Source organism: Strongylocentrotus purpuratus, unplaced genomic scaffold (assembly GCF_000002235.5).
Source record: "Strongylocentrotus purpuratus isolate Spur 01 unplaced genomic scaffold, Spur_5.0 spur5_scaffold_9, whole genome shotgun sequence".
In the NCBI taxonomy this organism is placed as follows: Eukaryota; Metazoa; Echinodermata; class Echinoidea; order Camarodonta; family Strongylocentrotidae; genus Strongylocentrotus; species Strongylocentrotus purpuratus.
In genome coordinates, this window is record NW_022145615.1 from 6,063,534 (window position 1) to 6,124,493 (window position 60,960).

Consider the following 60,960-nt stretch of genomic DNA (forward strand, 5'->3'; position numbering starts at 1 on the left):
AAACATATTATATTCGAAATCGGCTTTAGAATTCTTCACGGCTCAGCATGAAGGTAGATCATTATATTTCAACACAATGAATAATACCTTTGCATATAATTGTAATTGCTATACAGTATAATGACGTTATGCGATTTGCTTTCGAACTTTTCAAACCGTCTCAGCCCCACCCCATTTATTTCTGATAATGCATCCCTGGATTTGTCTTTGCGACATTTGGTTTCATTAAATGTTTTCTGGGCACCCATGCAGTTCTATTTCTTAGAGATTTAGGGCAGATTAACAAGAATATCAATATTGCCCTTTCGTAACCTTTTCATAATCCTTAGCACCTCTACCAGAAGATGAACAGTGTGAAGTATGCGCCACAGTGAGCAGAAAGTCTTTAAAAAGCTATTAAAATATATATATTTTTAAAAGTACATCCTAATGGAAGGAGAAGTAAATTTAAGCTGCCAAGAACCCTCGTGTACAAATCCTCAACCTAAATCCTTTAAAAAAAATGATTGAACTTCAAACCTAAGCTTTCCCACGGACAACTATCCTAGGGGAAGTTGTCCTACGGGGAACCATCATAGTTTTATTTCCTACCGCGTCATAATGTGTAATAGTCTGTAACCAGCAATACCGTACTGTGGCTTTAAGGATTCCCTTTACATTGATCCCGAACGTATACTCTGTATATTTATGTTCTTTATAATACAGTTACAAACATAATTATTCATACACTTATCAGGTTTTTCATTTGTTTTAACTTTGTGAAAGTATGTGTTAAATTACTGAGAATATGACATATCAAAGATAACATCTAAAATTAGTAAACAACCAGTCCACATTTCATTATTAAGTTAAAAAAATAAAAACATCTTAGATTTACAAGGGGAATGAATGAATAAACCTTTTGTGTCCTCCAGAACTTAATTTGTCATGGCTTTGCCCAAGTTACATTATTGTTCCATGCATTCTTGGAGCTATAAAAAGTAATTAATGAGCCATTGTATAAACGCTCATTCTTTTTAAATTGCATGTTCATTATTGTAAAGGTATGGGGGGATTGTGTTACGTTTGAAGATTTTCGCACAACAAAGTTGTGCACAACACTGGTTTCTCCATGGCGAAGACAACGTTCGACACCATTTTGTTACTCAATGCCTGAAAACAACCCCCTTACACCTACACAAAAAATATCTCCATATCTGGTCGATATGAAATATGAATCGCGGACTCGACTTCCTTTGTTCTATTATCGGTGCTTGATGGCCGTTAATCACACACTTAAAGTACTCTTAACCCCTCCGAGACCAGATATTACAGGAGGTATTGCTTTACTTCCCACGCCTCCAATGTAACCGAACCCATAATATTTGATATTTCAGCGAGTGCCGTGTTGGTTCCCCCTTCGTGGTCTCCAGCGTTTTCCCCGACCACAATCTCATCAGGACCCACCGAACGTCGAATATAGATTTCTGTAATGTAAGACATTTCACATTCTCTTTGCAAAGTCTTGTTCTTGTCAATCCAGTGTTGTCGAATGGAAACCAAGATGAAACGTTCAAAGTACTTATGGATGTAGGTATTCATTTCAAAAACGTATTGTGAAGTAGACAACAATCGAGAATATCATTTCCATGCTCGCAGCAATGATGATGGCTGTATTCTGATTTCATAAAGACAAAGATAAGGAGAAAGAAAATGAAGTTGTCGGAATTGCACACTTATTGAAAGTAGTAAACAGCGGATAACCACCTTCAAAAATAGGGCGGGTCGTGGTCGAGTGGATACGTCGCTGGACTGTCGATCACAAGGTCCGCGGTTCGAGTCCCACCGCTGCACTAATGTCCTTTGGCAAGACATTGATGTACATGTAAATGAGTACCTGGCAGGAATTAATTCCTTGAAATTAAATGAAATGAAATGCTGGAGCGCTGTATAAACGGCACAAAGCCGGGGTAATAATAAATGCGCCTCGGAATAGAATTATCTAGACTAGATAGATAGACGGCGCTATAGAAATGCATACTATTATTATTGTTTAAAAGAGCCCCATTTGTATTCACCACACCCCGATGCCATAAGCGGTTGTTTCGTCATACCCCCTCCCCCCAAAAGGGGATCAATAACTGTAAGATTATTTTCTTTAATAGCGTTTTGGTTATGTTCTGAACGACAATTATGTAAGACTCATAAAATGAGATCTAAAACAATAAAATATCCTATATATGAACCTAGGTCGTTCTTTTTAAAGTGCCAGGGCCCCGTTGCACAAAACTTACCATTGATAGTAACTTGCCATCAATGATAACTACCATGGAAACCTTGATTTTGATTGGCTTTTGAGCCATGTTACTGTATTAATTAGGGTACACGGTGCAGTTGTCAATTTGCAAAACACGTTCCATCTAAAGATTTGTTTAAATGCCCTTAAGAAACAAAAATCAAATCAATGGTTTTTGAAAAAGGAATGCCACAAATATGCAATGAGGCCCTGATTGAGTAGTTTTACACTCCTAAAATAGAATCTCGAAGAAATATATGAGGTAATTGAAATATGTTGGAAAGGACAGCTTGTAGTCATGGTGGTATAGTTGAGCTGAGAGCAATTTAGGCGTTTGAAGGGGGCACTCATCGATGTTTGAAGAAGGTAATTCCATTAGTTGTGATATTTGTGTCATTCCTTTTGCAAAAACCCTTTATTTGATTTTTGTTTCTTAAGGGTATTTAAAAGAGAACCTTTAGATGGAACGTGTCTTGCAAATTGACAACTGCACCGTGTACCCTAATTAATACCGAAGAACAGTGAATGATTACAAGAATGAAACCTTCCTTACTTTATGAATAAAAGGTTTGTTTATGTGAATTTTTTTAGACCCTCACCTCTATCTCTCTCTCTCTCTCTCTCTCTCTCTCTCTCTTTCTTCCTTTCTCTCTCATCCCCTCTCTCCTCACGCTCTCTCACCCCTCTCTCTCCCCTCTCGCGCGCTTTTGTCCCTCTCTATCTCTCCTTCTCGCTCGACTCTCCCCCTCTCTCTCTCTCTCTCTCTCTCTCTTCCTTGACTCGATCACTCCACATCTCTCTGTTTAAACCCCTATTTCGAGTCTCCATATCTCTTCCTTCCTCCCTCTCTCTCCGTTCTATGTCTTTGTCTTTCCAGGGATTTCGGAATTAGTCCGTCCGTTTTTCTCCCTCCTTATCTCCAATTGATTATTGCACTCCCAATATCCTTTTGCTCTCTACCCTTATTAGCCCACCCATAACTTAGACGTTCATTTTCTCCTTCTCTTTCAATTTTGGTATATCTTACATTTCATCACTTATCCTTGAACTCTTTATACAGAACTAGATCCTTGTCCTCTGTAGGATTTTTTTTTCAATTCGATCTTTACATCCCATCTAGGTTTGCGTGCTAGCCTCACTCTCCCCCTCTCTCCATCTCTTTCTTTCTCACCCTCGGCCTCTCTCTCCACTTATCTTCCTCCCTCTCTCTCCCTGTCCCTCCCCTCTCCTTCCCCATTCAACCGCTTTTATGAATGACATCCGCCTTGGCGCGGTGAAAATTAATATTTAATTTCTTCCAATCGTTCGATTATTTTTACATTCGTTAATGGCATCTTTGCGCTGCTTATAAACTCGTTCATCAAAGGTTAAGTGTTATAATAAACAAATGCCAACGAACAATTCATATACTTGGTTGACGAGTGGGTGAGAGCGGCGCGGGCAAAATGCTCCTCATCCTCCTTAATTTGAACCCATCCATCACTCGACATACTTCAGGCATGTGTGGTGATGTGGACCCATCTAATCTTGACCGATAATTGCCCCCGATCTTGACACTGAGCAAATCGGGCAATTAGTGATGGCTTACTCCGTCATTCTTCAGAAATGGCAAGTAGAGCACGACGAGTATTGCCCTCTGTGAAAGCCCGACACCATTAAAAAACAAAATATATAAATATATATCTCTTTTCCTCTTTTAATTGATAAAATCAGCCTACCAGCATTTTGAGGCTCATCTTATTAATTTCTTTTTCCTGTGTTGGACACACTTCATCGAATCCAAGTGTGCTAGTTTGTGCACAAGTTTGTGCACATGAACCTCACTGAGATTGTAGTGGGCGTGGTTGGCGAGGACTGTGTTAGCCGATAAGGTCTATTTCGCTCTTGAGTTCCGAACTTCTCCACAAAATTCATTTGGAATCTGGAGCAGTAATCACAATACATGTCACATCTGTGTTTTTATTACAAATGTAATTAAATGGCACCGTGGTTAAAAACTTAATTTAAAGTATACTTTTAACTCCCCGAAGTCAATTTTGGCTTTGAATTGCTACAAGCATGGCGAATCAGAAAATTTATTCATCAAGATGCCCGATCCTTTAAATTCGTCCTCAAGAGATTTCATTCCCTTGGAGACATGACAATTTACCAGACACCATCACTATTTATAAAGACGCTAAGTCAGTGTTATCATGAAACTTCGTGAATAAAAGCTCTTCCCATCTAACATGTCAGCAAATGATCAGTGACTCGCGATTAATTTACATTCTAACACCCGTTTTATTCATGCTTCTTATCATAATATAAATCTTTCAAAGCCTTATCAGATAGAAAAGGGGCTCATTTTGCTTAGATACTCCAGATAAATGTAGCAATAACCATGCCCCTGCCTTGCAATAAGATGCATGAGTATATTGATAACATAACAGTGAGATGAAAATATGAAATCTAAGTTGTGCTACGTAACAAAATGTATAAAAGAAGATAACAAAATGAAAAAGAAGAAGAATCCTCATTTTTCATCCCAATCATACAATATAGGTATGCAGATCAATATCTTGATGTGATGAAAACATGAAATCGAAATTGAAGTATATGACAGGGGAGTATAAAGAGAATAAAAGATGGAAGGAAAATGTTCAAAGGGATGCTTCTTCATTATGGCTATAAATACTCTTCATCGCCAGGCGCGGAAGAGGCTTCTCAATTAGCGGGGTGGAAAGATCGAAAATAGTAATGCTTGCCCGTTTCCGTCCACATCTTGCGGGCAATTTCCAGGCTCTGCATGCTCCCGTCTCGACTTATATTGCAAAGTTATTAATTCATGAGGCGGCCAATTGTGGCTGTTAATAATTTGATATCTTTAAAGGAGCTGTCAGTCTGTCAAATTACTTTGGCGATACTTTATTGATGGCATGCATACATATGGATAAGTTGCAGTGGTTTAGAACCTGGCGTCATATTGGCCCATGGGATATTGCTTCCCTTCACTCGTCGTGGTTTAGTTTGATGACTGACATTTCTAGAGCTAAGGAAAATGGGGCAACTTGAAAGCTTTTCCAAAATCTTCATTTTCTTTAAAATTATATGGACAAGACGATTGAGGGACGCCACGAAATAAATCGTAACGTTCTCACTCTAGGAGTGTCAGATACTGCACGTCATCTGTAAAAATTGTCACCCTTGGAAGATTTCATGACAACTAACCCCTTTGTAGAAATGAGGAGTAAAAGAGACGTCGTGATAGGTTGTGCCCTTTTGTTGTTCTTTATGCTGTAACCAGAACATGAACGCATAACCCCTAATCCTAGAAGTGTCAAACACGGGACGCCACGAAATAAATCGTAACGTTCTCACTCTAGGAGTGTCACATACTGCACGTCATCTGTAAAAATTGTCACCCTTGGAAAATTTCATGACAACTAACCCCATTGAAGAAATGAGGAGTAAAAGAGACGTCGTGCTAGGTTGTGCCTTTTTGTTGTTCTTTATGCTGTAACCAGAACATGAACGCATACCCCCTAATCCTAGAAGTGTCAAACACGGTGCCCGCAAGACGATACCACGAAATAATAAATAAAATAAATAAGTTTGCCTAATATTTGGCTGCACATCTCTTAACCCAAAAATGGTCATTACAAAAAATGTCTCGAGATTTGCTGGGAATTGCCGTCATTAGTTGAAAAAACGTCAAGGTTTCAAAAAGAATTTTGGGTGGGATTGGCAACAGTGACAAATGTATGGTCCGTACACAAAATGGAATATCCGACACATCGACCGTCATCATCGACAGCTTCACACTAAGCTTTGACTCAAGTCAACATCTTCGACGAGATCAAAATATTGCTTCTACCTTCGCAGAAAGCTTCTCTAAACTGCGCTGGCGACATACAAGATGAAATTTGTTGTTTTTATTTTCTTCGTTTTTCCACTATGTCAGCAGTTTGTGAAAAAAACGTTCTGAGTAGGCAGGCAACGGCGGGCTACGAGAAGATATAGCCCCGCCCTCCCACAATCAACCGCGCACACTTTAAATTAGTGCGACCTTCATGGCTGAGTTCAACAAAACAAATCTCACCCTTCGTGCCCGGTGTGAGAGACTATTACTCCGAACAGCACGATCCCCTCCTAATCGTTGCTTCGTCGCTCCGCTCGTGAAGCTGAAATTACAGTCGACGGCTTTCCGTCACTGCTCGTGTGCCCTGACCAAAACCAACGCGGAACATGTCAGATCGACACGCTGGCTTGGCGCAAAGGGTTTATGAGATAAACCGGTTGACGTTTCTTGATCGTCTTTCTATCTTAATCTTGACTATTTTGACTGCGGTTTGGTTTTCGTTTGTAGCTTCGTTTCTCATGACCGAACTTTAAAGAGAGGATTGGAAAGTGAGCCAAGCGTTTTAGAAAGAGTGAGAGAGATCGAGAGGGAAAGAGAAGAGGGGATCGGTGGGGCGTATCCATGACGAAGATAAACTCTTAACACATATTTCAATTTAGTTATAAAACCTGGAGAAACCTTCATGACGTACATGCTTGACCATGTTGACCATCTTTAATATAGAAGGAAGAATCTATTCGAAGCAAGTTTCATCTTGTTTAGCTCCAACGGCTTACTATATTAGTAGTTTATTTACCTGAAGAAAGAAGTAGGACTCACAAAAATTCGTAGCGAATTTAGGGTTTCGTCAGGGTTCGTAAAAGGTTCGTTAAAGGTTGCAAGAAAGATCGCAAACAGTTTTCATTGTCGCAAACAGTTTTTCTTGTCGCTAACACTTTCGCGAACATTCGCTCAATTGTTGCTAATTGTCGCTAAATATCGAAAAAATACCCTGATTTTCGCCAACGTTTGTTTAAAGGGGGTATCTCACTGAGCGGCGAATGCTTACGAACGTTGCGAATTTGGATTCGCAAACTTTTCTGACGAATGTTGGCGAGAATCAGGGTTCGCCTTTGCAACATTAAGCAACTTTTAGCGATGTTTAGCGACAATTAGCAACATTTGAGCAAACGTTTGCGAAAGTGTTTGCGACAATGAAAACTGTTTGCGAACTTTATTGCAACGTTTTAATGAATCTTGTGCAACCTTTTAAGGGCCTATCTCACTGAGCAGCGAATGCTTGCGAACGTTGCGAATTTGGATTCGCCAACTTTTCTGACGAATGTTGGCGAAAATCAGCGACATTAAGTGACGTTTAGCGACAATTAGCAACATTTGAGCGAATGTCTCCGAAAGTGTTTGCGAAAGGCAGTTGGCGACTATTACCGACTGTAAACAAATGTTAGCGACAACTTTTGCGAAGATTAGCAACTATTTGCCAATCCTTTGCCACTATTTGTGAACGTTTGAGACCTTTTGCTAACTACTGGTACTCAATGGGTCGATTTTATAAAGGAACCATGTGGTAACGTGGTCGCTAGCTTTGGCGAAACACAGAGAACTGACGAAAACAAAGAGCAAAACCGTTTAACAACCGTTTGCAAAGGCTTACGACTGTTTTGCAAACGCTAACGACTGTTTTGCAAACGCCTGCAACTGTTTGCGGAAAAATAAATTCGCAAAGAAATTTTGAACATGTTCAAGTTTCACCGTTTTTTTTCTCTCTCTCTCTCTCTCTCTTCTCTCTCCCTCCCTCTCTCTCTCTCTCTCTCTCTCTCTCTCTCTCTTTTTCTGCATTGTCTAACTGTATGTTATCCTTTATGTCTTAAAACCTTTTGTCAAATGTCTGCATTCTTGTAAGCCTTATTCCCCCATTGGTTTATTAAGAAATGGACATTCGAGAACCAACTACAGGTCTTATTAATTTCCTTTGGGCCGTCAATGGAGGATGGGGCGTTTGGTACGGCTACCATGAGTACCCCGTCGCTTTTTATATCAACATTATAGCGCAAATTATTTACATGGTTTAAGGTTCTTCAATTTGTCTGCCTATATATGAGCTTTTTTCTCTGTCTGTGTATTAAATCTCAGATCGTTATCGTTCTGTTCATAATTTTTCATGAATTCCCTCTTCTTGTGTCTCTCCTTAACTTCATAGATTTCCCCCTCCAAACCTACCTTTTTACCACATGGATTTCCAAAAAGAGCCTGGAGGCATTTCACATGATTTCATTTGGCAAAAAGCTGGAACTCGACACCTCGTGATTCAAACGCGCTCTCAGAAATCCAAATGCTGAGAGTGATAGGATCTCACTTTCACCACAAACTGCCAAGGATTCAGATATTCAATTAAGAGATACATGACAGGATCTTATAACGCACAATATTAATGAAAATGCTGTAGGGATCGCATACTCCGTATGTGATTTTCAGGGAAATATCAGCAGTGACGTCACGGCGACAACGTTTTTGCTTTTAAAAATCAATGACAAGATTATGTCTTGAGTCCCTCTTCTGATAGCCTCAATCATAGCTTTTAAAGGTTATTAGCATTCATTGTCTTCAATTTCGATGTTAAAAGCACAATGACGCAACGTACTGATACTGAGGAATTAATATTCTTAAAACCATATAGAAAATAAAATGGAGAGCCTTAGATAACTAACGGGTCACTGCTTGTAACTTTATCGACTCTTTCCTTCCAAATATTTGACAAACGTTTCCCTTCTTGTTACTTCATTTGTATTCTTAAAGGCTTTAATTTGGTTATCAGACAAAGTGTTTTCCCAAAAGGGGCTTGGCGAATGTCCATTTTAGCATGTGCTGCTGGGACAATACACAAATAATTATCTTTATCCTAGTCCACCTATTTTGCCACTGGAAATCTTCTACGGAATCTTCATCACGCTTGGCGCCTTGTATATATTTTATAGGGGAGGGGGATATTGCTTTACAACATGAGTAACAGAAAAACAAAAGTTTACTCTTTTTTTTGGGGGGGGGGGGGGGTTGTGACGGTTCCGTATACAAATCGTTTCGTGCCATCAACAGAATCCCTTCTAGCAGATGTAGCTAGATGCTATACAAATAATTTCAATTGATGTTAATACTTTGTTTATCGTGTTAAGAGGGTTCCTACTTTCCTGGCTGGGATAAGGTACAGCAATAGAACAGTGTGTACTACGTCATACATAACGCCTGGCTGGAATACTCCCCAGGGAGTGGAAATTGTGCACACAGTGTGTGCGAGCAAGCATTGAATCCAATGACCGGGGTAATAGTATATCTGTAAAGCGTTAAGAGTACATCGCAGATGTAGCGCTATATGAAAGCGGAATATTGTTTATTATTTATACATTGCACACAAATGAGACATTTTATTTACTTCGAATCTTTCAAATTCTAACCTCAACGAGAAAGTTTATATTTATACAATTTTTTTTTTAAAGTTTTGCTTGCCTGAATTAAAACTAGGGCGTTTTCCTGATCCTCTTTCCAATTTGATATCCTCTCATCCTTTTGCTCTATTTCTCTGAATGCTTTGTCTTAGATTGACCAATGTCGCCAGAAGATAGGAATTCTAAGCTTGGCAAGCCGCCGGGGATAACTTGCAATAAAAACAATAACATACTCCGTTATGGAAATAAATAAATGATCCAAAACCCTTTGCACTTTACCCGATCTACACGACATGGCGTTTTTCAGAAGGTGAATTTGACCTCAGGGTTTGTTTACGTTTTCGTTGTTTTTGTTTCTGTTTTTTATAAATAAATTTCCTTGCATGTATTTCTTTCTGTTTGCACTTGTAATGCTTATCTAGTTCCCTTTTTTCTCCATCACTTGCTATCCAAACATAACTTGTTTTTGTTAATGGATTTCAGAAGTTTCCATCAATATATGTGTTTATTTATCAAGATGGATTACAAAGGCTAGATGGCTGGAATTTCAAATTCTTTGATTTCGTGTAAATTTTTCGTAGTGATCATATTTTTGTTTACAACTGGCAATTTCTTTTGGTGTATCTGCGTTAAAAGCTAAGTGGATTAATTTCTCTATTCAGAGACACATGTTTGATCTTGATAACTATCTTAATGTATTGCTATATCTTAAAATTGTAGGACAGTAAGATGTCCAACATTCTTCTTTAAGGGTAATTGAATGGGCAAAAGAAAGACGAAACTTTATTCTGAGTATGGAGGAAATGAAGTTACCTTTGTCCATACTTGCGTCAAAGGTTTATAACCGCCCCATCCCGTTTCTCACAATCTCTCTCTCTCTCTCTCTCTCTCTCTCTCTCTCTCTCTCCTCTCTCTTCATTAAATTTTGCCTTCCCTCCTTTTGAAGTATTCCTCTTTTTCTCAAATGAAAAGAAAATGAAGAAATAAACCACAAGCAGTAGAATAGAACTAGAATGATGTAGAAAAAAAGCTTGATATTTTCTTTTTTCTTTGTGTAAGGTCAATGTTTGATATTTGGAATTGGATCCACGGCTATGGATTCGGGTTGATTTAAATTCTTAAGAGAATTTATCCACCGAAAAAGATCCCTGCAAAAAAAAGACTATATATTGAAAGTCATCAGAAAGAAACGAGAGCTGATACCTTACTGATTTCACGCGGTAACCATATATCTGTGAGATGAAACTTTCAATAGGACCAAGATAAAAATGTCTTTCGATTGAAGCATGAATTCCCGGGGAAGAAAAGGAAAACGTCATACATTCAGGAATATGACTCCATTACAAATTTTGAAGACTATCGGCATTGGGGGACATAATACTCATTCAAATGTCTCCCACCCTTTTTTATTTCTTTTTCACTAACCGAAATCTAAATGGGAATTCCTTCTTTACATGTTGTAGATTTCATAAAAGCAGACATATTTAGATAATTTAAGGTGTTAGAGAAAAAAAGCCGATTAAACATAAGAAAGTTGTTACTTTAAAAGAAAATGAATAATTGGCAACGCTTCGACATTTCGTGAAAGGTTCTTTCCCATATGGTCTCACAGGAAATGTCATAAATCTCGTTTTTCTTAGTTGCTGTTGAAGGAATATATATGTGGTTGTGTTTATTTAGAGAAAAGAAGAATTTCTGATTCTTTGAGTACTGAGAAAATCAGAGAGGACCTCGCAAAATACGTCACCGTTTCCACTTAGTGTTTGATTGATTACAACTTGAAAAATGTAAAACTGTCTCTATATTTTATTATCTGGATTTGTTCGAAGTATCGCTAAACGGTTTTTCCTTCTGTTCTTTTCTCTTATATTTCAAGCTAAAACTAAAGGTGAACTTCCCTATTTACATTGAAGCCCCTATCAGGGTTTTGCAAGCCGTCAATAACTCTAAATGTATAGGTAGCAGCAGGATAAATTTATAAAAGCATGTGCAAAATATAAGATCAAAAGACATTTTTGTTTCCTGTCTATGGGTAAAACTTTAAGCCTTCATTTTGTACACAACGTTTGGGATGAATAAAAATGCTAACAGTTGCAAATTCAAACTGTTAACAAATTATAACAATTTTGCTAATAATGAATTTTATGCCACCATTTTAGCAGCATTTAAGTTATGGAATTTTGAGTTAAGGAATATCGCTCTAGACAATGATCTCCGAACAAGCTCAGATCACCAGAATGGCGACTTCACTATCGGGTAATTGTTGCAGTGAAATCATGTTTGATGCTGTGTATAACACGAATCACTTTTCTGGTAGTTTCAAAATATTGTTAGATCACTTCATTTTTTCAATATTTTCAATGAGAAAATAAGAAATGGTGTGAGTTCATATCTACTGATGACGTAATATCTGATAAAATTTTCCTGAGAATCGTGTAACGTGAACTTCCAGCACTGTTGGAATATTTGAGTATTCAAAGATAGGATACATGATTTAATTTTAGTCTCGCATTCATTTCAACGCAATAATTATCGATGTATAAAAAACGGCTCTTTGAATTTCAGATTTTATTATCTTTACTTTTTTCCCCCAGTACACCCCCTGCTCTTTCGTGGTAATCTTTTTCTTCTTCTCCTTCTTTTTGTTCTTATTCTTATTTATTTTGTCGGGACTTGGATTTAAATTCAAATTCAATTTCAAAATAAAAATAAAAAATAGAATTCAATTTTCAAATTCAAATTCAAATGCAAATTCAAGTTCAAGTTAAAATTCGAATTTAAAGTCAGAGTAAAAATTTTACTTTGTTAGATAGCAGGTCGAATTATTGCTAATCCGGTTCCAAAACGCATCGTTAAACTTCTTATTCATGTTTTTTCCCAAATTCATTCCCATTTACCTTGACAATTTATATTCAAATGCCACCCTCATCATTACTCAATGTCATGTACTGCACCATGCTCCACGTAGAATACTTTATTTTATTTTCTCTAAAATATAAAATGTATTAGCGGGTAAGTTCATATCTAACCAAGACATTCGAGTGCGACTCAAGTTTCTCAAGAGGACTGAATGATAAAATATTGCCCATGGTTTTTTTTATTGTATCGCTCATTGTATGGGTATTCCCCGGTGGCATATTGATGTTGCCTTTCGTCAGTTTTCTTAAAGAGGTTCTGGAAGCATAAAATCAAGTCAAAAGAAACGTATGAGTATAGTATTTCAGAGTTTTCTCTCCTTCAGAGATAGGAAATATATGCATATGTGTTTATATTTCTGTTTATTACAGGGAGATGATTATTTCCCATTAGAAGACTGGTGTAGACTGATAATAATTAAGATGTTTCGTAATCGAGTGGTTTCATTATTTGACTGGAAATGCGCAGGTCGCGGGTTCGGGCCCCGGTACGGCACTTATTTCATTGAGCAAAGCATATTTACTTGGTTCCTCTCCGCCCAGAAATTAAATGGGTTTCCGCTAGGATGCGAAATTAGCTGGGTTGAATTAGCATGTGTGCGCCCGTAAAAGGGTGACTAGCTGAAAGGCTCTCCAGGGAGTGGAGAATGTGCACTGTCATGTGCACAATAGTAATTGAATCCAGTGACCGGATAATAATGTTACCGTAAGCGTTGCGGTTACTTAATTGAAAAGTGCTATATAAGAAATACGGTAGCAATTTTATTATTAATGCAGAATATGAATAATGGACTATTTCAATTATCTCATGGCGTGGTGTTATCCTAAGATTTAGGACTAGAAGGCAGCCAAAGTTATTTCCAACTATATTATAGTACTGTATACATCACATGCATTGTACCCACTGAGGAAAGTTACATACATGTACAAGAACGTTATGGAAACAAACTTACAATTCAATGCTGGCGAGCTTTTTTCGAGAAGAAATGGTTTTCTTGGCTGGACAAAAGGAGGGTACGCGATGAAACGGACTCAGTGCAATTGAAAGACCCGTGTACAAGCTGACTGGAATTTCTCAAGTATGATCTTGAAAGTGTCCGGAATCATTCCTTAACACAATATTCTAAAAAGTCACGCCATAAACTATATCCAATGTCTGCTTCCAAATATTTTGAAAATAGCGTCTTTAATTAAATGTATTAAAAATATTCTAGAAAAAGTGTGGGCAGTTCATCCCTGTTTTTGTTAAATAGAGCATTGTGTTTGTATTCAGACTGGCGATAACTTTAAATTCAAATTAGTAAAGTTATTGAAATTTCAAACGAATACAAATTCGAGTTCAATTTCGAACATCAATATTCCTTTCATTGAAAAACATGTATACTCTTTTAAGTCCTAAAATTATATAGGAATATAAATAGAATTTAACAAGTGTCATTTCATACTTATCACTTACACTTAGGTCGAGTGTGTAGCTTAAGGTGAATAATGTAGGGGCACTAGGCGGATGGAATGCACGATGATGTACGGTGGCACGTGCCTCTAATTTCTGTAGTTATGACACTGTAGAAGGCGCACTTTTTTGAGTGTGTGAACAAAGAAGGAAAGCGAGAGGAAAGTAATCAGTGATATCCCTCTGCACTTTCGAATTTCGACCATTGAGCAGTCTCTCACCACCCCCACCCTCCCCCACACCCACACACACACACACGCACACACACACACACACGCACACACACACACACACACACACACACACAGGAGACCGACCACCCAACAGACGCTAAGCCGACAAACAAGGCCTTTATTTCCCAGAAACAAATCATTTCATAGAACTGTTACCCCCTGACAATGCACGAATAAAGTTCATTGACACAAACTTCTCGCAGGTAGCGCGTGAACTAGAATTTACTGATGTGCCAAGTGGGGAGAGGGGAGGCGTTTGGGGAGCACAAGGAGGCAACCTACGTAATTCGGTCAACCACAATGTTAAGCAAATGAAACACCTCGCTGAAAACGCCCACAATTCTTCAATGTTACCTCGGCCGGATTTTCGACAGGAGAACAAATATTTGAAATGCAATGACGGTGCATTTATGCGCATTTAAGAGGGGCCTTAAGTGCCAAGATTTGGGGCGGCTGGAAAATATATTGTATCGTTCGCTTATTTGCTATATGTCTTGTTTCTGGGGCGCGAAACTATCGCATATCACTTAACCGGTATGGACTTACACGAGGGTATAGCCATGGGACTCATGAAAGTCCCACGTCTTGTTGATATCTGAGAAAGTTCAAAGCATTAATATCGCAGAATATTTTGATTTATTCATTTCACAATTCAAAAAATCAGGGTGATTCATTCCATGAATCTGGACTTGAAGCTGGCCATTAAGAACTGTGATATATAACAAATTCAGCGAAGGAATAAAATACAAAGAAGATTTTTTTTTTACCAATAACACCAGCAACACCGTACTGCAGTATTACTACATAATATATGAGAGCTGATGGGTGTTTTATATAATAAAAATAAACAAGAAGAAGAAGGAGAAGAAAAATATAAGAAGGAGAGAGAGAGAAATGAAGAAATGTTATAATAAATGGCATTCCGAATCGAGAAATGCGAAGTTTAATCCGAATATTTAATGACGTTGTTGTCTACATAACATATAATTATGATATAGAGAACAAACTTTCGTCTAAAATATGCTGGAGCAAAAGGATAGGCGATAAGTACTGACACTACTATAAAGCAGTATGTTATTTTGTAGATGAATGATAAAGCATGTCAGAAATCAGTAATATGAATTGGCGGGGAATCCACCTCTAAAATAATACTAAAGGCTGTTTTACTCGATTGAACACTAAGTCTGAGGGAAATTTAAAAAAGAAACGAAATAAAACGGAAAGAAGAAGGAGAAGGAGGATGAGAATACGAAGAAGAAGAAGAGAAAGAAGAAGAAGAAGAAGAAGAAGAAGAAGAAGAAGAAGAAGAAGAAGAAGAAGAAGAAGATTACCACGAACAAGAAGGAGGTGTACAGGGAAACTCCTCTTTTAACGGTTCTCTTTAAGAATCATGATAGTCGTTGAACCTCCCATTAACTTACATTGCGGTTCCGAGTCCAACATCTTATTCCCGTTGGATCCTTACTTTAACCCATGCCCGCTCACTTTTTTCTTGATACTTTTCAGCACTTTCATCCCACTACCCGAGCCTCCGTTCGATTACCTTAATTCAAGCCACTTTCTTAATCCATCGTCGAAACGCTTTCAAGCCCTCACGTCCCATCGCATCCCGGATTGAGCATCATCTCTCACCACCCAGCATCTCTTCCCACCTCTGCTCCTACCGAACTCTTCATTCTCTTTCACCCCTATCATCATCCCCGCATCCCAGGCCCCCATTCACGCAAGTCCGGTTCGCTACATGCCGTTGCCATGCCAACGCCGGCGCGCGCAAATTGTATTTGAATTGGAAACAGCGAGTTTGTTTAATCACGTGTGCCAGCGAGAAGCGAGATGCGACTCATTTAAAAAAGAAAATAAGAAGAAAAAAGAACCTAAGAAGAAAAAGAACAGAGCCTCTGCCGGAGGAAGGATGGTTTAAGCAGACCAAATTTCACCCGTAAAATATTTTCAATAAAGGGGGGAAAGATGACGCATTTCGCTGTCATTTTTGGTTTAGTCTCCAGACAGCTCTTAATTTCCCGCCTCAGATGTTAGAACAGCATCCCTCCCCGAGGATTTGGTATCTCTCGAGAGTGTCTTCGTATTTTCTTCACAGACGGTTAACAAGTACTTCATGTAGCATGATGCCGACTGGGATATGCATTTTGTATCTCTCTGTCTCTGACTCTTACATTTAATAGATTTAACAGCTCTAAATTTGGAGGAAGACAGGTGTTGCAGAAGTAAAAGCTATCACCAAATATTTTGACATCACTGTTTTCAGGATTATGTATATCAGTATGATCTAGGGAGAAATTCCGCATGTGAATACATAGGTGTATTCGCTGTTTTTCCCCCAACGTGCTTCTTCCTCTTTTTTTTTTTTTTCTTGGGGGGGGGGATGTTGTTTGTTAATTTCTCTAGATTGATATTTAAGTGTAGCGATAATCATGTAAATAATCAGATCGGTAATCTGTAACTTTGGTAGAACTACGAATAACTAAAAGGCGAACAAAATAAGTCAGTGTTGCACATAGCATGCATAGGTATAGTGGCGTCGCATGGATCTAGACATTGAGACGCACTGGCATCACGGAGGGGCCGAAATGGGAGACCTGGTTTGATCAAATACAAAGTAACATATCCAACGCCGGATTAGAGAAGAAGTGGGTGAGAAGGGGATCGAATAGTTTTATTTAAACATGTTCGCACCCCAGTTTTGGGTGTGTGTTTTTGTGTGTGTTTGTTCCCGTCATTCGATAGAGGGGGGGGGGGGGCAAGCCCTCGACCCTCTAAATACTTACCACATAATTAGGATGTTTTTTCCACCCATCATGCAAACTCATTAAAATCATGGACGCAAGAGTGAAAATTAATCACCCTGATTATGATGAGCGTATAGCTCAACTAACCAGTTATCTTTCTGTTTCTGAGACGTTTAAATTTCAACAAGTTTATTTAGAAAAAGGAAAAATCTACGAAAATGCTTATCGTGCAATACAGGCATAATTTTCTATAATATATATATATTCATAAACGTTTGGAACGTATATGGGCCAATATATGGACGAATCAACGAGGTACTGAACTCGTGTGATCGATACAAGCTCATCGACCATGCATGGCGACCACACTTGGACATAAATGGGGAAAATAAAATATCATAATGCCATCCCTTGCGACTAAAAAATACGTTGCACGGGATGGCAGCATGAATTATAAATGAGGTCGTGGGGATTCGGTTATTTCTGCTCTAGTTCAGAAGAAAGAATTGACATGAATCGTTTAACAGGCCATGCAATCTAGGGCGTTCAAACAGGAATAATCGTTGGGATCGAATGGTTTTCCCAAAAAGTGATCTGTGCTACCTCGATATGAGCAAGGATGGGTGTACTATTGAGCCAGTATCTTCGTCTATAGTTTAAATTGGTAATCTTATTTTTGTGAAGCATGAATATATTTTGTGTATATTTCTCTACATTTGATTTATTTAAACAACAATAATACAACATGTCCGCCGCCACAAGAAAGAAGAAGAAGAAGAAGAAGAAGAAGAAGAAGAAGAAGAAGAAGAAGAAGAAGAAGAAGAAGAAGAAGAAGAAGAAGAAGAAGAAGAAGAAGAAGAAAAAAATCATTCAATGATGCAAGTGATAATTGAAATCACGATCAGGAACATGTTAGTAATGTAAACAAAATGAAAAAAATAATAATAATAGTGACGACGAAAATTTAGATAGCTTCGGGAGTTTAAAAAGGACTGTCCCCAGATTTTGAAAAGGTTACCAAAGTACAAGTGGAAGGCCTTAACCTTGTTTCCGTGACTAACACACATTAGAGACGTGTTTTCTTATAAAATAAATATTTATGGACAGATTGCAGTGAAATACTAAAGCAAGCATACATCTTTTAATATTTTGTATTACGACTCTTCGGACATACAATAAAACATGATAAAATAGAACTTGCTTTTACTGATGCCAAAAGCCAAGAAGATTCTTGTTCTACATTCCACGTGCAAGGGATGGAAAAACACGGATTTTTATAATTGAAACTTTACAGAGACATGTAACTTGAGAAATGCCATGAAATAAAACTTTAAATACAAAACCGTTAAAACATAGAAAATACAGACTGTACTATGTGACGAAGATTTTCAAACAAATCGAATTGAAGATGCTACCTGCCTACCCGGTGTCACTGAGAACTATTTAAGTGAAGCAATCTTTACTATCTGCACTGGTTTGGCCATGAGGGATTAGACCTCCCTGCATGGTCACTGACAGGTGGTTATCTACTAAAATCAGCTTTGAATTAACATAAGAAACAGGGGACCTAATGGTCACCGATTAGGCATTGTTTGCTATATAGAGGGTGCAAGTAGCTATAAATAGTGTAGTGGGGCTTTAAAATGCTTTCAAGAACACTCCTCTCGAGGTAATCCATTTTGACAGTATTAAAGACTTTTTAGCTTAGAGCGAACAGTTAATGATTTCCCTTGTCCCTTTAGTAATTATCTGCCAGTCCCTTTGAAGGAGAACCGCCATAGCATTCGGCCTTCTATTAAGAATTAAAATTAATTTCGTTCTACCAATATTACCTTGGGTTACATATCCGCTGATTGCGTTCCCCTGTCACAATCTTTTAATCACTCTACGTTTAATAGTGCCTTTAGAAAAATCGGACGTGATTGACAAAATTGTACCTTATCTTACTTCACATGTCTTCCACCCTTATTCTAGGACTAGAGCTACTTTTCTTTCAAGCAAGGGTGGAATTTCTTTACTCTTGAAATTATCGGGAATTGGAACGAAATTAATCGACTTAAGAACGGTTCAAGCCTCATTGGTATAATGAAACAGGTTTATAATTGAGTTCGTTGACACGTATCTTCGGATTTTTAATTGAATCATTCCTCGGTGATGTCTTTTTAACCATGAAGTAATTTACTCTAATAAGCTAGAAGCCACTTGAGTAGAAAGGGTGGGAAGCTATCAGGATATAATTTCAAAGTAAAACAAGAATCATGATCTAAGAAAATGAGATCATGGAGTGCTCATTAGGAAGAAAGGTACGAAATTCTTCACAGACAAGTCAATAGCCCATCTTTACACTTCCTACACGTCTCGACCTATCACTGTCAACCGGGTAAATCATTGAAACTTTATTTCTGACTTTCTTTTTTGTTGTTGGTGTAGAACTGTAGATAAACCAGAAATTAATTGAGGTGTGGCATTCACTAGGCTGACTTTTCTTTTTTTTTCAATGTCGTTTGTTGTGAAATTCTACACTAATTTAACTTACATTATCATGATCATTTTGTTCGTGAAGAATCAGAATTATTTTTCGCTTTTGATCCAAAGTACTTCAGCAGTGAGTTATCAGAAGTCAGGACAAAATTAGTTGAAATCTTAATTTGGTGCAGTAAAAACAAGATGGGAACTTTCAATGTCGATAAATCTGATTTGATAAATAATTATAAAATAAAAGACAGACACATGCGAATCAAATAAAGCTTATTATTAAAGGTGAACATCTTGTGAATCTATAGGCCACATACCAGAATTTTCATTAAGCAAGTTTATACAAAAAAATAAAATAAAAAAATATTGATATATAGCTATTATCTGTTCCTCAATAAGAGAGAACATTGATGAATTTAATATTTGTTTTATAACATCCTGGTCTCCTGAACTTTAATTGCTTTTGCCCATTCGCCCATGCTTAACATAACAATTAAAATCCAGGTTTTAATTATAGATCAGGCCATCATATCTGACAGCAGTTCTGAAAAGGATTTGTTTTGAGTTCAACTTAGACGAAATCTGTTATTTTCTTCATCTTCAGTCTCACAATATAATTTGAGAATGGCTTTGAATTTTTGGCATTTGTAAGTATGAAAATTCATGTCCAAAACAGGCTGACACTGGAGACACATTGGGAAGTATAAGAAAACGGAATAAATATGACGTTGAACAAAAAGTTTTGAGAGCTGCTCATGCATGTGCGTCAATATTCTTCCGGGAGTTGTGTTGGAATACATTAGGTGGATAATTAATCACCTCACAGGACAGCCGGATGGGAAGACGGAATCCAAGGGGATGATGTGATAAACACGCAGGTGAATTCATAATCTGAGACAATGGGCATGAATATTCAAGAAAACATGATTTAATTTACTTTTCCAAGGATGAAGCACGTCTAGCAAAACTAAAATAGGCAAGGGATTGGAGATGCTAGTCTAGATGATTTCAAACGAGTAGAGTATGCATAAAGACAATTGCAAAGAGATTCAATGATTGTAAGTATAGCAAGGTGCTGAAGAGTAACTTTGTCCAAAGAATTTCATGAGCTATATTCCTTATTTTTAACCCTTTGCATACTGATACCAGAGGTAAATAGAAAGATAAATGTTTTTTTGATAACCCCCCCCCCCCCCCGTCGTTCTAAGAATATACGATAATAAGGAAGGTAACACAATTTATCTTCCACCTTTACCACATATCTGCAATCTCAAAATGTTTTTTTGAATTATGCTTTCAGGAGCTGCATATTCATTTATTTCCTTCGCCATCTTTGCAATATTCAATAGTTTTTACACCCATCTGTCTTTTGTCATTCTCAGTGCAATACGCATACTATAACTATAACTGCGACCTTTTCTATTATTCTTCGTACATGCACAGCGGCGGACGAAGGCTAGTACCTTCTCGAAACAATTATGTGATCTTCTCTAGCTATTGATGTAAGTGTGGAGGCGAAGAATGCCTCTCCTTCCAGTTTCATTTCTCAAGCCCGTCCTCATGTGATTTCAGATGCCATGTTCCCTGCGGGCTTGGTATCAGATGAAAGACGAGTACAAAATGAAGTGGAAAATGACACCTCTTTTCCGATTGTAGTATATAAGACTATACACTAGCATAGAACTCTGAGTGTAATGCGTTTAAAGTTTTTAATCGAGGTTTGCTGGTTTTATTGTCGCATGTTTTTCTCTTAATCGATGGCATTTCTTTCTTTTTATACTGTACACTGGCAATTATTATTGGTTGTTTCCATCAAGTCTGTGCAAACAGGGGCAAGGATAACAAATTTTCCAGGGGCGTTGTTTAAACGTTCATTTCATTTGATTTCATTTATTCATTTGTCCGATGTAAAGGTATATTATTTTATAGAGTGTTTGTTTAATTATATATATGAAGGGCTCAGACTACATCAATAACAATGCCACCATCTATATACAATTCTTTTTCGTTGGGTTTTAGCCTCGTGTACATTTTTACCATTACAATATGTAGCTGTCATATGAATTTTAAAAATATTATTATTTTCATTTTCATTTTTTTTAATCATTATCATTATCATCATCAATTTGTATTCGGGATTAATATTAGAAGTAGTAGTAGTAATAGTACTATTATTATCATTATTGTTATTATTATTAGTAGTAGTAGTAGTAGTTTGTATTAGTAGTATTACTTTTTTGTTATGATAACTACTATTTTATTATCATCACCATCACCATCAACATTAATATAATTTAGAATATTACTACTTCTGGTACTACCCCCTCCTCCTTTCACTTTACTTATTCGTAATGTTCTAATTTCTGAAAAATATATCCCACCCGCTATGATGATAAAGATGTAAAACTCAGCATGAAATTATTCGAAATCAATTCCTTAATTCATATAAGATGATATGTAATTTGCAATACGTTTCCCCCTTTTTTTGCACAAAGGTTCTTTAAATAGCCTATGCTTGTTTTCGGATATTTTATTTGTTGTCTAAAACAAGCTTCTTAGAATAATTTGCTCCAGGGGAATAAGTGGTCGGTAAGGGTATGGCTGTGGGCTCTGGTTTTGTCGCCAAAACCACAGGGAAAATGTTCCAATACATTTAATATCTTCTAAAATGACATTTGCAATATTGACGCTTGTCTGTCGCATGGTGAACCCAAAAGGCCCATTTACACATCCTGAAAACCACTTTGAAAAATCTTCTTTTTTTGTTACAACCATTTAAACTACTGGAGAAACCCATTAAAACCCGTCGAAGTTTGCTCGTACCGAATTTCTTGTGGGTATTGCGCATGCGCCGCTTGTAAATGCCATCGAAGTTTGCTGATACCGATTGTTTTTGTTTTTTTGTTGGTGAGCAGTGCGCACTCGTCGGTGCTCTGCATGCGTTAGCACGTAAGTGAGGAGAGAGTCACGTGAGCAAAAATTATAATCTTACCGAAGTTTGCATTTACACTGCATAAACCGATAAAAGTCCGGCAGGCGTTTAAAAAAAGTACTCCAAAGGTAAATTTTCCGACGTGTCTTCTGGTAATTGCTATATGCAGTTGCTTATGCAGTGTAAACACAGCTATGGTTTCAATTATGTTCAGTCTAAAAAGCCCGACTATTTTCTATTTCCGGCTTTTTGTATTCAATGAACGATTCATCCTTGCACTTGTATTGGTGAGTCTAAATTGGGAATTCCCCCGTTTTTATAGTAAAGTAAAGAACGTGTTTGGCATACATTTTTCAGAGGCGTACCAGCCAATTTTGCCAGGGGCTGACGCATCTTGTCTAAATGTCAGCTGCACATTTTCTAAATATTGCGACCAAGCCCCCCCCCCCCCTTGAAAAAAAAGGGAAAAAAAAGAAAGGAGACAACATTAGAGTAAAAATTTGTAGTAAAATATACTGTACTAGTCATTACAAAAACATATGCCGACACCTAACTGGCAGATAATGAGATGACGGTGATTAGGAGGGAGAAGGATGTAGGTATGGATTTGGAACTTTTGACACGTGGCTCACTCTGTACTAAAAGTTCTGAGGTCATTAAACAAAAACCTAGAAAGTACTGAAGACATAACAAAATATATTACGTGAGAGATATTTTTCAAATTGAAATGCATATTTGTTCCTTGCAGAGGCGAGAAGCTTTCTTGATTCTAAACATGTTCAGCCCAACCTTTTGAATTTTCTCGTGGTAACTTTATTGTATTTATATACATGAACATACAATCAAGGTGTGGGCGAACACACAACGTGTGCGTGACATATCATGCACATTCTGGATCAACCCGCTATTTCAATCATAGCCGCTCTAGATAGTTGCAAAACCAATTGAAATTGAAAATGATATGCTGAATCTGAAGCGAAATAAACGTATTATTTGCCTGCCATGTGAATGTGAGATGTGTTTGTCTGCAAATGATGTTTGAGATATGGGCAACTCAATGAAGTCTCTTCGAATGTTATTGTGTCCACGGGAATGAAATCTTAAACTATATCGAAATATCGTTTTTGTATTTAACATTCATCAAAACTTAGTAATCTCGATAGAAAATCTACTCTGTTTGAATTAATGACGAGTGTGGAAGCTCGTGTTGACTTCTCGCGCTCAGAATATATTCTGAGGTTGTAATACAATATTCATGATTACTTTATGTAGTGATCTTAAGACAAATCGTGGATTCAGAATTTTCACAAAATATGCCAGGGGCATACTCGAATTAAAAGATTGCACAAAGATCTACATTTCATTAACTTAAGTTTTGAATGAATAAACATGACAAAGGTATCAATAAAAAAAAATTAAAACAAATTCATGAAAGGAGTTCGGAGCTAAATGAGGTGCAGTGAAATACTCTAGAAGTATCATTTCTTTCGTGGGGTATATATATATATATATATATATATATATATATATATATATATATATATATATATATATGATATTATCTGATTATCACCTTTGGGTCTCAACAATCTATATAATAAGAATGATAAACTCACCCATATCTTGTTATTTTTTAGAAAATCAATTTCTCGGCCTTTGAAACGCACTGCAAGAATGAATTAGAAATCACAAAAATGTGTGTCAGTATTTCTAGGTTGCTATTAATTCTATTGAATCTTTATATGTGTATAGACGAGGTCGACGTGTTTTTTCTTCTGTTGACCTAATTCAATTTACTGAATTATACTGTGTTTACCGGGAGTAGCAAATATGGCGTTTGTAATACGTGAGACGAAAGTCAATTTCGTTTCTAATGCATCATCCTCTAACATATACAAGATAAAATCGGCTACATGCTCTTGAAAAAGAAGGATAATGATAGAGAAGTAGACGATTAGGAGGAGGAGGATGAGAAGGAGAATGAGGCAGAGGAAGAAAAAGAAGAGGAAGAAGAAGTAGACGTGAGGAAAAGGTGCCAAAACTTAAACATCTCCTCAATACCTCTCTCTCTCTCTCTCTCTCTCTCTCTCTCTCTCTCTCTCTCTCTCTAATACGATATGTCTCCTACCCCGTGATGGTATCCTTTAACAAAATGTTGATATTCAAGATAATTCCGATGTTCCAAATAATGGAATATCTGGACGAACAATGATACTACCTTTACAAGGATGGCAACAATTTAATTAATATCATTCAATTTACCAATATTACCGTAGAGAAACCTCCCACAGCGTTACAATATTATTACGTTCATGTCATCCTGGTAAAAATGTTTCTTTAAAATAGCAAACTTCCTATTGGCAAATAGGTAATACTTTGATCGGCAGGAGTCGTGCAAATCCATGATATTATTGAAATCGGACTGATAATAAATGACTTTATCTTTCCAGAGGCACCGTTGATAAGTTGATAAGAAACTGGTTATGACAGCTTGCCTTAAAGACAGACAAAGATCTACAAAGAATTTGTGCTTATTAGGATAAAAGCACTCGGCAACGCCTAACCTAGAAACAATAACCGACTAGATCATTATCATTCTTTTTATTACTTGCAATGTTTCAGAGAAATTACATTAACTAGGCAACCCTAGTGCATGGGAGTGCATACTGTTTATATCAGACCTGCCATACTAAATACATCGGTTCACATAAGGACATACATGTATAGAAGATCCATACATGAAAACAATTTGGACATTTCTGAAACTGCTAATTTGTAGTAATAACACTTGGAAATACAACCATCGCCCCGATCCCCCGTCTATCTCTCTCTCTCTCTCTCTGTGTCCATATTTGTCTAAAAAATCCCCCCTCTCTCTCTCTCTCTCTTTCTCGTTTCCTTTCCGTTTCCTATCCGTTCCCACCCTTAGATGCTTACTTTCTTCTCTCGATAATATGTCTATTTCTTTTCCAGATTTTCAAACTACCTCGTAACATTTACGGCTCAGCATTATCTGCTTGTCTCACTGTTATTTCTGTGGTCCGTTACCATCAGCCCGATCTTTCAAATAGCTCGTCATATCTGAATACCTTTTCAGTACACACGCGCTTGGTTTAATTGAAACGCATCCAACCGATTTTTCGCCGGTGTGTGTGTTTGTGCGTGCGTGTGGACGTGTATGGGTGCGCTGAAAGTTTCTTCTCCTTCAATCAATAGAGGACGCCTTGACTTTTTCGCGCAAGTGCACTTCTGATTGGAGAGTGCTTCGAATCGATACAGAGGAGTTACCTGAAGACGTCTGGAGATGCACAAGTTGGTGAAAATCGGGCCATAAAGAGCACTGACTTTCAATATCCTCTTTTTGTGGATGGTTTTTCGGAGAACAGAGTGCAATCTGTTATGCGGTATTGATCTCTTAACACCAGTTATACATGTTTGTTGGCGCACTCTCTGTGTCTCTGTTTCTTTCTTTTTTTTCTCCCTCATTTACCATGTTTACTGTCTTTTAAAGTGTATTTGTTTCTCAATTTTACTCGTTAGTTTGTTTTCTTTTCTGATTCCTTCTTCAAAGAAGGAAACAAAAATGATGATGAAGATACTGCTTATTCTTCTACTACTACTACTACTACTACTACTACTACTACTACTACTACTACTGCTGCTACATATTCTACTACTACTTCTTCTACTACTACTACTACCACTTCTATAATGATAATCACATCACATGAATCCAAAGATATTTTTTTTAAAGTATTAGTAAATAAATGAAAATCATACAAGTAATTATACAATAATGATGAGTATAATGATGAAATCATTAATAATAATGGTAATATTAATAAATTCCAATAATAATATTTCTCTCCATTTCCTCGCATGTACAATTCTCTCTTTTCATACAATTTATTATATTCCTATATCTCTTTCTCTCCCTCTATCTCTTCCTCTGTCTCTACGTTTATCTATAAGTCTCCCTCTACCCCCCCCCCCTCTCTCTCTCTCTTTTGCTCACTTGCTCTTTCTATTATGTCATGTTCCCCCTCTTTTTCCCTCTCATTTTATCGTTTGTCCTTTAGTTAAAACAATAAAATGTTTACTAACATCGCCGTGATTTTTTTTAAAAACTCTTTATATGCCACATAAGTTATTCCTGAGTTTTGGGGCTGCACAAGCAAATTAGTAAGATCAGATGAGATTAGTGTATACCGGTCTTAGAAAGGGGGTTGCTATTAAAGGAACTAAGAAAGACTGGGAATGACGGTGATGGTGCAAAGACTTTATGTTGCACAAAGTAATCCTACCATCAGTTGGTACCTATTTCCTTGTATGCACGCGAGGCAAATGAGTGATCGTGCAGATAGCCAAGTGAGGCAATCGAAGGGTTTATGAACGAACGAACATTTTACTTGATCTAGGATTATTCAGTCTTTAGGCTGTTGTTCCTATCCATGGTTTCGTTTGGTCGGGGTTGTCATCATATTTATCTGGGGCATTAATGCATTAATGCATTATCTTAATGCATTTGAAAGAATCAAATGCAACACCAAGAGTAAAGTATTAACATTTCCATTATAATAGGTGGGTTTGCCATGGATCAATTAATAAGATTGTGTGCCCAATAAAATCATAAAATCATAAGAAGGAGCAAAGTTTTTGACGACGAAACAAATTTTCCCATACCATTTTAAGGTTTATTTCGACCATCATCTGTCTGCCAATATAAGAAAATTGAATGATTTGTAGTTACCTCGCAGGCGGATTCTTAGCATGCAATAACCTAGCAGGATGTAATGCATCCGCTCCTAAAATCAAATCTAAATGTCTAGGTTGTGGGTCTTAAAATGATGAATTATCAGTCAAAACACGAATCAAGAACGGGGGAAAACAGACGATGACAGCGGCACAGAAATAAACTCAACATAGGGACAGGTGGCAAGTCGAATATGGTCTCTAAACCCTATCTTCGATTAGGTTTAAAGCATGACATTTCACTTCGTTAAATATGAATGGAAGTTTATGATTAAGCGTAAGATTTTGACGTATGACATTTTGGATTTTTACCAACAAAAACGGCAGGTTTTGACATTTACCGTAGCCAAGAGGAAAATGAATAGGCTCTCGATATTTTTTTGTTCCTTTTTATTGTGTTCGTGTTTGGCTGGAAAGCTTCCTCAACAGTCAAACCCAATATTTTAGTGACGGTAAAAGTTGATATGGTAACAAATAAATATCATATTTTGAGTACGGCTACAATGATTATGTAGAACACATCCCCCCTAAAGTTTTTAACAAGGTTCGAGAAGGGACTTTATCTTTAAATTTAAGCCTTCGTGATAGGATGTATCCATCAACAAGTATTGTCAGCTTGTATGCAAACAATTTGCTGCAATAGATAATCAGATGAAATCGTAACCTAACTTTCAATTCATACACGGGGTTCTATCAAGTGTAATGGAAACAGAAAATTCTACAAAGGATATGGTGTAAAGAGGAACAGAGATATGCGTAACCGAAAAAAAAAAAGCATCGACCTTTAAATGTCCGCTGACGGGTTTCATCCGGGTTTCAACCTGAATTTAGGATACTTCTCATTTAATATAGAAAATATAGTGTTAGATACACCAAGAAATGCTTTCATTCTATTTATAGATTGATTCTTTGATTAATTGATGCATTGGTTGATTGATATTTCTTCATTTCCTCATTTAAATATTTATGTATTCATTTATTTAATTATTCGTTATTTTTATTTTATTTATTCATTTTATCATTTAATAATGTAATTATTCATATTCATCCGTATATTTGTTTGTTTGTATTAATTTATTTGATAACGATTATCATTACCTTACTTAACATGGAATATCCCGTCTGGCTGCGTCCTTACCGTGCTTCTGTAGTGTACTAGATTATACTGCCTGGTGTTGCCACGGTATTATCATTCTTGCTCTATTTAGAGAGCGAATAAAGTTGAGTTCTGGTCATGCGATTGCATTGTGAAAGAAAAGGTGTGGAATGGATCAGAAAAAAGTTGATCATGTAGCATGTAAGTATTGGTGTGTACCGCAAGGTTCTGGAGTCATCAAAATCATAAATCATTGGCCCAGTCTTTGTAAAGTAACAAGCAGTGTACACAGAAAGATATATATGGAACTTGGTGTCGGGCCTACTGCTTACCCTGATTTCCTTATCTTTCTATGCTCATTGCTCAGCCAATATACATTTTCTACCGAAATTGTTTGGCAAATGACATTTATGTGTAATCTTGAACATTCAGTGTAAGTTTGTTTTGATTCTGTGAGAATAATATGTTCCGCGCCTAGAAACGTAGTATTAGGCGCATTATAAATGTGAGCTATTATTATTATTATTATTATTCATTTTCTTTTTTTTACCAGAACTCAAGTTTATCTTTAAGCGTTTCGTTTGCCGTAACAGCGGAGAAGATAAACTTCTGAAATTACAGCCCCTTTTTTCTAATCAGTTCCTGGCAAAAGTAGGTGACTTAAAGTGTTAAGTTATTAAAGCAAAGCACCTTTTCCGTACATGTATACACGTCGGCCTTCTTAAATCCAAGAAAGCCCGTAGAATTCTTCAGTTTGTTAATATTGTTGATTATTTAGGACCAAGGAAGACGTATCTATGACAGTCGCGACCTTTTATACACTGTGAAAAGGTTGGGCAATATTTTCCAACGCTTTGCCAATGGTCAACCCAACCATCTATTGGGCAATATTTTCATATTTTGCCCGACAGTTGGTCAAGATTTTCCCAACAAGTGGGCTACCGTAGTCGGGCAGTTGAAGGTTCATATCTTTGCCCAAATTTTGGTCAAAATACGAAACAATTATGCACGTGTGAAGTAGGGTATTTACGTTTACCAATACCACTGGGCAAAATATTGCCCAATAGATGGTTGGGTTGACTATTGGCACAACGTTGGGCAAAGTGTTGAAAAAAATATTGCCCAACCTTTTCACAGTGTATAAACAAAAAAGGAAAGCTGAAAATGGTAATGATACGGATGACACTATTATTATAATTTTTTTTTTTACTTTGCTACCCATAGTGGCTTAAAAATCAACGGATATTTGGATAAAGGGACAAAAGTTATTTGGATATTAGAGGGTCGTATTATCTTTTCCTGATGACTATATTCTGTGCAATTAGGGCTTGATATAAAAAAGAAACCTGGCACATTTTAGCTTATGGTATATTTTTAATGTGAATATCGAATTGTATGTTTTTGCGCCATTGAAGCATCTAATAGTTTTGTTGGAGACAGTGTATTCACATTCAGATAAAAAGTTTGATATTTTGTAATTCGTTAATAGTGATAGTAGCAGAAGTAGTAGTGGTGGTGGTGGTGATGGTAGTGGCGGTAGTGGTGGTGGTAGAATTAGTAGTACGTGTACTACTACTACTACTACTACTACTACTACTACTACTGCTACTACTAGTAGTAGTAGTGGTAGTAATGACAATATGGATGATAATAATAATTATAATAATAACCATCATAATCATAATAAAAATCATAATCATAATAATATTATTGACAATTATAATAGTGATGAAAAAAAGTATGACAACAATTACATATAAAAAAAAAACTATAAGGAAGAAATATGATATAGAGAGAGAAACTTGTATCTATCCCTAACCAATTTACCTTTTTTTCCTTCCGCGAAATCTCGATTCCTCTTGATTAAGTAACCTCGTTTCGTAAGTGGAAGAGGAAATTTAATAATCCAAAGATTTTCTTTCAGAGCTGTTGGAGATTGCATAGAGCCTATAATTTTTCATTACGATTAATATAGGCGTCTGGCGCATATCTCACGCAAGCGTATTCTTCTTGCAGTGGCCTAGTAGCTAAGGAGTCTTGAGGAACATTCCCCCAAATCAAATGGCAAAAAATGGAAATAAAGACACATAGACAAAAATAGAGAGTAAGGGAGAGGGGGAAGAAAACAAGAAGTTAATATTACTTTGCCCTCTATGATATAGTCTGCGGCCTTCTTATTTCGCATTTCATCAATCTATATTACAAATGCCCCCCTCTCCCCCTCCCATGATGCCACAGGCCCTTCAATCCCAGGAAACCAAAACCTTCCAACTAAGTTACTTTTATTGTAAAGTTTAAGATATTTGAAAAATACCGGTGAAAATTTGAACAAAATCGGGCAAGGAATAAGGAAGCTAGAGCTTTTTGAAATGACTAGTCACTAAAGAGGGCGGTATTCAATTTGATGACATCATCTGTGGACAACTCTCCATGCCTTTTGTACATCAAATTTCATGTTTTTCTTCTATCTTGCGATTGAGATAATCTACTCCCCGGAAGCAAGATATAGAATGCAAAATGATATTCTACTTCACATGCTATAAAGTCGGATCAAGAACACAAATAAATACGAAGAAAACAAAAAAATTGTGAAATTTTATGTACAAAAGGCATGGAGAGTGACTCGTCATTTCAAACAGCTCTAACTTCCTTATTCCTTGCCCGATTTTGTTCAAACTTTCACTGATTTTATTCAAATCTTTTAAACTTTACAATAAAAGTACCTTAGTATGAAGGTTTTGGTTTCCTTTAAACCAATGACTGTCGCGCGTCCGTATCTCACAATGTGCCCGATCGATATGTATCTGAATGTGAGTTTCGAATTACACCTCTGATCTCGATCTGTTGGGACAAGGATTGAAGTGCAAAAAATGAGAGAGAGAGAGAGAGGGTAAGAGACACAGGGAGAGACAAAGACAGAGGGAGGAGGAGAGAGAGAGAGTGAGATAAAAATGAAAGATAGAGAAAAGAAGGGAGATGGAGAGAGAGAAAGATATATTTATATATATAGAAAGAGAGAGAGAGAGAGAGAGAGAGAGCGGGGGGGGGGGGGGAGGAGAGGGGGAGACAGAGATAAACCATCGGAGAGGAAGAAATAGAGGGAGAGAGAGAGAGAGAGAGAGAGAGAGTGGGAGCCGCGGGAGATATGCGCAAAATGACAGAATATCAACATCCTGAAAAATATTTCCATTCAAAACACTCGTTCTATTTGTGTTCCCAATCGTTATGAAGGCGCTTTGGTTGTCTATGTATGGGGATAAGCCAGTGTGGCGTTTCTTGTTGATTCCCCTGTCACCCTCGGGCTAATCCTTTCAACTCTATAAACAAATCGCCTCGTAATAAAAATATGACAAAGTGGAACATAAATGTACCTCAATCTTGCAGCTTTTTTTATTGTATAATGTCGATGTGTGGGGGAAACGAGAAAAGCGCCGAAAGCATAAAAACACTTGGGCACTCTTCCGCTAGTTTTCCTCAACCCTTGACTTTTAAAGACATCTTACCGCATCTAATCATCATCATGAAAGATGATGTGGGCGGGCCTACTCTCTTCTCAATTTATTTAATTGGATTGCGACAATTTTTGTTACAACATGGCATAGATTATCATATTTATGCAGACGATATTCAACTTATGATTTCCTTCAATTCAGATCAAGCCGCTGCAGAACGAGCCGTTCATCGCCTTGAATCTTGCATAGCTGATGCTCATGATTGGATGCTCGCATGTTCCTTGAAATTAAATTTAGACAAATGCAAATTCCTTATATTTGGTTCCAAAGTACAGCTTAGTAAAGTTAATATCAATTGCATTTCATTTTCTGGCCACATAATTGACTTGTCACAAACGTGTCGCAATCTCGGTGTTATGTTTGACTCACATATGACAATGTCTGACCAAGTTTCTAATATTTGCAGATCAGTAAGGTACCAATTGCGTAATATCGGTTTTATTCGTAAATATTTGTCCAAGTCTGCCACCGAAAAAATAGTACATGCTCTGATTTCCTCCCATCTTGATTTTGGCAATGCCCTCCTAATCAATCTACCCCAGAATCTACTGTCCAAACTCCAGAAGCTTCAAAACGCTGCAGCTCGTATTGTTTCTCTGACCACCAAGCGACCACATTTCCCCAGTTTTGCCGTCGCTACACTGGCTCCTAGTAAAAGATCGCATCGTTTTCAAAATTTTGTTGCTTGCCTTTCATTGCTCTACGCTCATCCACTTCCAATTTTCTTGTGACCCCCAAAATTACCAAAACGTGGGGGGAAAGATCATTTGCATACTCTAGTCCTAAATTATGGAATGGCCTTCCTGAAGACATCAAAAAATGTTAATCTTCTGATTCTTTCAAAACTCATCTCAAAACATTCCTTTTCAAGTCTTGATCGTTTTTGAGCACTCCACAGAGTGGATTTGGGGCGATTATTATTATTATTATTATTATCATTATCTCCCCTATTACACTCACCCCCCCTCTCTCTCTCTCTCTCTCTCTCTCTCTCTCTCTCTCATCTCCATCCTTCCCCCTCTCTGTTTATCTCTCTCCCCCTCTTCCTCCCTCTGTCTTTGTCTCTCCCTATATTCCTCTCTCTCTCTCTCTCTCTCTCTCTCTCTCTCTCTCTCTCTCTCTCGTATATTATTTACATACATTCCTTATTCTCTATCTGTCCCTTATACCGATCTCTCTAATTGTATGACATATATTCTCATTCGGCATACAAAAAGCCTCAGATGGTGGGGGGGGGGGGGGGGAGGAGTGAGGAAACTGCTCATATTCTGGCACTCGGATAGTAAGTTCATATTTTACTTTGATGACAAGATCAAATTTTACCCATTGTAAAGTATGTACAAGCATGTTTACTTGTTCGCATCGCTCGTTCGCAATTTAGAGACTAGATAATACATCTTTGGGCAATTGACCTAACCTCCCCTCGAGTCCAACCATCGCAAAAATGTGCTTGTATCAAAATTATGCCCGCCACTATCAGCATACTACTACTACTACTACTACTACTACTACTACTACTACTACTACTACTACACTACTACATCACTGCGACTAGTATCACTACGACTATAAGTATGATGTATTAATAATTCATTTAATTAGTACATGATAAATCTTCTTTAAAAATGTTTGTTTATCCTTTTAGTACTTAACGAATTTCAATATTTCTTCTTCATTACTTTTCCCTCCCCCCCCCCCCACCGATTTCTTTTCCTGGTTATCCCTTTCTAGGAAGATATATAATTCAAACTCTTCAATTAACTGTTCCGTGATTTGGGTCAAAAAGAAGCTGGGGGAAGGGGGTCCGTTTTTAAATATAGGCCCTGCCTACTCATGTGCTCTCAAGTTAATACTGAGCTTCCATGGCAGGAATGTTGTGTCAACTAAATTAGCTTCGCACAACAAAGCTGTTAAGATACATGAAAAGATAAGCCGTATGGGTAAAAAGGGGGAAATACCATTTTTTTAAATGGGAATACTGTTTTGAACTAATATCATAAATTCTGTTTTTCATGGTTTAGAAGCCCGGGTTAAAAACCGAAACCATTCTAGTCATGTACAATAGCATATTCAGATTTAAAAAAAATGTTCCTATAGAAGGTACCTTATGAAGAGAGTGTCTTTAAAGCCCCACTGCACTACGTATAACTACTTGCGCCCTCTATACAGCCAACAGTGCCAAAGCGGTTCTTTTTGATCCCCCATGATGCCCTTTTCTTATGTCAAATGAGAGCTGATTTGATGAGATAACCACCTGTCAGTGACCTCACAGGAAGGTCTATACCCTCAACCCATGCCAAATTAGTCAGAGGGGCTTCAATCGATCCCCATTTCGGATGATATCATGCAACATGACTAAAAAGTTATATTTAAAAAAAAATAACTTTAAGCTTTATCAGAGATTTGTTTCATATATAAATCTATATCATGGAAAAGAAAGTTTCGCTGTTTTAATCCTCTCTGCCTGAGGCCTACATCCTGTTGATACGGAGTTTGAAATCCGCGATGAAAAATATATTCCGAGATGTTCCCCGAGTAACATTGCCCCGAAAGGCAAAACGGAATATCTATTTCACATCCGTGTCTCCTTACACGCATCAACTTCTTTCTCATAATAAGAAGAAAAAAAGATATGCTAATTCAAATCTTGATGATGATTAGTATTAGGTTTATGCCTATACGTACTTACGTACGTACTATAAGACGTAAGATAACAATGTGTGTGAAATAAAAGCAAAGGTGGGGTTTAACTTGTAAGGCTGAGTAAGAATGTCTGAGTATAGAATAAAGAGGAAAAGGGGATTTGTACCAAAGATGAAAGGCCGCCGCACAGCGGTGTGCATACTTTTATTTTAGATGTTATTAAGCTCTAACTAAAAATAAACATGTTTTCGTTTCGGATAAATACGAACAGCTATCCCATAAGAGCTGGATCTAAAAAAGTGAAACTTTCTGTTGTTGAATTTTAAGAGAAGGTTGAGTTTTGGGAAGAGGAGAAAAATAATTTGTGAGCGTTATCATTGTTATTATGCAAGTGTGGAAGAACATCAAATAAAACATGTTCCCTGAAAAGCATGGCCCTTCAAATGCCTTCATACTCTAAATATGACATGTAACACAATAACAATCCGGACGGATTTAATGCAACATTTTCGTGTAGCCCTATATACATCTTTGTTTGTACTGTGCGTGTAACTTTACCAAGACTGGGCCAAATTTCTTATCATTTTGATGATTCCAGAACCTTGCAGTACACACCAATACTTAAATTCTAGATGGTCAACCTTTTCTGATCGATTCCACACCGTTTTTCTTTCACAATGCTATCGCATGACCAGAACTCAACTATCTTTTATATCAGGCTGCCAGGGATGATTAATAAATAGATTAATTCAACCCAGGTGATGTAAATGGGTACCTGGCAGGAATTTATTCCCTGAAATGCTAGAGCGCCGCAGTGGCCGCCTTGCTAAAGCCAGGGTAATAATCGAGGCAGCGCCAGGAGCGTCACAACGTGACGGACATGTGCGCTATATAAGAAGTCACCATTATTATTTTTATTATTTGCAGTCATGTGTTTTGTTAAAAACAAAAATGCATGTTCAGAATTTCAGTTGCAAAGTGAGGGCGCATTTGCATTTAGCCGCTAGATATGGCGTTGATGACAAGATGACATGACAATAAACAAGCATCAGGTGTTGGTCATCGTTCTAGTGTCTTGAAAAAAGAACTGTTCCATTGTGTTATCACTAACATTATTACATTATTTTTATTAATAATATTAGTACAGTAAAACCTGTTTTAGTGACGATATGTCTACAAAGACCAACTGTCTCCAAAGACCACATTTTTTGTTTCTCTTGAAAATGGTTTCTCATTCAAACATGTACCAAAGGAGCCTGTCTACAAAGACCACCTGTCTACAAAATACCCTTTTTGTGTTTACCTTCGGGTGGTCGCTATATAGACAGGTTTGTATCGTTATTAATATTCTTCTTCTTCGTCTTCTTCTTCTTCTTATTATTATTATTGATGTAGATGTAGTAGTAGTAGTAGTAGTAGTAGTAGTAGTAGATGTAGTAGTAGTAGTAGTAGTAGTAGTAGTAGTAGTAGTAATAGAAGTAGGAGTAGGAGTAGGAGTAGTGGTAGTATCAGTAACAGTTGTAGAATTAGTAGGAGTAGGAGTAGAAGTAATAATAGTATACAGTGTTGGGTCGGGGCAATCTACTCATATTGGCCCTTCCACAACTCAGAATTATTTTGATAAATAAAGAAGAATCAAGATGATTTGGTTACCTTTGATCCGTTTATTGCTCTCCACTCGAGCCGCATCTTGGAATTAGCATATTGATCACCATCTCATTTGCATATTCGTAACATATCTCCCCCCATAAAAGAAAGTTCCTATCAGTAGTTAGAACTTTCTTCTGAACAATAGTAAGATCTAAAGGCGAGAAATTAACCACACAAAAGGTATATAACAAGCTGGCATGAACATCATTTTTCTAATATCGAAGACAGACCAATTAGTCCTTTCATTTCAACATTCAAAAACAAAACACGAACTGCAGAAAAATGAAAACAACTTCGATAGATAAAATTTACATGTATGTTCTCTTCCTGAACCCTGGAAGTAAGTACCATGACATTAATCAAACACAATGCCTGTGTTTTTTAAAGAACCACAGACTGTGGTGGTCGAAACACGTCTCTACACATCACACATAATGAATATATGAATACATGAATATATGAGCGTAATAAGCGTGCGCGATAAATGAAATACTGAATATTCAGCACGGGCGCCGATATTATAAATGCGCACAACTACGATAACAAGTGATTGCATATTCATATAATGAACGCGTACAACGCAGTCACATGACGCGTTGCTATGACGACACCTCATTACTATGTCGGAATGCAGTGTCTCATTAAATATGTGGGTCAACAGAAGCAATATGTTATGATGATCCACATAACTGTGCACAGCTCGATTTGAAATATTTCTGACATTAAATGCAAGAGTAAGGGTACATACATGTACATATTTTGTGTACATATTACATGAGAAACATAATCTGTTGAGTTACTGCTGCAAGCTATAAATTGAAACTTGCTTAAATACAAACAAATAAGCAAGACTTATCAAGTTAAATCACAAACACATACATATGCAATACTTGCAGTCAATAATCTTTGAAATCTGTGTAACAACATTATGCAAGTTGTGATGCTACAATGTACACCTTTGTTTTACTTTCAATTTGTTTTACACCTGTAACATTGATAACAGTTGCCTTTTATGCAAATATTATTATAATTATTTTGTTGTTGTTATGAAATGGTAAATGCATTAAGCTTTGCGTTGCATAGCTAACAATGCTGGGTATAAACAATAACTGTTCTCTTTTGATCAAAAGAAAACTATTCTGAATAACGTACAAACAGAATCAAGAAAAGACATGAAATCAATATACATGTAGGCACAGATAAGGAAACAATGACATATGGTGCACATTCACCACAGAATATAGTCCACTGTCCATACTGGCGTCTCCCTGTAAATAGGTGAAATGTTCATACATGATCATTCATATCACTGTTCAAAATTAATGAACTGTCTGATCCATCAGTTCACAGCATTTAAGTAAGTGTACAGTTACAACGCAATAAATCATGTGTAGATTCCTTATGACGAATAAAGACAAAATATTAAAGTTCTAGTTTCTTCACAATTTGCAAATGTTCAGTAGGCTTGCTTAAGCTCTAGAAAGTGTATCTGCGATTATATTGTCCTTTCCTTTGATATGAGTTACTTTCAGTCCATAAGGCTGGAGATCATGCTCCGCTGACACAGTCTCTGATTTTCATTTCTGAAGCACTCAAGAAGAGTCAATGGATTATGATCTGTGAATATAGTCACCACTGAAGAGTTGCTCAGGTACCCGTCGAAGCGCTGAACTGGCAAGACGAGACCAAGGCACTCCTCTATAGTAGAACATCTTCGCTGGTGGGGGTTGAGCTTCTTGGAAAAGTAGCTAATGGGTTCCAGGAGACCCATGTCATCCATCTGTAGGAGAACAGCATCAACTCCTACATCACTGGCATCAGCGGCAAGCTGAACAGGCTTCTGGAAGTTTGGAGCGTCCAGCACTGGTTTTGACATCAGCACACCACATTTTGTGGAATAACACTGCGACACTTTTTCAGCTTCTCCTGCTGGTAGAGCAACATCACACAACTTCTTCAAGTCCTCTGCTGCTTTCTGAGCCTCAATCAAGGCAGGCTGACTAAAGATAGTCGTAGCATGACTCTGGTCATCTTGGCCCTCCTCCAACGTTCTGGAAAAAGTGTCACCCAAATTGACGTCACCATCCTTGTCATCTTCTTTCTTTTTCATAGCCTGGGCTCCAGTAACTACACACAAAGGGGAAAAACCAGGAACTTCACTTTCCAATTTCTCTGCCTCAAAATTCACCACAGAAGCGTCACACACAACTGGCGATGGCGACACTTTACTTCCGGCTAAATCATTGCCAAGCAACATCGAAATTCCCCTCATTGGCAACTTAGTAACAATGCCAACAGTTACTGGTCCAGAAACGAATCCACTGCTAAGCTCGATAGTATATAATGGAACCGGTTTCAAACCATCATTCACATCCTGAACCAAAACTTTCTTGCCAGTGAAATTTGTTGTGTCCAAGGACGACTCATCAGCAATAAGCAACGTTTTCACAGAACCAGTGTCCCTTAATATCGTGATAGGACACTCCTTATCATCAACACTGAACCTAACCGTGCCATAAGAAACAAAATCTAGAAATCCTTCATCAATCTCCTCATCATGTCCAACATCTCTTACTTGATCACTTCTTTCTGTTTCATTGTGATCATTCATTACACGCTTTTGCATGTCGACTGCTGCTATGCGCACAAAGCCACTAGGCTGTATAATTTCCTGTTCAAGATTGTTTTCTTTTACTTTTAGTCTTGAACATTGCGTCTTAAGGTGGCCCTCTTTCTTACAGTAGGCACAGAGATGTCTGCCTTCAGTTCCAAAACCACTACTCTGATTAGTGCCGGTGTTACCTGACTTTCTCTGAGTCGTAGGTGACCTAGATTGATTCCTACGCCTAGGAAGTGGTGAACTACTCCCTTTATGTGTCAATTCGTACCCATCTGCCAACATGGCAGCCTTTCTCACATCACTAACTACATTATCATTGACATATGTCCTTACCTCTTGAGACATACATCTTTTAAGCTCATCAATGAGCATAATCTCTCTAAGAGAATCATATGTGGCATCTATTTTCAAAGATCTGATCCACTGGTCGAAGGAAACTTCTTTTTTCCAAGCAAACTCTACACAAGTCTCTCCACTTTCTCTCCTGAGATTGCGAAACCTCTGACGGTAGGCTTCTGGAATCAACTCAAATGAATGAAGAATAGCATCCTTCATTGTCCAATAATCAAATGCCTGCTCATAACTCAGTGCAGACACAACCGACTGAGCTTTACCAGAAATTACTTGTTGGATGAGCAATGCCCATTCATCTTCTGGCCACTCCATCCTCTTGGCAACCCTCTCAAACATAAGAAAGAATGAATCTAACTCATTTTCATCATATCTAGGAACAAGCTTAACCCTAGCAGAGAACCCAGCTTCTATCGACCTCTTGTCTCTCTCACCAGACTGACTACCATGAGAAGTCATTTCATGATGACGCATCATTTCGAATTCCAACCTCTTTCGTTCCATTTCTCTCTCATGCTCAGCAGCCTTTATTCTATCTCTTCTCTCCTCTAGCTCTATCTTAGCTAAATCAAGGTCAACCTCGTCACTGGTAGCTTTGTCTTGGTTATTAGTACCACCATTATCATTAAATGTAGGCGCATCCGCTCGGGCCGCGGCCGTCGCAGCGCTCAGTCCTGCATGGGCTGTAATTGCATCAACTATTTCTGCCTTGCTTTTGTGACCAGTTAGATTTACCAATAGCTTTGTTCCTACAGCTGTTAAATCAACCTTTCGTAGCTGACGTAACCGGCCAATGGTCAAGTCCTGACTCAAAACTTTTCAATATCAAAGTCAGCCATTGTATAGATCTAGTCTGTGCAAGTTACACAAGTCTCACAAAGTAGGCCAATCGTCCTGACGACTGGAAGGAAAAACAAACAAAAATGTTGAATGTGAATCAACACAGAGTATAGTCAAACAGATCAACAAAAATTGACCAACTGACTAAGCAAAACAACTTGATCAAGCATCAAACTATCACCAATTCTGTGAAATTGATATACATGTAACCATGCTGCAGAGGGTTATATTGAGACTCCACCTCCACAACTCAAATCAATTTTTGTTAGATTCCATCAACTCTTACACTTACACATATAGACCTCTAGATCTAGATCTAGTCTTCATATCACACAAACACACGTGAAACATGGAATAATTTCCAAAAAGTCCAGTACCCACAGTCCCACACTACATCAGATGTGTAGCAAACTAGATTGCATGCAAACAACTAATCTAGGCCATTACCCTAGAAGTAGAAACGAAGCCGAGGCAAAGTTAAAAGTCAATCCGACTAACTCCTTCAACGACTGCCATGCAAGAACAAGCAAAACCAGGACCAGAATACCGGACAACCGCAGCAGATGTGCAGTGAATTTCATACCAATGAGACTACATCTAAGGGGCATATACCCCAGACAAGGCTCGAGCTATCATGCAGTACAAAACAAAATCAAACTGTGTAGGCTTAACCCTATTATGGACGCTACACTACCGTGACTACAGGCACAGCACAGACATTCCACAGTCATTAAATGTGTATGAGAACCACACCAAAACCCATGAATGGGACAAAAGGCAAACTCCAAACAATACGCATTACGGTTACGGATCGGAAAAGTAACAAAACAGCATATGTTACTATATCTAGCTCTTGAGACAAGCCCCCAATCTGTTGGGTCGGGGCAATCTACTCATATTGGCCCTTCCACAACTCAGAATTATTTTGATAAATAAAGAACAATCAAGATGATTTGGTTACCTTTGATCCGTTTATTGCTCTCCACTCGAGCCGCATCTTGGAATTAGCATACTCATCACCATCTCATTTGCATATTCGTAACAACAGATACAGTTTGATAATTTAAAAAGATGTTTTCATGAAATGATTGTGGCAAAAAAAAAAATATTTATCTTTGGTGGATACTGCAAATCATTTTGTATTCATACCTAAGCAACTCTCCTGTATAAAGAACGCAGAATAAATAAACGAATTAAGTTAATACCATCTCGGGGTTTGATTGGTCAATCTCAATGAACATTTCATGAAAAGAGGTGAAGAAAAATAATTCTAACTTCATGGGCAATAGTGTAAAAAGATGGAGAAAATTTACGCATTTACGTTTATTATAAGTAGATCGATCGGCGTTAAAATTATATTATAAGATGGGTAGAAGAATCCCTGCAATCTGATTGGTCAATTACCATGTAATTATTTTTACTAGATGCACGCGATATCGGCGATCGATACCACCGATATCCTCTTTTTAAAAAATAATTCTCATTTTTTTTTTTTTAATAGTTTTTGTTTTTATATAATTTTTTTTTTTTTTTTAATGATTTTTTTTTTTTTTTTTTTTTTTTTTTTGTTTGTGATAATTATTTTTTTCCGTTTTTTTTGATGATTATAATCTGTTTGAAAACAAAATTAAAAAATCTATTTTTAAATTTTTTTTCTTCTAAAGTTCATGATAAGTTAAAAATCATGCGTCCGGTAAAAAAAAAATTACCGGACGCATGATTTTGCCATGCATCCGGTAAATCTGTAAAATATTTTTTGTTTGTATTTTTGACAATTTTTGGGGCCCCATCTTATAAAACAGATGATGCACAGGTTTAATTCATGGGTCGGTGGAATCGTGTGCACGCGGTACCTTTGAATTTGGTCTAAAACCCACTCGGCTGCGCCTTGTGGGTTCAAACCATTCAAATGTACCTTGTGCACACAATCCCCACCGACGCACTCAAACCTGTGCATCATTTGTACAAACTAATTAATTTCCAGTGAAACAAATAATGCCCGAACATCTTAAAAAGTAAACGTATTGTGACTTCCCTTATTCAAGTTTGAAACAGAGAATGTTGCAGTATTCGGTAAAATTGAAAACAGCGAGAAGAGACAAATGCCATGAATTGTTTGATACTGGACAAAAATTTGAAAGGTTTGAAGGAAAACCGGTGTTTTTCATAAGTACGATGACTACTCTACTTGGTGGAAAAGGGGATGTGATGAAAAAAGTTAGCCAAAGTCCTATGATGGCTTGCGATGTGTGCAACGATTAATCCGCGAATTTGTCAAAATGACAACGAAACGGGAGTCGATGTGGAAATACGACTTTATGTGAGATTCTTTAAAGAAAATAATACTAATCCGTTTGAGAGCATCCGAGACAGGGCGTCATCTCGGATTACGTATCAACAGCTCAAGGGAATATGAATAATGAGAAACTTTTGAAAGATCAATCTTTCTGATGACTTACTTTTTTCAAATTCTTCAAAGGCACCTTAAGAAATTTCTCGGTGAAGAAGAAGAAGAAAGTAGGTTACCTGAAGCAAAAGTAATACGGATGTGCACTATTAGCACAATTTAACTTTCCTCATCAACTTCCCCGAGTGCGCAATACCCTCGTAAAAAGGAAGGGGTTATTTTATCATGAACCTACTAGATCCATGCTTTTATGCACCTATCAAATCTATGTGTTTTTCATACGCTTTGAAGGAATAAATAGCAATTCAACGGTCCCAAAGTGTAATAATTGTTTCATACTCTTATCATCATCCTAATGTCGCCAATGATATCCGAGATGAAAGCTTTTAAAGTATCGTGATCTTGATTTTTCACTGCCTTAAAAAGGAATATCTCTAGTATTTGTGTGACTTTTTCCTTCTGATTTTTAATATGGGGATTTGAGACTATTTGGACTTTCATTTTGTCATGAACTTTTGATAAATCAGTTAAACGGGGACAGTCTATCCATTGAATACATTAACATTTCAAGGATACAGAGTTCCTTTATATCATCCCTTGTATCGAGCAAGATTATCAATTCATATCGTCCACTTTAGGGATTAATCTTTAGAAGTTGCCTCGAAGGTTCATTTCATTCGAGACATGAAATTCTGATAGTCCCCCATCTTCCCATCTCAAATTTCAATATGCAAGCTATCTCTCTCACACTCTCTCTCTTCTTTAAAGGTATTCTTTAATTATAATCTGCTCGGAGTCTTCCCGTAATTTTTAGATCTCGCCTTAAAAGCAATATTTTTCATTTCTTTCTGTTAATATGTTATCCAAGTCGAAAGCGTCTGTAATGGTCTGTCTAAGCATCTGACGTTGATACAGTGAAATGTGTCTGCCTTACGCATTAAAGCTCTACATTAATTTCTAAATACATCTTACAGGGATTTACAAAAACATTATCGAACCCAACGCGGGTAACATCCAATATCTTCTTACATGCTTAATGCGCCGAGTGGTGTTAAAGATGAATGAAATGCCATGAACTTTTAAATGGTTTTCTTACTTTATTCAGGAGAGAAAGATTTACCTCCAGGCTCCACAGCTGGGAAAAAAAAATTGAAGTCTGTGTTATGTCACTCCAAGGATAATTATTAGCACGAAAATGTCCTGACTAGATGCCGGTTTAAGAGCTATCTTGGTGGATTACAGATGATAATAATGGTTGAATATTCATAAAAGAAAACTCTCTCCAACCTTTGTAATAAGTTTCTTTTAAAAGCAGCAAAAAGAAGAGAAAAAATGATAAGGAAGGAAGTTTGCAATGAATCGTAAAAATAATAGGAATGTTATGCAAGTTTGAAATTTTGAATCATGACATGCGGGCGAATCTCAAACTTAAAGTTTGGTCAATGGATTGTCACATAGTCACGAAAAACTCTCTCGTTTGTCGTGTACAAACATATAATTATTTTTTTTTCTTCTCAACACCTCATGCCTTGGGGTACTACTCAGAATATGTTTTGAATAGCATATTATTATGAACCTTCTAAAAAGAAAAGACTTTCTAATTTCATACATTTTGAGAAAAAAAATTGTTATTTTGTGTGTTGAATCGAATTGAAGAGTTGCCCGCCATATTACATTGACACTACATATTCGGCCAATTTGAAATACGTATAATGTTTATACCTTTCAAAAATCCATAACTTTGTTATTTTAGTCCGATTTTTTTTCAGACTTTGACCAATCTGCTTCTCTCATTTTCCGCTTTCTTTCAGAGCAATTTGTTATTAAAGTTGTGTTTTCCCCTAAGCCTGCAAGACGCTCATGTGTCTTTTACTTTTACGGTCTCCAATGCGTTCAACCTATGGTACGTAGTAACCGTGTCTTCCCTTCTATCATCCTTTTGAAAGGAATGTGATACTTTCTTCATCGTGATGGATATCTTGCCTTTAATTTCATCTGGATTTTCCCTGTTCTTCACCTTCATATTTATATTATTCTTGTCACGAAATCACAGCACCACTTTCAATCGTATTACTATGCCCGAAGAATAGAGCAATTAATAACCCACATGTCTCGATAAACAGTATTTTAGTTGTCAAACCTACTCATTCCCCAAGGTATGTAGACTATAGAAAGCCCGTTCAAATTTCACCAAAGTTAATCATTTTGGCAGCAGGGGTTTACAATCAATTTTGCTCCAACCGTATACCCAATTTTGATGTACCCCCCCCCCCCCCACCTCCTCCCTCATGTTATCACCGGTATACATTTTCAGAGCATCCCAAGTTCAATGCGGATTCTCCTCGATCAGTTTTCAAGAAGCAATATAGATATTAAGCCTCTCGAATATACAAGATTGTCTAAAGTAATTGAGTCTTGCAGGAAAAGAAGAACAATTTCACTGTCAAAAATGGTGTCAAGGAAAATGAAATAACATGAAAATAACCAGGTGTTACTTTTGATGTTATGTTATAAGTTTGGTAATTAAATTTACTTCAAACAATTACATTTAGTTCAAACAATTAAATTTAAGAATACAAATGTGTTACAAACACTGTAGCTACAGGGGAAGTTATTATTCGATTATTCTAAGAATGTTCATAACTAGTTTTTTGTAGTTCTATTATAGTCTATATACCAGGTGTATAATTAATAACATTAGTTTCTCTTTCTATATGTAGCTAAGGGCGAAATAAGGAGATAGATTCTGAACCTTGTAAGAAAATAATCAATTATGGACCGATGACCTTTTTCATGTCCGGGCGTAAATAAAGTATAGTCAAAATATTCAACGAAGTAGTTTGAGGAAATCTAAAAACATTAGTTCCCTAACATGAAAGTGAAATCGTCAACTAGGGAACTTTCTGCTTAATTCCACACAAGTAAGTTATTTGTTTCCTTTCACTTTCTTCAAGGATGTTGTAATAATAAATGTTAACCATTTTTTATAATTTTAAATCTTAAATAATTGTTGAAGGTCTTTTTTTGTAATCGTTGTTTGTCAAGCATCACCCATCCCATATGCTTCAGTGTTACTATTATAATTTGTTAATTTTATTTGGGAGGTGGGGGGGGGGGGGGTATTTTCCCAAGATTTGAACTTTCCACTTTTAGAGAGAGAAAAATGTATACAGGCGACCAAAGCGTGTGAAATTTTGACACACCATGAGAGTGGGCAAATAGTTGTGTCATCAAAATTATACAAGGGAAAGCAGATGAAGTACTAAAAGAATAGGTAAGCGGTAACATATTCTTTTGCCTCAGCCCAAATTTGGTACAGAGGACATTTACATCACGTTTTGAAATGGGAATCAACCAAAGTTGGGTATACTTTTATTTATACGCACTGTATAGTCTAAATCCTAGAAAAAATTATGCAAGATGTGACCAAACATTGGAAATATAAACAAAGAGAGAGAGAGAGAGAGAGACAGAGAGAGACAGAGAGACAGAGAGACAGAGAGACAGACAGAAAGAGAGAGAGAGAGAGAGAGAGAGAGAGAGGGGGGGGGGAGATAGAAAGAGAGAAAGAGGGAGTGAGAGAGATATAAAACGTGTAATCGTGAAGGACATTATTTCTTCACGTGGAAATAATTGTTCATCATCAGCTCCAACGATTCTTCCTTTGAGGCATTTAAGGGTATATTTTCATGATATTCTTAGAAGCAATAATTAGCTCTTTCCAAATGTATTTTCCAAAGATTTTAGCTTGGCGTCTGGCCCGGGGGACGATTCTCATGTTACCTGATCATGCTGATAGCAAAACATATGAATTCAAAGGTAGGAGTCATTACACTAAATACATTAAAACAGTCGATGGAGACAATATTATTATTTTAAAGACGCAAATTGGAATGAATTATTATTTTTCATAATTTTCTTTATTATTTGGCTCCAGGTGATAATATTAAACTATTCTCTCCTTTTTTAACATGATAAAGGCAAGAAATCGTTTACTCACAGCCTCATGATAGTTATGGATTTTATAATTTTTAAAATAATAAACAGACGATATTAAATGGCAGAAAAATGAATGCGGACATACCCGTTAAATTCTATCACCACCACCACCATCATCACCATCATCATGATCATCACCATCATCATTACATCTTCATCTTCATCATTGCCATAGTTCATTCAGGTTCTTTAGGAAACTTATAGAGAATAAAACGATAATGCAAGTAGTATACTGACTTGAGTTTATAAAGTCAAATCACGTACGTTACATCTTCCGCGTGCCTTCATAATCATGATCATGACAGCTCTGAACTCCAATTAAATCGCAAAGGATTGGAGTGACACAATTATTGACACAACTTCTCTCTGGGATTCTTTTTTGGTATTAATCAACGTTTTGTTGTGGCAGTTCTTTATCTCTTGGGAAATGGTCTTCCGTTGAAAAGTAAATCAATAGCAAACTTTCATTTGATTTCCCAAGACAAAGAATACCCTGAAAGTTCCGATAAATAAGCTTGCCACCTGCTCACGGCTATCTTTTGAATATGTTAAGCTACGTTGAATATCCGTTTATAGCAACGCTGAAATTGTCTGTCAACCATTTAGTATGGTCATTCACCTAGCAGATATTATAAGACAATAGAGAAAGAGAGAGAGAGAGAGAGAGAGAGAGAGAGAGAGAGAGAGAGAGAGATGAGAGAAAGATACAGATAAACATAAACATAAACATAAGACAAGGATAAAAACAACAGATATATTAAAATGAAGGAGAATTTGTATTAAAAAAAACGGAAAGGAAAAAAGGAAAAGAGGAGTAAAGAGGATGATATAAAGAGAACAAATTGTAAAAGCATCAATGGAAAAATGAAGAATAAAAAGGAAAAACAGAAATAGAAAAACAGAAAATAAAAGAAAAGAGAGAAAAAAAAGAATGATGTAGATATATGTAAGGAAAAAGAAATAATACCAAAAAAAAAAGGTAAGGATAAAGAAACAGTAAAAGGAGAAAAAGAAAAAGGCGGGAACATGCATGTGGGCTAGACAAGAGAGTGTTAAAAGGTGAAGCTCTCTTGGTGATCTCTGATAAACACCTTATAACCCCCGAGTGACTGAAATTACAGACGAGTGATCTAAAGAAGTGACCCATCGATTTGGCCTGATTGATCGCAATCCATGTAATCGTCCAGAATGTCAGGTATAGTGTGACGAAAGGTTTACACCGGGGCCCGGCTGAGACGGTCTTAAACGCACCAACCAGTGGCGTATTCAGTATATCTGAAGGGCGGAGGGGCGTCTGCACCCCTCCCCCGTTCCTTTTCAAAAAATAATGTCGGCGTGAAGGGAGCCATGGAATCTACGGCACATACGTATGAACAATGTGAGCTCATGTACAAGTTCAAGCTCAATTTTATCGATCATGCACAATGACATGGCATACAAATCATTTTCCTGCTGTTTCTAAATTCATATAACATTAATTAACATACATGTACTATCAACTTATACAAAATACAAAATTAGGAATAAATAAAATACACAATAGAACATGAGTACAGAATGGTATAGGCTTTGTTATAGAAATATAATAACACCAATTACAACCGTAGACACTCCAGAGATTACTACTGGTGATATCATTATATGGTTTAATAGGCATATTAACAAAGTATAAATAAATGTGCAGTAAATCTATATATCCTTCGTCTGTAAGGATTCTACCCCCCCCCCCTCCCTGGTACAGGGCAAGTTCTGGATAAGCCACTTGAGTACAAGGCAAGCTCAAGTTTTTGATCAAGAGGGGAAAAATTATTATTCTATTTCAACTCAAGTTTTACTATACGTGGTCTGGACCCTGCTGAACTGCCACTCATATAATTTTCTTAATGTGGCATTCTTTAAAAAAAAATCATATATTAGGCTAGACAAGGTGGGTATGTGTGTTTGTATGTGTGTTTGTGTGTGTGTGTGTGTGTGGGGGGGGGGGGCTGATAGGTATAATACCCACAGGCAAACTGTTAAATTAATGTGCCGTACGCGTTAAGTGTAACGGAAGGATTACATAGGGGCTAGAAACACTCGCTATCCCTTCCAGTGGCGTTTCCAGTGGAGTGCTCCTCCCCTGTTTGAGTCTTCGGAAGGGAGACGGTGTCCAGAGCTTCGACGGTACACACAGTGGCGTACGCAGGACATTTTGAAGGGGGGGGGGGGAGGTTAAAATCGGGCCCAGAATTTCGCAACGACTCAGCCAGCCGCTGAATTAGCGGAGGGGGGGGGGGGGGGTGTAAGCGGTCTCGAAATTTGAACATTTGACATTTTGTTCCGTTGGGGGGGGGGGGGGGGGTAAGGTCACCTTTTTTTAGGTCAGCCATTGGCATAATTATTATTTTTTTTTTGTTGTTATTATTAAAAAAGCAAAACAAAAACAAAACAAAAAAAAAAGGGGGGGGGGTAGTCCAAGTTTAAAAAAACACACCACTGCATTCTTTTAGATCAAATTCAATTTTAATGATTAACTTCAACATGAAAGGATCAATACAATTTTGTCTCCCCTTCCTAACAGACCGCTTGCTCCGAGCGTATTTTGGGCAGCGAGTGAAAAGTGAGCAGGTGCCGCCGAATTTGTACAGATTAGGTGCTATGGTACGCTGACTAGTATGAAATTACGCAAACAAAAATCTATTCTCGCCCGATGAGGGACTTGAACCCGCGACCCTCTGATTAAAAGTCAGATGCTCTACCGACTGAGCTAACCGGGCTTCGACAAGATGTGTTAACATCTAGGAGAATAATATGGTAATAATCAGTTTTAAAAAAATATAAATATCAATGGTAACAATAATCTTCTAAAAAAACTTTTAGGGTGACATTTACCGCTTATTCTGGGTGATTTCTCCACCCGTCCTAAACAGACCGCTTGCTCTAATTTTACATTGAGACAACGTCCGCGAATATGCCACCATGTAATACAAGATGTGAAGCAACTTGGCGCCATATACATCGCGTTTCTTAGTGCATACATCCGTTTACTAATATGTTGATACAAATGTAAACCTTGCTAGTAATAACAGATTAGGTACTATGGTACGCTGACTATGAAATTACGCAAAAAAATCTACTCTTGCCCGATGAGGGACTTGAACCCGCGACCCTCTGCTTAAAGTCAGATGCTCTACCGACTGAGCTAACCGGGCTTCGACAAGATGTGGTTACATCGAGGAGAATAATATGTTAATAATTAGTTTTTCAATACAAATAACAATAATAATAATGATCTACTTAAACGCTTTTATGGTCCTATTTAGTATTCTGGATGATTTCTCCCCCGCACAAACCCCCTCCCCTCAGTTAACATATCCGGATACGCCACTGAAGGACCATATAAGTTCAAGCCGTATAGATCAAGAGGGAGAGGACATTTTTTTTTTTAACTTTAAAAGGAGTGTAGCCTGACGAGACTACGTGTGTTTCCCGTGGCCTAAAGCTATGGTCACAAATCAGAGCAGCGACCAACCGATCAGTAGCCTGCTCGGTCGCTGCTGGAATTAGGCATCGACCAGCGATTAGGTCGGTGCCCGGGCGGCGACCGCCCAGGCACCGAGCGTATTTTGGGCGGCGAGTGAAAAGTGAGCAGGCGCCGCCCAAATTTTAACTCCGCGCTTAAACTTCAGCGGCGACCGAGCGATGCCCTAAAAACGAGCGGTGCATGGACGGCAGCCGCTCGGTGGCTGGGCAGCCGCCGGGTAGAATTGGATAAAAACTCGCCACTCGGCCGCCGAGCAGTCTACTTTTGGGTAATGTGACCATATCATAACCTGGGGGCCATCAGGGACTTTAAGATTTGCACGACGACAATGTGAGTTCCTAATAAAATACGACTAAGGACGACGCGACCGCAGCAATCACGTGCGTGCAATTACCTACGCGAAACCGAAGCGTGAGGAGAATTTCGGTCTGTTTTGAGTACGCTGACTACGTAGAGATTGAGCCGATGATAATCAAGTCCATTCGTTGACGTGCAGTTTTCCAAAAGAAAACGTGGATGGCGTTAACCAGTATTTGCCAAGTTACACTCCCTTTAAGCAGAGCCGCCAGTTTGACGTTCTCTCTTACAGTCGAACTGCGTAACCTGCGTAAATAAGAACAAATTTGGAATCTGTAATCCTTTCAAATATATTCAAACTGTTAGAGGACAACATTGCTATTGTATTCTGGTCATCGGATTCAGGCTTACCCGCACACAATGTATGCACATTCTCCACTCCCTGGGGAGCATTCCGGCCAGTCGCCATTTTACAAGCGCACACTTGCTCATCCAACCACATTAACTTTCGCATCCTACAATACTGCCATTTTAGACCAGCATTCACCTCCCTCCCCTTCATTTCAGGTATCACAAACACATATAGACACGCACAGAAAGAAAAGCAGACGAAATAAAGAAAGAACCAGTGGTCACTTTTATAGAGATCATCTCTCGACTGTAATTTCAGATATTAACTTTGTTGAGTACTATATGAAATTGGGACAAGGGCTATACATTCCTCCCTTTCCATACAAAAAACAAAACTATTTACGTGAGCTCCTGTATTTCCCTTTCTTCTTTATTCCATAAGCTGAAAATTCTATCCAATCTACGAAATTTTATATTTCCGTTTTTTCTCCCCGGCCGCCTTTTCGGCTTTCTTATTTTTTTATAGATGGATTTACGCTTGGGATAAGAAAGAGAAAGAGAGAGAGAGAGAGAGGGGGGAGATGGAGAGAGGGAGAGGAAGAGAGGCGAGAGAGAGAGAGACAGAAAGAGAGAGAAAGGGAGAGAGGTGGAAAGAGGCAAGAAAGATGAGAGAGAGAGAGAGAGAGAGAGAGAGATACAGACACAGAGAGAGGTAGAGTGGGAGAGAGGGGGATGCGTTGTGTATTGCTTATAATAAAACCGATTCGATGATAAATGGGTGATTGCTTTGCTGAATTACGTAATTTCGCCTGAACCTGTGAAACATTGTCTAGTGAAAAGGAGTTATTTTCATATTTGTCATAATTCCCAATCTGAGAAAGATAGCAGGCTTTGGTTGAGTCCGTCTATTCTTCTTCCCCTTTATCTTTTCTTCTTCTTCTTCTTCTTCTTCTTCTTCTTCTTCTTCTTCTCTCTTTTTCTTCTCTCGTTTTCTTCCCCCAAGGATGAAAACCTCGCTTCACTCATTTCAGTTCAGCGTAGTCCCTGAGAGACACTTTCACGTTATCAGCAAGACGAATCAAAGATCGTTAAAAGATCTAATGACTTAAGAATACTCGGCAAAAGAGTTAAACATGTTTATTACGAGGAGCACGAAGATTTCCGTGAACACATGATAGAAAGACACGCAGTTACGAGGCTGAATCTCCCTTGGAAAGTGTCAATATGAAATAAGTCAATGATATTGGCATTCATTATATAACATTCTTAACCAACAAAATTCCCTGAGTCAGAAACATGATTCTTCTTCTTCATCCTCTTCTTCTTCTTCTTCTTCTTCTTCTTCTTCTTCTTCTTCTTCTTCTTCTTCTTCTTCTTCTTGTTCCTGTTCTTTTTATTGTTCTCTTTTTTTTTCTCTGTCTTCTTCTTCTTGTTCTTCTTCTTGCTCTCCTTCTGCTTCATCATCAGCATCCTCGTTTCGCAACTCTCATTTAAGTTCACCATAGTCCCTAAGAGATAATTTCATGTAATCAACAAGGCGAATCAAAATCGTTAACCACTCTTACTGAGTGAAGGATACTCGGAATGAGAGAAGACCTCGAAGATTTCAGTCAAATAGAAAGAGACGCAGTTACGATGCTGGTGATATACTTGTGTAGAGATAGAATATTCACCAACGTGAAATTAAGTTTTTTTGTAAGATTGAATATACCTTACAATGCTTTGAAAATAGGGGATAAGAAAAAAATTAAGTTTCAAGAAAAAAAAATTATCATTTAGAAATCATTATAGGATTAAAAAATTTAGTTTATGTGAGAAGATTGTTTATTTTGTTCTGTATTTTGTTAATGCGCATTGCTTTACTATTTTGTAAAGTATAGACAACGGTTGTTGCTCTGAAGAAAGCGGAAATAGAGATAACAACACGGTTAATAATATCAATACTCATTTACAAAAAATGGCGGTTGGTTAAAGTAGTAGTTTGGATATTGATTTGATTTGTAGCAATGCATAAGGGAAGGTAAAATCGAACACGATTATCAAAATTCCCTCTTGGAAACATTCAAAGGATTATTATCAATTTAAAAACGGTAAAATACCGTCCCAATTTCGCACTTAAATCCTCTCAGAACACTATGAGATCTGTGACGTCACTAAAGGTACCGAATTAGCATAAGCAGATGATGTCCCAAAACATTTGCACACGATAATTTTCATTGCCAGTTTCGTCGTCTCCTCTCATATCACCAGCGCCAATGTAACTGCTTGATCTGTTGCCTCGCTATAACTTTCGGACATGGTTTAATATTGATGAAAAATACAGCGTTATGCAAAAATATGGGAATCAGTTAACGCTTCAATATGGCTTGTATAAAAAGACGCCGTTATCAATCAGCTGCATACACCAAAGCATGTGCAGCATTTCAATGTGGAAAAACACCGTCCATTCTATAATTCAACGGGCTCTTTAGTCCTTAAGTAGGCTGATATTTCAGCGGTGCTTTAATTGATCAGTTATCCTTGCGCTGACTATTTCTAAGCAAAAGATTCTAATAATTTATAATCAGCATCACTTCCTTGATGTAATACGTTCATGTTTAAAATCAATCAAACTCTTATTATTAAGAAATAATTGCACTGAAAAAATAGTTGAAGGGCGTCGCCTGCTTACGCAGGATTGGTCCCTGATGTGACGTCATCGACATCGCTTTTTCTGGCGAAGCTCTCGTATATCCGGGATCCTGTGGGGAGCTTTTATTTATATGTAAATTCTTGTATTGTCCGAAACTTAGTTGACCCAAAGCTTATACGATTGTCTTCTGTAAGCTTCCTGGTAATTAATGACACAATATTGACCATATTTGTGATTTTCAATGAATGTCTACTTTAAAGGCTTCAATTTCGTATCACGTTGGGAATTGTAACCTTGCTATTATGAAAATTATTCAATTAGTGTGGTCCTTAGGCATACATGATGTGAAATTGAGTCTATAATTGATTCATCATTTCTCGGGAGTAACATCATTAGCGTTGGATCTGCTTTCATCCATTCAAATACAACACCTACTGTTCAAAGTCATATCATCCCGACATCTCTCTCTCTCTCTCTGTCTGTCTTTCTCCATCTTTCTATATTTCTTCGATGCAGTTTGTCTTCTTAAGGTCATATCTTTTTATCGATATTCTGTCTAAAAAGTAGAGCCACAAATATCGCACGCAAAATATACCCCCCCCCCCACTCTCTCGGTACCTGACACACGTATACCCCTCCCTCTTCCTCTCTTATAATTTATTTTATAATATATTGTAACCTTTAACATTACACGCTTTGCTTATTGATATGTTCCCCATATGACACATTGTTATTTTTTTATGTTACATGTCTATCATCATCATCGTTTTCTTTACGCGTTCTCTTGTTAAATATGATATACGAGACAACTTTTTTATGTTGAAAGTGGATAATAAAACAGACGCTGCAGACGCGCACAACACCTTACTGTTTGCTGTGCCACAGTGTCAGTTATTCCATCGTCATCAACGAAGAGAAAGAAAGAGAAGAAGGAGAAGAAGAAGAAGAAGAAGAAGAAGAAGAAGAAGAAGAAGAAGAAGAAGAAGAAGAAGAAGAAGAAGAAAAAGAAGGAAGAGGAGGAGGAGGAGGGGAAGAAGAAGAAAAGGAAGAAGAAGAAAAGAAGGGGAGTAGAACGGGAGGATGATGAAGGTGAAGGGGGCGGAGAAGGAGAAGAAGAAGTAGGAGGTGGAGGAGAAGAAGACGAAGAAGAGAAAGAGAGAGAGAAAGATAAATAGAGAGAGAGATAGAGAGATAGAGAGAGAGAGAGAGAGAGAGAGAAAAAAGAGGCATATGACTAGCAATTATTAAATGAAACCTTGAAAACAATTTCAGAAAAAATTTCAGATCATTTTTTTGTTTTTAATTGCAGCATATCAACTCAAGAGGGCGCCAAATGATTTCGCCTTTTTTCCAACTTTTTGCAACAACATTAGTTTATCCACATTTGTAGAAAAGTAGACATGGTAATTCTTTTCATTTTCCTCCATTTATTTTCAACTAGGCCTATTCGCTGCCATCATCTCTCAGTTCATTGGTGTGATATCGTTATTAGCATGTGAACCCCGGGAAAAAACTTTAATGCCAAATAACAAGTTTCATGTAAGCAAGCGAATAATGAACTATGCTGTATAGGAAAGCCAAAACAATTGTTTTCAAATCTCTTAAACCACTTCATTCATAGAATACACAAAAGGACGATTCTTTATTCCCATTCTTTTCCATCGAATAATCTATTCTATATTTGAACATCATCAGCAGCAGAAAAAATAATATAATAAAAAATGAATAACACGTGAATAAAACATCAACAACAAAAAAGAGGGAAAAAAAGATAAAAGCAATCGTCACGTATATAGGCTATATCAAAGCCCACATGTCTCACTTGAGGCAAATCGTCGGAGCCATCTTGAAACGCAGCGCCCACCACTCGACCCTAAGACATCACATATACTCATCTTATCCCATCCACTCAAAGAAATCGATCAGTTAAGCTCCGGATTGATTCCTTCAATCATGAACGCATGCATTTTCCATCCTAATTTCCCCCATAACAGCGCTGATCGCAGCAGTCTGCTGAACCACCCAATGCCTAGAAATCAAAACACGCAATCTGTGGGTTTTCCCTTTTTTGGCCATGTTTTTGGTGACGATTAGATACAGAATTAGTACGGAACTATATCGCATGGCAGAATTTCGTCTGTTCCGGGATCTGCAAATGAATAACGAAGAGGATTTATAAACAGTTTTTGTTACGACACAACTCATGTCGAAAACAAACCAAAATAAATTGATATCGGTTGGCTTTCGATACGGATGCAGTTGCGAAAGTTTATCTGATTACATATCGTTGGCGACATGAGAACTAGAAAGTGGAAATTGCCTTCTGTTTCTTGAAACTTAATATTACTACAATAAAGCATGCGTGAGAAGAATTAGGTCCTCACTAGATTTCCCGAGTGGGTCGCTCTAAATTTTATTCACTCTTTCTTGGACAAAATAAACCTAGGTTTATCTTTACATAGATGTACATCCATATTATATATTCCCTTTTCCCGCTCATTTATGTATATAATATTGCTTTATTTGTTTATTTATGTATTTAGGCCTATCTTTCTTTTTTCCCCTTTTTTTTCCATTTGTTATCCTTTAATTCATTTAAGCTAGTTAGTAGCTACGTATTTACTATTCATTCATTCATTCGTTCATTCATCCATTCATTTCTTGTTATTCTTTCATTATTTTTCTATCCCATTACTGTAACACTAACCGACCCGTTTTGGTGTTTAATTGTGATACCCGACAGGTTGGATGTTGGACCCGTTAACAGGTTAAACAAGACAAGTAGCTTCTCTCAAATTCAGATTTTATACAATATAATGCACGACCAACAAAACAAACTCGGAGAGGCGTAGGCCCCTTACATCCGCCTTTATCTCGGGTATCATAAGACCTTTTTTTTACATGACGGTGGGACGAAAAGAAAGTCTGACTATCAGGCTACAGGGAATGTTTGATCATTATTGCAACTACCGTATTGGGTTTTTGCTCGTAAACTTTTTAGATGATTGTCTCTATTATTATGAAGAGTTTAATTCCAAAATGAGCTAAATCCCCTTTTTCGTATTTCCGAGTAAATCACCTTTTTTTTTTATTCTGCCACTTTCCCTTTAGCAATGTAATGTTCATATTTGGATATTATGTTCAAGGTGTTTTACTCTTGACCAATAATATATGGCTTAACAAAATCTACCAAGTATAATATATTTCATTTTAAATTTGCTGAATTTTTCAAATATTTTTTTCATGGATTCAGCTTCTTTTGGAACTAAACATAATTGTGTAGCTAATTTTTGTTTATGCTTCAAGATTAAAATTTCAGAATGTGATAGCGCATTTATTTCCTTGTAGGAAATGAGTATTTTGAGACCCCAAAAAATGGATTAAGCTCCTTTAGAAATCAAGCTCTTCAATTAAGATTTCATCGTGTCCATAATTTTTTCTGATATTTTCCCCATACACAAGATTTTGCAAAAATTGTGATTGAGCATTGCGAATTATAGATATTTTCGGAAATGTGTTAATATTGTTTTAACGTAGTCGGTTGGATATATTCATGCCCAGCCCCTCCCCGAAAAAAGGAAAATTTTGTTTAGACATGACAAAAACAAGTCGATTGGCAAGTTCTTTTTTTCCAGCACGACTATAAAAAAAAAGCTCAATTCCAAGTACAGTAAAAGTACTATCTGTCCGATCAGATCGCATTTTTTTTACCGTCCCTCTGGAATATCAGGGGGGGGGGGGCACATAGGATTGCATCGTGGGATGTTAACAGCATCTTAAGAAGACGTAATATTAGAAGAAGAAAAGTCCACTGAACGTAAGAGGTGTCCTGTTGGGAATTAGCGTTGCGGGCAATTTAGCCAGCTGTCATGATAATAGGACCAACAATGACGTCATCAATGTCAATTTCAGAGAATCGCAAGTGCTGTCGGAACAGGCTGAGTAAATACATTATTTCCTTAAATCTAATTATTGCTTCCATGATTATATATATTTTATTTTCCGGTTTGCTTGTTTGTTTGTTTTTGCTAGGATCAAATGAGTGTTTTGTGTTTACAAAATCATCGGGGAGGTACGATAGCCTGGTAACTATACCCTCATGCCCCCCCCCCCCCCCCCCCCCCCCCCCGGTAAAGCCACCTCTGCCTTTTTGTAAATGCCGTCTGTGGGGATAAAGACTCTGTGAAATAGAAGACAAAACGGTAAAAAACAAACAAACATGTAAACAAAAACGGTCAAAGAGTGGCTATGGCATTTTTCTGACTTTTCCAAGAGAGATTTCAATTTTACAATATAGTTTTCCAACCATTGCCTCCGGACCGCGCTCATCCGGGACAACCTGCTTGTCTTTATAGCTCCCAGAAAATACTATTATCATAGCCTGGTTAGTATTTACTATTTCGCTAAAACCATCACTAATTAAGACATCATTGTTGTTGCTTTTGTAATGCATGGGCTACGGCCAACTATATATCAGTTAACTGAAAAAAGAAGTACCGAAAAACCTCACCCCATGGAAAAGAAATAACCTAACGCGAAAATCCTGTATATAATAGTGACCATTAAATTTTTGCATGAATTAATTGTAATATTAAAGGACAGCTACATACATCTTAGGCAAGTTACTTTTTCCTCGGTAATTATTTATCTGGTAAAATTGTGACAGCCTTTCGAAAATTGAAATCTCGTGCCTAGCGCATTCCCTTGAACAAAACAACTAAATTGGGGGGGGGGGGGGGGGGGGAGTTTACGAACCTTTAACAAAACACCCCATCCTATTTTTATACTTTCATTTGCGAACCAAGTTTAGTAGAAGAGCCACACAGAAAAAACTATAGTTTGATAAGTTGAAGACATAACAAAACAAAATCGAATTTAACATTCTGTTTTTCGTGATTTTCTTGAAAGGTGCCTACATTTTCTTATCATTTTTTTTTTGTAAAATGAATTTATTGATAAATATATGCTTTTGAACAAATCAAACAATCATACACAATCAATTGAAATAACATCGTAGCATCTTAACATAGTTCAAATAAAACATGTTTCGTTTTCTTGAATAACAGTGTTTTAAAAAATGCATAGCTTTTTGTTTTACAGTTCCTTTCTATCTTTAATCATTTTTTTAAAAATATATTGTTATCATTATTACTATCATTGTTACAATTATTACAATGTAAACCATTTTATAGATAGTTCGGTGAGCCCCTCGGTTAGATACACGATAAACCTACCCATCCACATACATTGACATACATCGGGTCCACTTAGTAAATAGATATTATACCATCACATTTGACGACTGGTAACTACTATTTTTTTCACTTCAAATTCCGTACAATTATTGTAGTAATCAACCAATTTCTTACAATATAGAACTGGTAGTAGCTACAGAAATATCCTATTTTTTTTATATTTCTCATATTGTACTGGAATATATTCTTCATTTTCGGACCAAAACGGTCAATGAGTGGTGATGACGTAAGTATCAGACTATTCCATTAGAGAAAATTCAAAGTATCAATGTGGGTATATGCCATCACCTCCGGACCGCGTCTGCTTGGAGGATAGTACATGTTAATATACTCTCCTATAGTGAAAGTTCTTTATATAATGGTTAGTATTTTTAAATCCTTAAATATTACCCGGATTCTGAGCTCATCTATTTATGATACCTTATATACAATACCATATTTATATTGTAGTAATACATTGTTAAAAAAAATGTGCTTACAGCACGTAATATTGACGATATAATTTGCAATTTAATCACATAAATGTGTTATCATTGTACAATCGGCGATGCTCTAGTTCAATGGATGCATATGCATGAGTGTGTGCGATGGTGCGCGTGCGTAGTGGCCAGCGGATCGGATGCATCCATAGAGATCTATATAGATCTCTATGGATGCATTTGTTCGTATCTCGCTGTGTATACAATGATTATCTTTTCACTGATGTGTATTATTTGTATAATATTCTACGACAATTCATAATGAACCTACGGCATGCTTCGATTAAGACATTTATGATAGCTGTATTTAATGAAGAGGGAATCTTGCTGAAACAGACAGATTTAATCTGTCTCTCTCTCCCACACACTGTGTAAATATATCACATACTAATTCTCTCGCCTAATATTTTTTGTCGGGTCGTGTTTTTCTTTGCCTGCTTCTCGATCTGTTTGTATTACTATAGTACGTACACGTTTTTCCTTCTCATTCTCCGTAGCTCTGTGGCCTATCTGCCCTTGCTCTGTAGCTGGCGTCCTTCAAAATGGCACTTGTGCGCAGGTTGAATTGCAATGAGAGGAACTAATCTGTTATTCCTCGTCTTCTTCAAATTAATCTATTAAAAATAAATAGCAGAATAAAATCAAAAATAGTTACTAAGCAATGAAATCCGACTGTGGTCTGTGATTATCAATGACTGTTGATTCATCATCTATAAAGCAATAAATGATTGAATTCAGTAGTGAATCGGTAGGGAGGGGAAGAGGGGGGGGGGGAGGCACTTGTGCTATCCCCTTCTAAACTCCTATTCAGTTAGAAAGCTGCCCCAAAGCTTTGCAACTTAATATTGATTTCTCACCTACTCCTTCTCTCTCCCATTGTTTCTTTCTTTCTCGCTCATTCTCCCTCATTCAATCTCTGTCTTCTTCCTCTCGCTCTAACTACCTTTGCTCCTGTGAAGTCTGGTCCTTTCAACTATTAACAGTGGCTAAAAAAGTGAGATTTGAATCGCGATCACATAATCTTCTGTGTTTGAATAACACCCAACACCCTACATCTTTTCAGCCATTATGACACTCGCTGACAAATACCCTCTTATAAATCCAGACATTCACTCACATCACCCCATCACATAGGTTCTAAACAAAACAACGGTCCAACTCTCTGAGAGTTGCTATCAAAATATGATACTCCATTTTATTAATACCCATACAAAATACAACTTCACTCAAAAAATGTGAGATGCAGAATTACAATCAAAATTACAAGGAAAACCAGACGAGTACAAGTTTTGTTTCTTAACTACGAAATGCAGCAAGACTAAATATCATCATTATTCAAAACGCAATACTATTCAGACAGGTGGTTTGGACATCTCTATCACTGAATTAAAACTGTTGCGCATAAAGTTAGAATAAATTTGTATTTCCTCTTTTCATGAAATAAATGTGATCTTTTTTCCTTGACATATAAAGTTCTGCCATGTGAGGAGATATAAACTTTATTTATCCAGAATAAATCAAATTGTCACAATCAATTCATAAAGAGGTTAAAAACAACAATTATAGCTTTACGAGCAAGTGTATATGAATATGGTTTACCGGTACACATTTGATCTTCAAAAACATAAAATATCCCACAACCCCCACAAATATCTCACAACTCATCAAATATCCCATAACTCATAAAATATCATATTTCCAAATTTCATATTCGCCAAATCAGATATTCATTGATATATAAATCACCACTGCACCCCAAAATAAAGCTCATGAGATGTGAGAATTTTGCGTAGGCCTACAAATTGTGAATACTCAGGCAGTGTTTTCCTTTCCTACCCTAAATGCTACTTAGTTTTTGCTTATCCATCGTACATACTTCTAGATTAACTTGGAATTTATAGAAAAACTGTAGGTAAAAGCAATAGGCTACAAATGATATCCGACTTTCAGCAATTTGTTTCAGTAATTTTTTCTGTTTCAGTGCCTGCAATTTATAGTTTATTTCCCCTTAAAGATAAACTTGAGTTCTGGTAAAAAAGAAAATGACTTCTCACAGAATCTAACGAAACTTACACTGAATGTTCAAGATTACAAATAAATGTCATGTGCCAAACAATGTTGGAAGAAAATGTATACTGGCTGAGAAATGAGCATAGAAAGATAAGGAAATCAGGGTAGTACTAGCCCCGACACCATGTGTGTTGTCCCATATACATCTTTCTGTGTAAGCGATTGTTATTTTACCAAG

The 60,960-nt window shown here is 37.2% G+C and overlaps 1 protein-coding gene and 1 non-coding gene across 2 annotated transcripts; one reads left to right on the top strand and one right to left on the bottom strand.

Annotated features, from left to right (window-relative positions):
• Window positions 1–47,363: 47,363 nt before the first annotated feature.
• On the top strand, window positions 47,364–52,063 carry LOC115920672 (putative uncharacterized protein DDB_G0271974). The gene is made up of 3 exons (XM_030977042.1): window positions 47,364–47,370; window positions 51,247–51,383; window positions 51,639–52,063. Exons 1-3 carry the CDS (start codon window positions 47,364–47,366, stop codon window positions 51,849–51,851), a joined length of 357 nt encoding a protein of 118 aa, XP_030832902.1. The 3' UTR covers window positions 51,852–52,063.
• Window positions 48,859–48,931, bottom strand: TRNAK-UUU. Its single transcript has one exon. It is a non-coding gene; the product is annotated as a tRNA-Lys (tRNA).
• Window positions 52,064–60,960: the final 8,897 nt, after the last annotated feature.

What these genes read in the sequence shown, in the direction of transcription:
- LOC115920672 (XM_030977042.1), top strand. An exon ending in TTCACTCATTTCAGTTCAGC is followed by an intron (nt 51,384 to 51,638) that starts GTAGTCCCTGAG and finishes TCCCTGAGTCAG; the next exon opens with AAACATGATTCTTCTTCTTC.